Source organism: Passer domesticus, chromosome 1 (genome assembly GCF_036417665.1).
Source record: "Passer domesticus isolate bPasDom1 chromosome 1, bPasDom1.hap1, whole genome shotgun sequence".
Taxonomy (NCBI): Eukaryota; Metazoa; Chordata; class Aves; order Passeriformes; family Passeridae; genus Passer; species Passer domesticus.
Window position 1 is genome coordinate 35,706,980 of NC_087474.1, and position 72,089 is coordinate 35,779,068.

Genomic DNA, 72,089 nt, shown 5'->3' on the forward strand with positions numbered 1-72,089 from the left:
TTTAAGAGTGTTTTCATTATTTTCTGATTACTTATCCAGCATTGCCAAATTTTACTTTTCTTTTATTAAGTAATTTAATACTCAGAGCTCACAGAAAACTTAACATGTCATCCATCTCTTTCAGTTTAAATGATTAAAAGCAAACTCCATTTCTTAAAGTAGATTCTTTTTTTTTTACACATTGCACATCTGAACTTGCAGTGAGACTAATACCAAACAAATAAAAACTTTCTTTTTTGAAACTTTTGAACAAGTTAAAACACATCAAAAACTGCATTCGCAGTAATTGATACTAATTAAAATGCTGAAGCCGCATTAACAAGAAATGAAAAGGAGTATTTTGGGTCTTATCTTTTGCAACCTGAATGTTTTTCAGGCTCAGCTTTTCATAAATGCAGAAATATTATACCTTGTATTATTTCCGTGGAAAATGCTATTGCTGCTTGGTATTTTATGGGGTGTGGTTTATAATTTTATTAACACCATCTGTTGTTTAAAAGATAATATAGAATGTTTAAAAATTACCAAAAATGCTGGTGTACACAGAATTAGGAGCAACATTTGCAGTTTGCTCTTTGCCTGGCAATTCATCTGCACATAAAGCTGATTCATATTGAAGACAGTTGAATTTAACTCCTTATGGTTGATGGGATGCTTTAAATATCTCCACTGGCTTATGTATTAAAACACTGTTGGTATCAGGAACACATTCTGTATCTGAAACAGCCCTTGCTGCCAGATCTTAAAAATCCTAGAGGGTAAGAAGGGAAATGAAAGGCCATATTATGAAAGGACTAAGAACACTGAAGATCACCTTCCACCATAATGAAAGAATTAAATGGCTTTAAAAGGGAAAGGCAGGCCAGCAAGATGGATGAGGAATGGAATGTTTGCATGTCTTATGCTCTGCTAGAAGCGCTTAGGCACATCCAGAGACAAAAAAGAGTTTTTAATTACTGAATAAACCCTTTTTCCTGAAGCTGAATGGAAACACATCATCATGGGCAGGTGGTTTTGCACATTTCTCTCCGCCCACAGCCTGAGAGCAGAACCAGTTAAAATACAAAGGCAGGAGAGGTCATAAATACAGGAGGTAAGAAATGCCTGAGTGAACTTGGAGAAGGATCGGTGCTACAAGACCAGGAGAGATGCCTGTGGCTGGCTGGTGTCTCGGCCAGGTGGAGAGCTATTTCAGCTTTGCTTAACAGGCAAAGCATCAAGGCCTTCTCAAATCTTTGTCTATTACCTAATTATTTAAAATAAATAGCCAGTTGCATTTAGAGACACAAAACACTATTAGATAGGAGTTTGCCAGTCACACTATGATTCTTCTGGATTTATGGGCCAGAGACAATTGTTCTTTTTGCTAGAGATATACAAAAAAGAAGATAATTTCCAGCATGATTTCCATATTGCTCCAAATAAAATTTGTAACACTTTGGCTTCCAGCTACAGATTTCCTATCTAAAGAATATGCTGGGGAGGACAAGTCCTCCTGTTACCAAGGAATGGAAAATCCTTGTCAAGGAAAGGCACATCAGCCTGTTACAGGCTGCCAACACAAATATTTTGGACCGAGAAAAACTACATTTCAAACTAACAAGGATCCAGGTGACATATGCTTTATTTAACTCAATATCATAACCTCATCTATCAGGAAAAATGGACTGACATAGCTACTCTAGGGGAAAAACAAAGTGTTCTAACTAGTCATATACAGAATTAATATTCTGTGGTAAAAAATCCAAACCCCAAGCAAACAGACAAAATCTCCTGCATGGGTGGATATACTTTATCTTGGAATTAGGTTGGGTTTTATTTTAGAATCATTATTCCACTAGTCACAATGCATGGTAATTATTCCCAAATAAAGTCTTTTTTTTTATGGCAATGAAGTGTCCACAGGGAGCTATCACAGAGTAGTTATCCTGGAATTGCTATGCTTCTTAACTTTCCCCAAGTAGACAAGCCTTAAGAAATCATATCCAAAAGAAGTTTGAGGAGAAAAAAAAGTGCCTCTGCATGTGTTACAGCATCAAGTGAGTGAGTGCTAAAAGTGATACATTGTAATGTAGATACTGTAAACCACACATTTATCCCAGGAAGGTACACTGTAATAACAGCAGAAAAGGATTTTGTGGAAATGTGTAATAAGAATTTATGCCTTTTCTTTTTTCTTTAAAAATGACTTTCAAATATTTCAAATTGGGCTTTCATCTTTATTCAAAGCAGATGCACTGTTTACTAAACAATTTTATGGTATTCCCTCTCTGGATCTGCTGGGAAGCTGTGATTAACAGCGATGTTCAGTCTTTTGGAATACGGTAGCCATGGTATGGTGCTGGGTCATAACTCCTTAAATGAGCTGAAATGCTCAACCTGTGGTATGTTCCCCAACAACAAATTAAAATCAAGGATGAGAATGCGGAACATTTTATAAGCTAAGCTGGTACAACTTCTATTATATTTATACCTTACTGAGTTGCACAGCACCATTCAGCACAGTACTCTTGCTTCAGCTTGAGTGATGTTTAGTATAGTTGTAGCTGAATTCATTATATTTACGTCATATTTTCACACTCTTGGAACTTGTAAAAAAAGTCCATAAAAACTATGTATAAGGCACAAGACTCCTGGAGTTTGTGGTTCTGGGCAGAAGCTGGACTATCCTACCACTGTATGTCAATCTCAGGGTATCTTTAATTATTGGTGAACCAGAGAGGATCATCTCCTCTGACTCATGTCATTTCTTCATTGGAGAGGTACGCTTGCAGTGCCCTGGACTGTTTCAATGTCATCCCTGGGGCCCACACTGTGTGCCATGCATTGGACTCGTCCCCACTCCCATAGTCACTGTGGGATCATTGGTAAAGCCATCCTAACACTTGATCCCACATGAAGGTCCCACCAATATGCATGCTCGCTGAAGTATGTGGCCACTCACGGGGTTGTAGAAGGAAGGGAAGAAGAACACAATGTTCCAGCCTAGAGTAGAAAATGCTAGTTCTGTTGGGAGCATGAAAACCAGTTATCAGGCACCATATCTACCATCCAAGGCACCTTGACAAGCACCAGTGTTAACTCCATGCCTAGTGCACAGTATCTGGCTGGTGAGAGCTGCTACTTCTGAGCCCAGATCCAATATTCTCAGCTGCTCTGGGTGCCTGTCACAAGCCAAATAATGTTGCAGTGGTCTCCTGGGTAAGGAACAAATGACCCTCTGCCTGTAATTTTGGGATAGGTGGAGGAGCACCACTGTTTTTTGCTTTTCTTTTTCTTTATTTTTCCTGGAGCAGGCAAGTCACTCATGCCAGGACAAAGGCTGGTAGGCACTGTCTTCTGGAAGGTCACCAGGTAGCTCTCCCCAGCTTGGGGGAGAGCAGCTTGTCGTTTGCTAACCCACTGGCCTTCCAAATCCAAGCAACTGTGGGGGGAGAGGGAGGTCTGCAGGGTCTCTGCCAAGGCTTGCCGTGACCTTAGGTGCTGCCTCAGTAGACACAGCTCCGGCAAGAGGAGAGCCATGTGCAATGCCATCTGGACCCACGCTGGCGAGGTGACCCTCCCTCCGGCACTCTGGTCACGGACACCTGTGCCTGAGTCTGCCTCCAGAGCCCCAGTCCCTGCTCCTCTCGGATCTCACCCCGGGAACTGCTCAGGCATCTCCCTCTGTCCCTTCTCTCTGTAGACAATGGTGACAAGTTGCTTGTCCACCCCAGCTAGTCCAGGGCTCAGCAACATGCACATTTGAGATGTGGATCTCTGTGGCTCCTCTATGAGGAGATGTTTGTGCAACCTTCTGGGACCCTTGCTTGTCTCTGCAGTCACCCAGCAGATGTAGGCACTCAGGGACTGGCTTGTCCTCTCTTTCACAGCCCTCTAAAGCTGTCCCAGAAAATGGGGTGAAGCACGAGAATTCACCTTAATATCCCCTTAATTTCAGTTAGTTTGAAAGGGCACACTTGGCAAGTATGAATAAATAATATTCTAATAAGTAATCAGCATTGAAAAGAATACTTGAAATAATGTAGGGATATTGTCTTCAATATACAAACACTTCTCCTAACTTCTTGTTTGGAGAAATGGGAAAAAGAAAAAAAAAGATCCACCAAAAAAACTGTTGGGAGGGGTTGTTTGTTTTTGTGAGTCTTCTAGCTCTTCTTGTGTTTTCATCTTGCTCAGCAGGACTGCCAGACCTTTCTCTTCACGTTCTGATACTTCCTCTTTGTGATCTGGATGAAAACAGTAATTGCAGAAACATTTGAATTTTTTAAAAACATGTTACTGAACTTTTTTAAAAGAATTGTCAGTAATGTTTGGACTCAAATTTGAGAGCTGGCTCATGAATCCCATGCTGGAGTGATAATATTTATATTTTTTTGGCACCAGATACTTGTTCCTATTGCTTTCAACTATTTTCAGGCAGGAAAATAAAATATTTGTGCTGTTTCTGATAATCAGCCTGTTCCTGCACACTTTCTTAACTGGTATATTGCTGAGGATACACCATGAGAAATGTCCCAGGTAATGCCTTTGCAATAAATGGGGCAGTCTGTCCACAAACATGGAGGTATTCTCATATGCCCACTTAGTTTACAGTCTTCATAGTTTTTCTTCCTGCAATCCTGATCATTAGCACTAGGGAAATGAGCCACACTACAATTCAGGCTAATTACCATGTTTTAACACATTTCAAGTAAGAGCAGTGCTGTTTGAAACCATGTCAGCAGGTTGCACACTGATGGAAATATAACTCTCTTTTTTACTCTGCATCACTTGCATTACTGTCCCCTCAAACCCTTCTCCATCGTGTCCAATATCCCTCACCTTTTCATGAGCAGCCTGACCTCAGTCCATCAGCTGTTATAACTGTAATAAGTAAGAATGTTAATTATTTAGCTATTAATTCCTTCGTCTTGTTTGCCCTCAACTTTAGGGTTTGTCACATCTTTCCAAGTCTAAAGCATTGGGGGAAAAAAAAAGTTTTTCTTTGTTTTAAAGCTTGTTTTGTTTTGTTCTGCTGTATATCAGGAAGTATATAATTCCAACACTTAAAAGGTCAAGGTAGTATGCTGTGGTTTTACTTTGCATGCCTGAAAGAAAGGTCTTTTCCTTCTAGCACATTCCCTCCATTTCTGTAGGAGGCTCATTTTCCAATGTTGTGAGAATTATGGGATACATGTCCCCAGCATTCTTTTACAGAGACATGGAAAGTGACCAGCCTGACATCTCTGGGTCTCCAGTTGCATCAGGGGGGTTGTGGTTGGTGTAGATGGAATGATCTCATGAAGATCAATATAAGGATTGCAACTGAGACTATATTCCTTTTTTTTCCCCCGTAATTTTAGAGAACCTCATTGGTCTGACCTCTGTTTTGATCCTGAGATGAAACTGGCTAAGAAAACTCGGCCAGGCTTTTTGAGGTTGCGAATAACTGGACAGAAATGGTGGCCAGGAATCCCTTGGTGATGGACCTCACACAGTTCATATAATTCTTAGGTTCTCCTTGGCACTTAATTAAAAAAAAAAAAAAAACAAACACCCAAACAATTAATCTAAGTCTGATGTTTTTCCAAAACAGTGTGTTAGCATGTGAATCTACTGGCCCAATGAGAGTTACATGGGCTGCTTATGTAGAACAGCTGTATAGAGACACCACAGTCCCTATGGACTGTCCACCACAGAGCTAAAAATGGGATTAGCCTTGGCATGGCATCTCATGTACAAAAAAGAATATTTGTTTTGGTGGAATGTCTGTGACCCCCTTTATTCTTATTACTCTTGATGTTTCAGCTCCTGATACCGAGGTATGTCGGAGTATAAAAATAAGTTTCTTTTGTGCACTGGATATAAACAGAAGTAATTTAAATGTGCCATTTCACTCTCACAGACACAACAAAAAGTCCCTTATGGTTTAGCTTCATCAGGTGTGTTAACTTTACCCAAGGCTCATGGTGCTGACAACTCTATGATTCATAAGGAAGCATACCATCAAGAACCTCAAGGAGTAGAATTTAGATGTGGCTTGAAATATAAGACAGAAATTTAATGTAATAATGACAAGCACTTGATTTTGCCATAAAAGTGGAAGATACAAGGTCAGCAAGTGAAATATGAATATGGGTACTAATATCAGCACTTCAGCCAGGGTTCCAATACAAAGTTTTTGTTCAGAGGCTTGTGACTCATTTATAAATATTTACCAAGGTGGCAAAACCTTCACTGAGGAGCTTGGGAGGTTTCTCTAAACAAACATTTTATCAGAAGAATAGGTGTTCCATCTTGAAGCTTGTGAAATGATGTGGGAAATTTCTACTCTGAGTTGGAGTATCCTAATGCAAAACATTCGTAGGACTGCAAAACAACAAATGCAGAAATAGACTGTTTTGCATTTAGTTTGTCTTGGTTTTTCTTTAAACCAAGCTTGGATCAAAACAGATTTCAAAAAAAAATGCCAAAAAACCAAAAAAGAGTTTTCAAACACTTAAGAATAATTTAAGCACAGTTCTACTTAAAGCCATGTATCTTGAAAATGGTCCAGTCCAGAGCTAACAAGGTCTGTACACACCACTCTCAGCTTTCCAACTAGTTGAGCCCTGAATTTTCAGGGGAAAAAATATATGTGTTATAATAAATCTCAGAAACATTATTTCACTTGGAAACACATTTGAAAGAACTGCATGTCCTCAGAAGTGCAGTCACATTAGTAGTAGTTCATTAAATGGTTCTACTTTTTGAAGCATGTTAAGTCTGCAGGATCTATCCATGTGAAGTAAAATTGCAGACTGAAAAACTTGTAGATGTCTGATAGTACAGAAGTTACTCTTGTTATAAATCAGTCTTTTTTGTGGTTAAATGATAGGGTGGAGAAGGGTGAGGGTGAAGCAAGTAACTATCTCTCCTCTCCATCTAATTTGAAGGAACATTAAAAGATGAATGAGAAAAGGATTTTCTTAATTTTAATTTTACAGCAGCTTCACAGCTGTCTGAGTTTAGCTTTTTTTTTTTTTTTTTTTTAAATTTTCTGGTAAAATTGGCCTTCACTGAAAGAATGCTATATGTGTAAGATACTGCCTTTCCAGAGGCATCATGTTCCTAGATGGAAGAAGCAGGATTTCCAAGCAGTGTCAGATGCTGTTTGGGAGCAGAGTCCTGGCTCTCTCTGCTCCATCTCTCATATGTTGGCTGCTCATGTTGTAGGACACTAATGAACTCTAATAGACCTTAATGACGAGGAAGTTCTGCTGAAACCAAGGGTATACACAGGACAGCACCACTTCTCTCCACAGCAGGACAACAATCAGAAGTTATGTGCAAATGGTCACTGGCAGATGCTTGTTAGAGATTGATGACTTTTTTTTCTTATACTTTTATTTTTTTTTTTCCTAGCAGTCCTTGGTGGCTTCCTAATTTAGATGGCAAAATGTAAATAGAAAATGAGTCCTTAATTGTAAGGCTGTACATCCATGATCCTCACTTTTAAAGAACAGCGCATGGCCCATGTCTCTGAATATTAAAAAGATTTTATTTATGTGTCTCTTTTCAGGAAGCTGTAAGAGTGTTATCTGATTTACCATGATCTGTGAAATTGCACCCAGGAATTGCCTAAACTTTTTTTTTTCTTTTTTTCCTCCACGACTGTATATTTATTATTTAACTGCTGTGGAGCATTTGGTCAACTAGTAAGATCATATTTACATTCCAGCAGTGATATGTGGCCTCAATCAAAGATCAGAGCTAGATCATGGGCTTTTTTACAAGTTGCTTTGGTTTTGTTAAATTAATAGGAAAAGAGATTATTCTGACCCAGCAAGTTTACAAGTTTACATCAGGATACAACAAGGTACTGAGACAGATGAGTAAGTGGTAAATGTGTCAAGAGGAAAAGGAGGTGGAGGAGGAGAAAAGCATATTTTTTCCATAAGAAATAGCAATTTCCACTCTTTACCTGTTTGGTCACTGTTTCTTCTGGGATATAGATTCCAGGACAGATTATTTGCATGTGAATGAGTCCTCCATCCTGCAAAAACCTGCACAGGTGACTAAATCCATACATTTGCTTTAGAGGATTGAGGCTTCAGGGTTTTACACTTGTGCAACTTCAGCCTCATGTTTGATTCTGTCTTTTGATTACCTTCTTGCCTAATGTCATAATGACAAAATGGCAATCAGGCACTTCTGCTTTTATATTTACAGTAACTTTGAGTGATCATATGGGGACTCACACAGGAAAGCATAACTTACTTTGAACCTCCTACCCTTTCCTCATGCATGGCTTAAAATAAGTAGGCACAGTTATCAGACTCTTGTCAGGACTTGTAACTTGTCTGCAATAACAAGGTTAACCAGCAATAGCTGTCTGTGCTCTGTGGTTGCATGCCAGTAAAACACTGACAAATTGAAAACTGTAATGAGAATAAACACATTATGAATATACCAAGCACATTGACACTTTTACATTGAAACTGCGGTCATGGTAAGTTGCCTTGTCCTAACCAACCCCTGCTGTTTGAAATAGGGCCCCATTTTAAACTTATCATGTGCTCTAAAACAGTGGTAATAAATGTGTCCCTTACGCCATAACCCTAGGTTTTCAGGACGTGGTTTAAAATGATTTGCCTGCTTGGTGTATTCCTACTTCTCTCAGTAAACAAGATTGAAAGTTAATAACAAGAATGGTTTCATAAATGAAAACATAAATTGTCACAGAGCTGAATAGACTTATAATTTATAGGCAATCAGAATTTTCAAGCAATAATTGTTGTATTATTTTTGTTTGGGCTTCTTTTAGAATTTTGTTTTTTCCCCTGCAGATATGATTTGGCACGTGTAGATTAATAAAAGATTCACTGAAAATGATTTTCCGGCACTGAATTCTCTTAAAATGCGCTCAGTGATGTTCTGTAAATCACGCAGAGGATTCTACGGACAGAAAAGTGTGACTTCCTGGTTTGGTATACGGCACACACGCAGGTGGTAAGGATGCAAAGGATGTGTTACTACATGGGGACTGAGAGCTGTAGGCCTGCATTTGGCTCTTTGCACTTGAAAGCGGAGCGCAGGGGGTGGTTTGGCTCGGTGTGCCCTGCTCGGGAGCGCGGCAGTCGGTGCGGTGGGCAGCCCTGGCACGGGCAGCGCATCTCTCAGCAAGCAGGTGTGCCGCAGTCAGGAGCGAGCTGCATTGGCAGCGCTGCGCGGGGAAGTTTGTGCCGCGCCTGCCAGCGCTGGCTGGAGCAGTCAGTCTCTTTCTGCTTTATGCGAGCCTTCCCGATGACTGTTTAATGTCACCCCGCTTCCTGCCCCTCTAACAGGTGACGTTTGGCCAGCAGGGGACATGAGATGCAGGAGCGGAATGGCAGGGTAGGAAGGAAACTTTGGACCCTGGAGTAATTCAGGTAACCCAGCGGCTGGAAAAGGAAGGAAGTGCTTTTGAGTCTCCAGAGCTGTTTGTGCTGTGGAGGATTTGCTCCCAGCTGAGCCTTGGCATCCATGCAGGACCTGACAGGTTGCCTTGTGGGTGTCCTAGGCAGCCCAAGAACTACGGTAGCCTTTGTTGTCACTCAGATTTGGGGAGCAGCATGTCAAAAAGGCAAAGGAAGGAGGTGGGGCTGTAGACCTATTATCCCTCTTTATCAGCCTGTGGAGCTGGGCCAGTACCTGAGGGAACAACGTGGCGTGTGATTGCTCACCTCCCATGAAGAGAGGGTGCATGCCTTGAGACTGTAGCTGGGTGGTTTTACTATCCTGCCAAAAATTCAGAAATTTCCCTTTTTGTGTCAGGATGAAACAAGTGTTCTAAGGCAACTCTGAAGAAGCCAGTAATGTACAGGATATTAGGACACTCACATGGAAGATGCTAGTGTCCCATGCTTCAAGCCCTGATTTTGCTTCATTCTAATTTGAACATTTGAACCTGCCAAAGGCCATGTACAAAACATGCCCACTTTTCACCATCCTAGCATTTTTTCAAGGGTGGGATTTTCCCCACCTCTCTGCGCAAATATCACCTCCACCCTGTGTGAATTTAAATTAAGTGCAATTCACAGTCAGACAGAGGCCAAGCAGAAGAGGTGAGATACAGCAGCCTGGATTAAGACAGCCTGAAGCTGCAGGCTCAGCACCAGGCAGAGTTTTGCCACTGCCGCACTTCAATAAAGTCACCTCCTGGAGAAGGACAGGAGTCAGCAGAGGGAAAAGGACTCCAGCACTGCACGACAGTAGACTCAATCTCATCTTTGTCTTGGTGGCAGGAGTGAAAGGTCACTAACACTGAGGACAAGATTTGTATTTCCAAGGGTGAATGGACAAGGCCACCTGTCTGTGTAAATACTTTCTGAGGGCTGTAATCATGTTCTCTAACTTCAGCACCCTGAATTAACTGATGCAGGTGCCTACATCTTTCTGGGGTTTACAAAGAGAAATTAGGCTCTCAGATCAGCTTCCTGAAGGCAGGAGACACCCTCCTTTCACCTGTTTGGCCTGTAGCTGCTGCAGCAGAAGGGCATGGCTCTCCTATATAGTGTCTGTGTCTTACACCTGTCAGCCTTGGGCTGGTATCTTGGCTACCCTAACTTATTCCACGAATTTGATAGCAATTTGGAAGAAAGCAATTTAATCCTGGGCTCCTACTTTTAATTACCCTGAATTTCAACTGGTCTAGGTGTCTCAAGTAAAGCATGCCTATACGTGACAATCTCCTCCCTCACTGGGGTCTGTGCATATCAGCTGAGAGCCCTAATCTTGCAGTCCTGGCAACCTTGAGAAGAGCACAAACTTGGTTTGGAAAACTCACACAGGTGGGTTCTGCTGGCATAGATCAGATGGCAGGACTAATACCATGTTTCCATTCAACCTCTTCTTAATCTCCTGTTCATTTTCTCATCTCTCCCTGATGACTGATTACTAGACTCATCTGTGATTCCTGGCAAAAGCTTATATTAATGCAATTTCTCAGATCACCTTCATATTTGGCTTCTTCAGTAGAAATATTCTATTTTCTTTTATCCCAAATCAACAGACTTAAATGCTTTTCATTTCTGTAATTTACAGATTCAGATGGCATTGAACTGGCTCTTGGAAAATATTAAATGAAGTAGATAAAAGTGTTGAAGCAACAGTATTCATTTACTAATTTTTTCAGTCCTAAGGTGTTAACTACAGAAATGATGCTCTAGAATAATTTTGTTTTGAGTGAGCTGAGGTTTGAGCTTTTACCCCAGGAACAATATTCCTAAGAAGACTAAATTGTTTTAACTACTGGTTCTCTCAGGTCATCTGCCATATTGATGTGTTTGGCACACATGTAATCTTTGTTGCTGCTAAAGAAAGCCTTTCCAGTGATTCTCTGCTTTTCTACAGCGCTGCCTTTGGCTACTCTTAGTAGCCAAGCTAAGGGTAAACCTGTGCTGCAGACACCAGCATCGCATGGAGCTGTGCAATAATGCAGAGCTGCATGGAGGTTAATCTACTCTGCCAAACAGACTTTGGCTGAACTAGCCAATAGCCACCATCTCCTATTCAATTTTATATGATTTAGTCCAAAACCAACTGTCAGTCACAGTAGGGGCTGTGTTACTAAACTGTCAGTGCACTGTCAAGGAAAAAATGCTTCAGGTGCATGGCAAAGTGGTACCCACACAGTGCTTTGCTATAATTACATGGATGTAACTAACGAGGGAAAAGGTGTTGTAAATCTCTTTCATCCAGTCTTTCGCTGTTCTCTTGTCTTTCTCCAAACAATGGTCACAAAAGGCCTGGAACCTAGGTAAAAATAACAAGCGATAAAATTCAACATTTAGAAGAAATAAACACCAGTAAACTGAAATGAAAATGGACCCTTTGAAATTGCCCCTTTAACTGATGTTTTCTTCCCAACATTTAAGGATTATATTAGCATTTTGAAAAGATTTTTGATAAATATGGATGTGGGAAAGAAATACTGCAAAGGTATCTACCACATATAGCTTAGAAAAACCATGTGCGTATTCATGTCAGAAGGAGAAATATATTACCTGGCACCAAGGCAAAGAGCTTGCAGAAGATATGAGTGCTCTAATCTGAGTTCAAATTTTTTTTAATTTAAATATTGTTTTGTTCATGTTAGATTAGGTCTTAGAAGTTATGGCTGAGAACAAGACCCTAATGAATATGCAAAGAATAAAATGACACTCTAAAGAAAAAATATTATTAGAGATAAGCAACAAATGATTTTGAAATGACACTAATATTCAAAAGTTATATTTCTGTTCCAAAAAAGGCTAAACTGTCATAATCTGAAACATCTGAAGTATCTCATTACTATATTGCATTGTAGATAAGCCCTTTTCTGCTACTCCTTTACTCAAAGCTGTGGCAAGCTTATAAAATTTCATGCAATATAGAAGGGTTCAGTAAATCTGGGTTTATTATTTTCTATTTTGTTAAATACAGAGAATCTTTCAATCTTCCCTTAAAATTTCTCCAGAAAATAATAGAGGTTTTCCCACCACTATTTTTTTTGTAGCCAAACAAGTCCCAGCTACCTACCATGTGGGAGGAGAGAATCTAAAATGTAAACAGGTTAATACTACACCATGACATCTGGTAGTGATGAAGCTGAAAGAAAGAGATGGTTGGAACGATGCTGATGAAAGGTTGCTTCAACTCAAGCAGAGGAGAGAAAGTCGTTCAAGTAAGTGAGTGAAACAGAGAAGCAGATGAGAAAATTATGCTGCAGGCTAAGCTGCAGGAATCAAAATGAAATTTCCTTGAATAAGTGTTTTGTAACTGTGCTCACTAGTCCAGGAAACTAAGCAGACTGAAAACAGAAAGTTGCATCATTCAGGTAAAGGGCCAAAACACCCTTTTAAGACTACTCTTTCAATCAGGGCACTTTTAATAATTTTTTTCTGATCACCTTGTCTTTCACAGACAATTATTTAAGTGTTAAAGCATAAACAGCATAATTTTCACATGTATTTTGTGAAAGTAACAGAATTACAATACAGTGAAAGTTACACAAATAATTTAGGAACCAAAATGCCACTGCCATATTATTGAAGGTCCTGTGCCATTACATACCATCTCTTCTCTTTTGCATGGCTTTGAGCACTGGTTTTAAAAGTTACCCCTGCCAACAATTTAGACAGACATTGATTATTAGTCAGTCAGCTTATTCTCTTGTTTGCTGCTTCACTTGTATGAAATGCACACTTTTCCATTTCTATTTTTTAGCATTTTTTCATCAATCTTTTTTAACTAGGCAGAGACAGCTTTAGCAAGGAGCAGTAATATGTAAGTGGGATAAATTTATCTTTCAAAAGCTTACACTTGGTCTTGCATGTTTTCTTGTCATTAAGGTTAGATCTCTCTCATTTTAAAATACTCAGTGTTGCATTTTTAGATATCCTGCCAATCCAGTTTTAACTTTAGGGTGTCAATTTTTACTTTTCACTCAAAATTCAATTCATTTGTTCTCCATGAACTTGAAATCATCTTCCTAACACTTAGTCCCTTCTGGCTGTAAAAAAAAATAAAAATCTATGAATTGATAAAAGCATGATGCACTGCTTTATAATGCTTAACAATAGTGTTTTTCTGATAACACAATTAATAATTTCTGTCATATTTATTTTAAATACAATAAGCATTAAAATTGGTCTCCAAGAGCTCTGCTAGAGTTATACTTCATTTGTAGATTTCTGAAGGATTATTTTTACTTGGATCATTTCAGGGATCTGGTTTATTTCACAGCCCAACATCTAGTTGTGTCAGCATGACCAGGGGGAGGCAAACTGTGAAGTGGGGAGTGGGAAGGAGGAAATAGAAAGTTTCTTCCCTGCCAACTCCTCTGTATCATTTAATGACAACTTGCATCACTCCCTAATTTTTTCTGCACCTGAACCCTTTAACTCCAAAACAAGGGTTACTTTTCATAAAATGACCAGCTGAATTAACTAGTCAGGGCAGGTTAGAGCCTGGCCTCTACTTGCATTAACCTTTCTGCATTGAGGATGCAGTCTCTAGCAAAAGCATTACATGCTTCTTCCTAAACCTCCCCACACATCCACAAGGTCAGATAAAGTTTTCCTGTGGTTACTGGGAACAAATCACATGATAGACAGCTTATCACACTTTAACTAATATTTTCTATATAACTTTTACCCATAAGAACAAGGAGGGAAGAAAAGCCTTGGGTTTTGTGTTGTTTTGCAATGTGGTTCTCAGAAAAGTGAGTTTAATCTGAGTCGTCAGGTATTGGTCATCAAGACTAATTTTGATATGGCCTCAGAGTTTCCATCTCTGAAAGACACTGATTTAATCACTATTTTCCCTTCAGAAACATTTGGTGGAGAAATTTTACAGTAAAACCCCTAAGAGTGGCCTAACCAATGACATATACAGCAACACTGATGAACATCACAGAAGCCACCTCTGACACAGATGACAATATCTGTTGTGGCTCATACCTTTTGCACACAGTGGACACAAAGAGATGGCTGTTATATTGCCTTTTTTCCCAGTATTTTTTTAAATTGTATGCATGATTTTGTATATGTAAGGTACTGTTACTGCAACTGTTTATGGGAAGCACAGGAGAAAAATAACTTCTCAGAAAGAAACAGCAACAAACTTATATTCTGTGGAAGAAACCAAAAACTTGTTTGCATTCAAAGAACCTGTAGGATAGCTTTAAATGAAGCTGCAAAACTTGGAGAAACTTTAATTTCATCAAGAGCTGATGACACTTGAAACTTCTTGCAGCAACTAGGGAATTACACAAAAATTATGTTGCCTTTGTGTTTCTCAGTGAAAAGAAAATGTAAATATGGACATAGTTCATTACTTCTAAAAGGAAGACTATCAATTACTTTTAACAACTAAGTAGTTCCTTACAAATACAGAAAGTTCAAGTTGGTTTTGTTGTTTTTTGGTTTTTTTTGCTGCAAGTATTTTGGAGCCTACAGTTTTTCAGCCTCTTTACATTAATGGAGAAGCTAACAAACATTTGGTTTTTTTTAAGATTTCCTCATGTTGTACAACTACCACACTTTTTATTTAAAATCAAATAGTTGTGAATATTTCTTTACAATTGCCTCCTTTTTGTTTGACTCCTTCCTTATGTAAATGTTGGTAATTAAATGTTGCAATGGTATTACTGTCCGCTGCAATGCTGACAAATGCTGATGTACATTACCTAATCATTTTCTAAACCTAGTCGTTGTGATTCACCTCAAAAACTATTCAAAGAGTTTTCCCATAATACCTTTCACAAGCTAGCAGCATTATCCTGATAGCAGCAAAACCAGCTAGATCTGTCCTGGTTCCTATTGTTATGGCAAACACGTATGATATATATAGATACACTGTCTGATATTTCCAGCATAGTGTGAAATAAGTGGGTCAACTGGATCCACGTTCTCCTGGCAGATGAAGCACATTGTGCTAAATGATCTGCATTGACTAACAACTGACAACACAGGGATGTGGGCATGGGGCATAGCATGGAGAATATTATTTGCTTCCTACATGCCCAAAAGACAGCAGAAAAGACTCTCTAGTTTCCCAGAGCAGGCTTTTGGGAATGTGAGTTTAACACCATCAAACACACGTCCAGCCTAAGTCACACAGGAGACAGGTAGGCATGAGGATACAGATGCAGTCTGGTTATGCTAAGGCCAGGCTGTGACAGACCTGTTACCAACAGTGCATCACTTCTCTTCCTCATAAAACTGACAAGCTCTTCTCTGATGCATGCTGTTGCAAGCCTCTTTTCTATTCCTTGCAGACTAAAATTATGCTGTGTGTCTTTTCCAGTGAATAGAGCTTTTCAGCAACTATAAGTGAAATTTGATCCTGAAGATATATATGTAAAAATGTGGTTTATAATGATTTTACACAATGCTTCTAAAAAATATGCTATATTAAGGTTGCAGTATGACATCACTGTTTTTCATTGCCCTTTTTAATTTTTGGATGTCTGAAACTACAGCTTGATCCCTCAACTTCTGAAGTCTGTGAGGGTCTTTGCTTGGCATCAGAAAACTTTGGACCAGTTGTGTCAGTTCATCAAGAGAAAGACCCCATCCTCTGAATTTATCAGTGCGCAGTAAACAAGGTAAGTTTGCTGGGTCAGGGACAGATGGGTCATGTGAGTTCATAACTGTTCTGAACTACACAGTGGAGACCTTGCCCAAATGGTGGTTCTATGAATACAAAAAAATAGTAAGTGAAATTAAACTCTGAAACTATGCAATTAATTTCTGTTCTGGAGAACTAAGAGACTCCAAAAAGAATGAGTTCTCAAGTACTGAGGTGACCAACATTTCTAAAATACACCAGCACGTAAGCTTTTGCTGAGTAAACTATAAACTCCCACGCTATTGCAGAATGACTGTCAGTTCCTGCCTCATAACATCTGAACACCATTTTTTTTTCAAAGAGTTAATCAAAGTACACCACCAAGAATAAGTAATTCCAAGAAGTGCCATCAACGAACTCACTTGAACCCAGCTGAGGTGCTGCCCTACAACTTCAAACAAATGCACCACTTATGCCAAGCACTCTTCTGTTCCTCCCTGTCCATCACACCTCTGCGACAGGCATACTGCCACAAAGGTATAGAAAAGTCTAGAGAAAGACTGACACCAAAATGTAGTATTCCTTTCTCAATGTGCTAATGTTGTTTTTGCTTTTACTAACAGTGGCTGGTATACAATTTTGCAGTTTTCTGTTCCTGGCTTGATTTTAGATCACCTATGGCTAAGGGCCATAATAGTAGTTTTGGTTTGTTTATTTATAACATCTTTTTTTCTGGACTTTTTAAATTAAATAAAAAATCTCTCTGCCCACAGACAAGCTGTAGTAACTTTCAGTGGGAAAGTAACTTTCTGTCAGCAGTTTTTTGCATTTCTTCTCTTAAAAAAACCCCATATTATGAAAAAAGCTGCAAACCCCACAACTGTTTGCAAGAAAAAGAAATTGTAATTGATTCCTACAACAGAGAAAAATTATCTGATATTTGCACAAGGAGTTCATCAGTGAAACAACAGCCCATCCCATGAAGCACACTCCAACATTGTCAAAGCTTTTTATAGTAAAACAGACTAAGGGTGAAGGATTCATGTAAGTGGACAAGAATGTAACTCATACATTAATCAGTGATTGTGAATCAAAATTATTCTGGGTAATTAAGTAACTCTGAAGGTGTTTAAGTACACTAAAATAAAATAAAAAAACCACAAAAAAAACTAAGAGAGTATAAAATACCTTTGGCCTAAAGAAATCATAGATCACATTAATTTACCCTTGAATTCAGCCCAGCCACTGCTTAAGGTAGAGTACTGTGTAAATCTACAAAGCCAGCTACTACAGGCTCTCAGCTTGTTGAATGTTTTAATTAAGGGGATTCTGTCAAAGTATTTCTCACTATTAGGAGAATATTGTATACAAAACAACTAGAGAAGGGTGAACTCATTTTACCTCATTACAAGCCCATTCAAAGACCACTTCTAATCATGAAATATTATTAGCTTCTTGTTCTTTTCAGAAGATGATGACATAGAATAATACCTAATGATAAAATAAGGGAAGTAAAGAGAAGAAAGCAGCATGGGAAAAGAAATATCAACACCATGTGAAGAATGATTTTGATAATATGGACAGAAGAAAGGAAATATTAGTAATAGTAAATACTAGCAAAATAATACTAGTAATACCTTTTATTCATGGTCCAAAGAAATATCTGGCAGATCAGGAAGCTTTGTGAGTTTTTTTTACCATAACCTACCTGATAAGTTATAGTACAGTTCGAATTCCTATATGGGGAAAAAATAAAAAAGGCTTTAAGTTACATCAAAGAAATATCTGCAAAGTCAAGCTAGGCTCTTCAAAACCAGAAGAAGGTTATGTGGTCCATAAGAATAATGTAAGATGTTCACAGACACTGAGTTTGCTCAAGACTAATGATAATCCCTTGTGAAATGCAAACTGAAATTTGTTTGCCTACCAAAACAAGGCCTTTATCCTATCCCCCTTTCCATTCACAGATGCTGGCATGTGTTGGCTTGTTATTGTACTTTATGAATGTTGGCCTTTATTTCTGTGAAATAAATGTTATCAACTTCATTTGACAAAATGTAAAATTATATGTAAAGCTGACAGACTTGGAAAAAGTAATAGAAATTAAAAGGAGATAAACCTAACTGTAGGAATATGTGTTCTCTTGAACATTTCTTTTACTCTGAAGGGCTACATAATTATACCAAGCCATATGTGTGTCTTTTTTTTTCTTTAATAAATATTCCTGAAACTGGACAAGTGCTAATAGCACCGCTCAGAAGAATGACATCTATCATCCAGAAAGTTCTCATTATAGCTTACTTTATCAGTTCAATGATGAAAAAAAAATTAGCTATAAATCAGAATCTCTAATGTTTTAGCTGAACTTAAAATAATATTCTAAAGTCTTACCATAAAAATGTGGGATTAGGCTATCCAGCCACACAAGATGTCACTTCTCCTTTACCTGGAGATCTACATGATGAATTATACAGTTCCCACAAAGCACAGGACAGGTGGAATCTGAATGATACATCCCATAGCATATAAATAATGCAATATAAAGTAAACACTCCATAGGTTATGGGTTTTAGTATTCTGGAATCAAGATTTCTTATGCCAATTGGTAGCTCTTTATGTTCTTCACTGGTTTTTTAATAACAAGCTATTTGATCTTTCTGTCTAATTGCTCTCATGTTAATAATTATGCAGGATTAGGAAAGCTCCAACTGTGCATATGTGAGGATGTATAGTTATGACATCCCTGTAAAATCTTTGTGAGAAAGACATGACCCAGGGCAGTGAGGAAACTCTCCCGGCAGAGCTGACAAGTTGGGCACAGTGCCACGCTGATGTAGCTGCCCTGTGCCAGCTTGCTGGGCTGCCATGGGTGGTGGCCACCCCTCAGAGACAAAAATCTGCCCCAGAACTCCATGTCTGAGGGTGGCAGGGGACTTCCAGTGCTTTTATGGGTTCCATTTTAACTATATCAGAGTATGCCACAGTCTTTTGCTTACTTGTTGTCTCAGGCAGGGAAGCTGATTTTGCAGTTGTCAGCTCCGTGGGCTTTGCAGGACCCCCTGAGAGTCACCAAGCAGGGACTTGAAGTCCATGTCTTTGTATCACACGCACAAATGATGGGAACATTTTTCCTGTGACTCTGATGGTTCAGCAATGGTGGAAATGAGCAAACATGTCATCTTGGAAAAGCTGGCTGAAGAATGCTGCCTTTCTGCTTACTCAGCTTACTCCAACAGCTTCATGAGGCAATCTTTTGAGGACAATCACCCTATTTTCATTTTCAAAGTACTTCTTCAGGCTTGGCTATTTCAGCTACTGCTTTACTTACTAAGCAGCTCCATAAAAATTTGCACAAGCATGACAGAGGGGCAGAGGCTGATACAGAGGTAGGGACATGTCAGACCCACTTTGTTTCTAGTCGTATATTGGAATAACAAGATTCTTGCTGTTCTTGTTTAGCCACACTGGCTTTTGCACAGAGCAAGGTGGAATTGGAGGGGGAAGGAGAAACTTAATTTCTTTGCCTTCTCCCTGACTGCATAGGAAGCTGAAGTTTCTGGTAGGAAGATTCTGCTCCTCCCCGAGTCTCATGGCCCGTGTCATGGCTTTTTAGACATAAAATTTTGCCCCTTGTGTGGAAGACCATGTCTGTTTTAGCTGATTATGGAAGGATGGATCTAAGCACAAAGAAAAGACCAAAATAGTTTAGGCAATCAGCTTCTTCAGCCTTGTTCCTGTTTGAAGATAAGGGGTCTAGGGGACTCCTGTGCTCGCCCAGTGTGTGTAGGAAGCCATTTCTACACCCCTGTGCTTGAAAAACAGGTCTGACAGGGTACTGGCCTGCAACACTCTGGAAGAGCATGAGGCATGATTTCCCCATTTCCCATTTCTTTATGTTTTTGATTCACTAAGTAAGAAACAGGGCTGCAAGCACCCTGGTGTACTTGGGAGTGAGCTGGTTTCTGTTTCCTTCCCGCAGGCTCCTCAGGTGTTCATGTGCTGGCCGCACTGTGAGGACAGACACAGCAAGAGTGGAGGGAGCTCCAGGTGCTGCTCTTCCTGCCTCATTCCTTGCAGCCCCTCCACATGCTCACTGGTTAGAAAAAAGAAAAAATTAACCACACACTCATAAAAAAACCCCACCCAGCCGAGTCAAGTTCTTTCAGCAGGTTAAACTCTTTCTGACTGAGCCATTCTTGAGGTGTTGTTTGTACTGCACTCAGTTTTGGGCCCCTCACTTTAGAAAGGACATTGAGGTGCTGGAGTGTGTCCAGAGAAGAGCAATAAGACTCGTGAAAGGTCTAGAAAATGTCTTATGAGGAAGAGCTGAGGGTACTGGGGCTGTTTACCCTGGAGGAGCAACCTCATCCCTCTCTACAACTCTCTGACAGGAGAGTGCATTGAGGTGGGAGCTGTCACTTCTACTGTGACTGCAGTGAGAGGACCAGAGGAAATGGCCTTCAGCTGAGACAGGGCGGGACTCAGATTTGGTCAAATTTTTCACTCTTAAGGTGGTCAGGCACTGTAATAGGTTGCCCTGGGGAAGTTGGTGCAGTCACCATTCCTACAGGGGTTTAAGAGGCATTTGGATTTGGTGCTGGGTGTGGTTTAGGGGTTAGGCCTGGTTTAGTGGTTACAGTGTTAGTGCTAGGTGGACTGTATGACTTTAGAGGTCTCTTCCGAGCCTGATGATTCTATGATTCTGTGATTTGTCAGTGTAGTGACTACTAACTGTCCATACAAAAGACACTATTTTTTCATACTTTTGTACTATTCATCATAAGAAGTATTTCACACAACAATTTTCTTTTCCCCAGAATGGTCTTTCCCTAAGCCGGTCTTTTCTTCCCTGCCTCCACAGCGGCAGAAAGGGATGATGCAAGGATGGGACTTGTGCGAGCTCTCTCCTGCCTCTCCTCTCAAGCAGGCTGTGACTGTTCCCTAATACAAGCCAAGTACTTCACCTGAGCACAGTCATCAACTTTTTCCACACCAGCAGAAGCTATTTCTGCCACTGTGCTCTGCCTGCCCCTCCGTGCTCCAGCTACAGCAGCCAATGTGGGCTTGCACCGGCACCGCTCTTGCCAGAGCCACGGTGAACCAGAACCACAGAACGGGCAAGGCTCTGAGGCACACGGTGTGTGATTCTTGGGGATGTGCAGGGCAGAGCTAAGCTGGTGCGTGTGGGCCCCTTCCAGCCCAGGCTGTTCTGTGATTCTGTGCTCACTTTCAGGGCGTGCGCGGCCGTGGCGGGCCCCGAGCGGTGCACGGAGCGGGCACGGCCCCGGCCCAGCACGGCTCCCGGACCAGCACGGCTCCCGGCTCAGCACGGCTCCCGGACCAGCACGGCTCCCCGGGAAGGAGGAGCGCGGGCCGGGAGGGCGGCTGGCTGCCGTTCCCGGCGCGGGCCACGAGGTGGCTCCGCGCGGGTGACCCGGAGCCCTCAGAGCCCCCGGGGCCGCGCCGGCTGGGAGCACAAAATCCGCCTTTCTCGTTCTGTCACATTTCACAGGCGCTTGCTCATCGCCGGGTCTGCCGGAGGACAGGCACACCCCTCCGGCAGAGCTGAGAGCTGCGCTTGGGAAAGAAGGAGGCGGCCTGAGCTGCCGGGAGGGCTGGGGCTGGGGTGAGGCCGGCGAGCGCCCGGCCCCGGGAGGGCCCCGGCGGCTGAGCCTCCCCTCGCCTGACCCCTGAGAGCGCCGAGCTGGCTTCCACGATATGGGTGCCTGCAGCTTATTTAGAAAATAAATATCTACCGGTAGGAGACGAGTGGGGTGACTCAGTGGGTAAAGGTGAAAGAGACATTGCAAAGACTTTCAGGACTTTAAAAGTTGTAATATAAGTTTGGTGTTGGTTTTTTTTTTTTTTTTTCCTTTCCACACTCCTTTGAGGTGGGCTATTTCTATGAAGAAAATTCTGCTCACATTACAAAAGGGGGATGTCAGGGGGTTTGACTGTCATTGAAGTTGAAATGAACTTTGTCACCCTGTTTAAATATTTAAGTCTCCTGACACAGGCAAATACATCACGAAGTGCTAAAAAATATATTTAAAAATACAGCTGCCTTTGAGATGAAGCATTTCTATTCCCACTGTATCAGTTCACTTTGCTAAAGCAGCCCTGAGGTACAGAGTATGGCAAGAAACTGTGGACTGGATAGGAAGCTCCACTATCAGAACCTGTGCATTTGCAGGGGTAGCATTTTGTTTTATGCTCTTTTAGCCACTCTGTTGATTTCCAAGAGCTTAAACATCTTATCAATATGCACATGTACCAGTTTTCTTTCTACTTCCAGTAATATTATGTCCTTTTCCCTTAAGTAGCTGTAGTTTTATTATAGTTTCATATTGTTTTGCATACTGGTAATGTTTAGGGGATTTTTTTTTTTTTTTACTTTCTCTTAGCAGTCTCACCTTCCCTGCACACATACAATGTTTCCACTTTTATGTCTGTTTTTGGTTGTATTAAAAGTGCTAATTTAACTCAGAAGTCAGAAAACGATCTTCAAACCTTGTTCTGTAACACGTCTTCACTTTGGATGCAACACTGAGAAACATAATGGATGTACTTTAAAATAAAAGTGGATTTTTTAAAAGATTTATTTTGATAAAATAATTGTCATATGAAAACTTTAATGTGATTCAGGGCAGAAACCAGTTTTATTTATATTGGTGCACTTTGTCTGAGATTATCTCAAAGGGTAATAGCTTCCTGGGCAGCTGCGAGTGTGCAAGGCTAAAGCTGGAGGCACTTGTGTGAGTGGGACCCCTCAGCCACAATTTAAAGTGTTGTCTCAAAAGCAAACCATATGCACCATGCTGACAGCAGACAGTCTCTTTAGTTTCATCCCTTCATGAGGAGGTGGAGGGACTCATGATGAGCACTCTGCTTGAATCTCCTGTGGGCCACAAAAGTGAGAGGCTGGAACTGGAGATTGCCATGAAAAAGACTTGAGTGAACTGAAGGAGACCAGCTCATAGTGGAAATGATACGATAAAGGTAGAACCATAAACTTCCATTTTGCTGATGGTTTCTCCAACTCTGGCCCCACACCAGTTTGGTTTTGGTGGGCTTGGCTGATAACACACACATCTTAATCTCCAAGGGTGTGAAAGATTCTACCAAATCCTACAGCTGATGAGAAGTGAGGCATTTATACATCCTTATAGGTTGCTTTGTACATTTCTTGGAGACAGAAAAATATTCAAGATAGATTGTTCGCAAACATTTTGAGTAAATCCTTCCATATCTGAAGGAGAAGACCATTCAGGTTGTGCCCTATCCTTACAACTTTTTAGTTGTTTTCAGAACAACTGAAAAGTGCATATGCAGCACCTGCTGGGATAAATAGGGGCTGAAAGTTCTCCTAGGTATTGAAAAAATAATCATTCCAGTTTCCTTACTACAGCTCTTTTTTGAGTCTGAAACTATATAAACTATATATCACATATTGACATTTATGTCCTTCAGCAGTGTGACATCACTTGTCACTTAATGTAAATTTGTCCGAGTCATACAAAAGTCAAGTATCTGAAATGTGAGCTCCTAGTTACAAAGAAATATACTCTTACTGACTGACTCATAATTTTTTTGCTCTTATGTTCAAGCTCGTGGAAAATGAATATGCAACCAGGAATTAAGACGGTAGTTAAAACCTACATAAAGAATTTTAAACAAACTGTGCAAACTCTACAAGTCTATGTCCAGATCCCATCTGCTCTCAGTCACAAAAGTATGTAAAATAAGCCCTTCCAATGAGCACAGTGGGATGGGGATTCCTTCAGCGTGACACTGATGTGTTTGACCTGCCCTTGGCCTACAGATGTGTGCCCATGTGTGAGCAGCGAGGATGCTATCTGCCTGAAAAGGTATATGCAGGATAAACACATTGGGCTGGTGTTTCAAGCAATTTGAAGATAAGTTTTGAGTATACTTTTTAAAGCTGTGACTTTGGTGAAGAAAGCAACTAACATTTTTAATCTGTCACACCCCCAAAGACATCTCTTTGTCCGTCCATCTGTCTTGCTTTGTTTTCAGGCTGTTTTGTTGTGAAAGTGTTTTTAGGGATACCCTGTGGGATATATGTTGTGGAATATGTGGTGGGATATATATTGTGTTTGAGGTGATGACTCTGTGGTCCTCCTGTGCATACCAGAAGTGAATTCCTTTCTAATTATGCACACCAGCTGCTGTCCAAGTTCTGTCTCCTGCACTAACATGTTTCTGCACTGGGAGAAACACTTTGTTCACATCTGGGGAGTAGCTGATGTAATGAGTCATGATTGCAGAGGACAAATCCTAAGCATAATTCAGACTAGTTGTATGTGTGAATTTGAAAGTGCAGGCTAAAATCTTAAATATTACCTTGTCTTTAATAGGATGCCAGCGGAGGAAATGGAGTAATGGTGTGATGTCTTCTCAGCAAAGAGGCTGTTCTCATGTAAATCAACTTTCTTGAGATTAGCTGTTGTAAACTTGGATACTTGGATTATGCTTGTGACTTTTGGTCACCAAATATGCATAGATTACTCTAAATCTAACCACAGAGGGAAGAGAGCATTTTTGAAAACAAAGATGAGTTGTGCAAGGAGAGAAGTGTTCAAAGGAAGCCTGAATCTAGGCCCATCTGTAGTGATCTCAGAGGAGATGTGGGAAAGGGAGACATTGTTGTGTGGGTGATGGGGATGTCTAGAAACTCCTCTGATAAGGAATGTGATCACTTCTATGTCTCTGCACAAATGATCAGAATTAAAGCAGAGGGAACATTTGGAAGAGGGCAGATGTGAGTAGCTCTGTTAAGAGGATAGCAGAAAAAGAAATAGGAAAATAGGAAAAGTGGTCTTCAAATAGGAAGAGAGTAAAGATAAAGTGTTAGGTCAAATTATTTTGAGTCATGAATAGTTAGTTTGTTGTCTTGTGTTTATTGGAACAAAAATAAGGTAGAAAAGTAGAAATTCTATGCTGAGCTCATGAATCCTCATATATAAAACAGGTGCAAGCTGGGAAGGTGTTCTCAAGCCCTAGATTTGCAACTGTGATAGAGGTGCAGACAACATGAAAATCGGTTTTTATTTTCAGCTTTGGTCACTGATGTAGATAAGAGAGTGTATGTGAACATCTGTGTGTTTGGTAAGTATGTAAGTAAAATAACATACAGTGAATTTACCTCAAGTTTTCATTAAAGTGTCACCTAGCTTTGCGCAGCAGATGTATGTGTGAACAGAATAAAAAGGGAACAAAAACCCTTAAGTTGTTTTACTTCATTGTTATCTAAATGTTTTGCACTCAAACAGCACAGAACATTATTTATTGAACTTTGGATATATAGGAGGGGGTGGAGGTTATGGCATGTCTTCTTGTAGGTCAGCTGCAGAAATCACAGCCATGGATCTTCCAATTTCTGCCCGATTTTGATTCCAACAATTCACACTATCATAGCATTTTATCTTTTTTTATTTTAAAAAGGAAAAGGAGAAAAGATTTGACAATGCAATTTAAAGAATGTATTTGGACTAAGTTACAGAACTAGAGTATTTGAACCATTGTTTGCAAGCCACTGAGAACACAGTGCCTCCTTTTAGATAATAGTGATTTTATCCTCATCAACAAATTATGATGGTGGGACCTGGGTACTGTCCAGTACAATGATATGGAAAAGAATATCACATAAGTTATTTCCCCATTGGTTGGAATCTGAAAAATCAAAAATTCAGGGGAAATCCAGTCAGTTTGTTCATTCAGCGACCATGTGGATGTGGTGAATTTTTGGGGATGAACAGGGTCAGAAGATGAGCAAGTCTATATCTGTTTCAGAGTGCCTGAGCAAGTACAGAAAGTCCAAGGTACCATTCTTACAGGGGAAAAAAAAAAAAGTAAAAAGCCCATTCTTAAGAAAACCCAGCAGCAATGGAATCCGTTTGGATTTAGGAAAACTAAGTAAAGAGCATAGGAGGCAGGACCGGCTTCATTCATAATCTGAGTCAAGATTTTGTCAGTGGGATTGTCTGATGGATGAGAATGCATTTCACATCATAGGCATGGGAGACCCTGTGTGGCTCCACGACAATGGAGACTTGGTGGCTTTACTTGGCTCTGAGATCTCTGTCTTGGTAAGAATTTTGCCTTCCACCAGTACGAGACCACTTTCTATAACTGTGCCCCTTTCCTAAGGAAAACTGATTGTGTTCTCTATGTATCTTGGGAATACATACTGATAGCCAGAATCATACCACTTTCTACAGGAAAAGTGCATGAAAGTGAGGAAAATGACCCTATTGAGTCTGGCTACATGATCTTTTGTCACAAACAAGAAGTTTCAGTAGCAAAATCACAAAGCAAAAATACGTTGACCTTTCACAAAATGAAGCCTGTATTTGGGTAAGAAAAGGCAGAAAAATTTCAAAAGTAGTTTGGCTTGATGAAGTCATGGTTACCACAAGCATAGATGAGGTGTGTGGTTCAGCATTGGCTACAGTCAGTGCAAGCAAATCTCACACCACAGAGGCTAAGATGAGAAGTAGGCCCAAAGAAGCTTGTGTGCTGGTTCAGCAAGTTCCAGTTTTGTCAGCTTCAGGGGCAGCATCCCACCTCAGGATTCCTACCTTGAAAGTTAGTATTTCTGCTGAATTTCTGGGTGCTGGGTAAGCAGATGGCCTGTTTTCTTCTTTCCCATCTTCCTTCCTTCCTGTCCCACATAAAGCAGGTTGTGGTGAGGTTACTCTCCCTTTCTTCTTTGCTGAAACTTGGAAGCAGCTCTGCCACCTCCTTCCACCCATTCTGCCTCTGAGCTGTTAGAGGTGTTGCTGCCTGACTTCCTCCCTCTCTCCAGGCTGTAGGGGTTGTGTGTGGGCAGGGTTGTGTGTGTGTATCCTTCCTTCCTCCTCATCCACCCCCATTTCCTTGCAATAATGCAGTCCCCTGATGGTCTGAGTCAGCCATGCCTTTCTACCTCCCAAAATACTCCCATTCTCTCTATGGAAAAGTCAGGCTGACAAATGAGGATTGGACTCCTGTAGACCAACACTTGGGTCAGTCTAACCATGTGACCATGATACTTATTAAACATATAAGGGACAGGAATTCTCTAGGAGCCCAAAATGAGGTACTGGGACATGCTCAGCTCTCAGAATGAGAGTTTTTCCTAGACTTTACCAGATATTCCCTTTCTTGAAGATAAGCATATGCTTCTGAGCAGGGTCCTGTCATTAAATGGTCAAATGTGAGAGGCCTGTCATCTCTAGCAATAAGAGGGGAGGATGGCTTTGGTGAACATATCATTACTCTCTAATATTGACTTATACTTATGGAATACAAGTTTGGAGTAATCAGTTTGACATTCTGTGCTGTCTGCTTCTTTTGGCCAGACTTCTTGCTTTGTTCACAAAGCTTAAAGGAAGAGAAATATTAATGAAATTTTAAATTCTCTTTCCAAGGAAGTAAGGTGCAGTCTTGTTTTACTTTTTAGGAAGTTTTACCTAAATAAAAGGACATCAAAGGGAATATGCCTTTTGTTTGGTTGGTTTTGTTATATGTTTTATAGCTTTGTCTGCTATTCAAAGACCTAAACAACTTTACTGGGATCAATAGGAAGCACTGATCCATCTCTCAGCCTTGCCCAGATTTCTCCCATGTGGCAGCTCCAGAGCTTTAACTCTCCAGGTGGACTGTGTCTGGCTCCAGGTAAAGTTTGTCAATACTTTTCATCTGACACAGTATTCATATTTTTCATATACATTAAAAATACAGGTTCAGCAGTCTGAGAATTTGATTTCATGTTATCAAGTTACTTGTCCAAACCAACCAAACAAAAAGTAACTTCCCTTAAACTCCTTAACATAAATTGGAAGACATATTTTGTTTTTTCATTGCAATACTTTAAAATAAATGGTATCTTTTTCTGGTTTGAATATACTATACATGTTAAATTTTCATTGAAATGTGTTTCTAAAAAGTAAATAAAATCAAAATGAAATGTCCACTTCAGATTAAGTTAAATATTTCACATAGTTTAAAATGTTGTTTAAAAAAAGCTTCTATTTGCCCAGTGTTTTTCACTTTTTCTGGTTTTCCTGTGAATGGAAGCATCGACAACCACAAAACTTTAGATTCTGACTCTTTGACTTAACTTCATTCCTGGAAAAAAGTCTGGTTTTCTGGCACTTATAAGTAAGGTCCTACAGCTAGTATTAGTGCTTATTTTCCAGGATTTTAAGATGCCAGATTACATAACAGATAAAACATGCAAGTCAAAATATAACAGATTAAACATACAAATCAAGCAGATTAAACAGATTAAACATACAAGTCAAAAGACAGAGTAATTCAAAATAGAAAAATATCTACTGCTATTTCCTCACTTGATTGGTTCTACACTTTTGAGTGTTCTTTAAGACTCAGTGAGCCTCTTTTTTTGTGAACATTTCTCTTTATTCTGACCCTCCTACAATTTCCCACACCAAGTAACTTTTGATCTACTGATCAACTCTATATCAAGACATCAGGGAGTTCATTGCTCTGTAGTCTAGGCTAAAAAAGAAGCCTTTTTTTTGGCTTCAGATGTCCATACTGATCTTACAAGTAAGGCACAGATGCTTAAGATCATTCTTTTTCAAATTAGCCAAAAAACCAGACACATGCTGCACCACAAAGCCACCTGTACGTCATAGTGTCTGAAAGAAATCAATGTAGAACTTGAAAAGGTGTGGTGGGTTAATCCTGGCTAGCAGCCAAATGCCCAACCAACTGTACTCCACCTCCTCAGTTGGACAAGGGGAGAAAATTAAAAAAAAAAAAAAAAAAAAAATGAGAAAGCTTGTGGGTTGAGGTAAGGACAGGGAGATCAATTGTCAATTACTGTAATTGGCAGAACAGGCTCAACATTGTAAAATGAATTTAATTTATTGCCAGTTCAAATAGGTTTGGGTAGAGGGAAACGAGAACACAAATACTAAAACAAATCCTTTGCTTCCCCCATTCCCAGGCTTAATTTCCTCCTTTTAGTCCTGACTCCTCTCACGGCCCCACTGACCATTGTAGGGAATGCAGGTAACATTTAATGCATAACACTTTCTCTCTGCTGCTCCTTCCTCCTCACACTTTTCCCCTGCTCCAATATGAGTCCTCTCCATGGGCTGCAATCCTTCAGGAAGAAACCTTCTCCAGTGTGATCTCTTCCTGGGTTGCTGTTCCTGCAAGAATGTCTAACCGCTCTGGTATGGTTCTCTCCTCAGGCTGCTGAAGAACCTCCACCTCTGACACTGGTGTTTCCTCTATTGTTTCTCACTCCTTTTTTCCCCCTCATCCTCCTCCTCTGGCTGTCCAATGTTTTCTACCTATTCCTAAATATGTTTTCACAGACAGCCCAGATTCCCTGATGGGCTCAGCTGTGTCCTATGGTGTGTCTGCTGGGGAGCTAACTGGAGCTGTGTCCAGCATGGGGCAGCCCTCAGCCTTTTCTCACAGAGGTCACTCCTACAACCATCCTGCTGCCAAACCCTTGCCAAACACAACCAATACAGTGGTTCATGTGTGGATTTGCCAAATAATCCTTTCCTGTTCCTCTCTTTTTCCCGGGAAACTGTAGGAACACTGCAATGGAGGTTGGCAGTGCTTGTCACGACTCCAGCAACGTATAGAGGGAGGACATGCAATGAGAGAGGCATTTTGTGTACCTGTCTGAGACTTAAAAGCTCCCCAGATCTGGGAAAGTTATAAGTTACTGAAATTAGCTCATGCTGAAAAATGCTTGATCACTAATGGCAATAACAGCTATGTCACGTGTTCACCCCAGAGATGCCCAAGGACACTCACCTGTAGTGTACGAAAAAGGAAGAGACCGGAAATGTATTAGTGCTGTATAGATAAAATATTTAAATGGTTATAGCTAGATGGACTATAGAGATAGTAATCTGATATATATGCATGCACTGTACATTTTTATACTAGAGTTGCAGCATAAATGACCCCATTAAATCCTGTTACTTTCCTAATCCAATAAGCACTTAATCTCATTGCAAGTGTTGGAAATAATTATTCATTTATACACTTGTTTTTGCCACACATTTTATGTCAACAAGGAGTGTGCCTTTGACTAATCAGTTAAAACAGCTGGCGGATAAAGGAGTCAATGAGAACTGAGAATGTGCTATTTCTGGGAAGAAGACTATTGGTAGTTTTTCTTTGGTCTGAGATGTTATTGATTCTGCAAGAAATGTTGTATTATACACAGAGAAAAGGCTCTACTCAGTGTTAACAATCACCAGGACAAAGGTGAAAAGCAAAAAGCTTTGTACTTCTCAAGCTGCCTCACCCTGCTGCCTTACTTGACCCTAACTCTTTGAATTTTATGGCTGTGAAGAGGTAGAAGGACTCCACCCTTTTTCAACATTCTACACTTCTCTTACCTCTCAAGTGTTTGCCATACTGAGTTGGGTGAAGAACGTAGTATAAAAGACAGATGTGTGGGTTTTCTGGTTGACAATTCTTTTCCAAAAGAGGAAATGCTCTTGAAGACCATTGCAAAGATAATCTCATTCTTTTGTACTCCTGTGGGAGCTGTAGTAGATAGAGTGATTCTATCCTGCTTACCAAGAACCAGTTTCATGGTCAGGTGTTTTTAAGTTTGCTCAGTTCAATGCTCTCCCACTCTTCTTCACTCATCTTGGACACACTTCACTCCCCTCTTTAAAAGCAATTCACATGCAAGCCAGGATTTAGGCTGGGCTTACTGTTCTATCCCAGCAGTGTTGTAGGACATGGGTGAAAATGGATTCTTTATCTCTTGCTGGATGAGGACCTTTCTCCAGACCAATATGGTGCCACTTGTGGCAGCTGCAACTTAGGGGCAAGGAAGCAAAAACTAAATGAATAATGTTGCACTGTGGATTTTTTTCATTCCAACTTGCCACACTTCTGTCTGTGTTTGTTACAGCTGTAGATGCATTTTTTTTTTGTCACTGAAGAGAAGTACTGGCCTTTGTCAGAAGAATGGGAGAAAAAAAGTTGATGCTTTTGCTGTCACAGTTGTGGTCTGGAACATAATGCAAGTATTAAAACATCAGGTAAGAAAGGAAATATTTTAAAGCTTAAGGAATACTTTGGAGTAGAAAAGTTTGAAGGTATTTTTAACACAGGTGTTTCTGTAATGGTGCTATACCGTATGAGGAAACTTCTCAGTTCTTCAAGGCACTCACAATAGGTGTAACACCTTTGCAGAATGATTGCTTAGAAACTCTTGCTGTAATGTAATAAAATGAGGAAGACTTGTAAAATCTACTCCTGCTAAAGATATTTCCCTTTTCACAGTCTGTGTTTTTCACATAAGTGTTTATTTCAGTATTTGTACTAACAACCTTCTTATAAAAAGATTAAATCAGATTTGAAATTTTAGGTTACCTTCTGCTTCTCAAGTAACTCCACTGCAAATATTAAGAATAGGAAATAAAGGAGATGTCCACATTGAAAAGGTGTCCCAAGGTGTGTTCATTAAGACAAAACTACTGCAAAGAATCATACAACTTGTCCATCTGTTCCATCATTTATAACCAAGAAATGAAGAAAAGATCCAAACCTCTCCTATCTCAAAGTACTGTAGACATGGCCATGATAGATGTGCTATTTTAGCTATTTTAGCTTTCAAGATCAATTATGATAATAGAAGAGGGACAATACTGAGAAACGTTGATGAAAATTTCAGGACATCTTAGCACAGTTCTTATACCTTTGAGTAGAAAAATTGTTCTCTTTGAATCTTTATATTGTCCCATCACCTTCAGATAATGTTTTTAGAGTGAATGCTGGGTAAAATTGCAGGTTGTCTTCCTTACCTTTCTGCCTTCTGTCTATTGTAGCAAGGCATTTGAAAAAGGAAAAAACATGTTTTCCTTCCTGGAATCATGTTACAGACATGATTCCTGAGGATAAGTGGTGTGACAGTATCTCAGATTAAAATCTGATTGCATTGAAATGTAGGGACATGCTCTGCCATGTGCAAGTATCCCCTGTCAGAGCACAGTGGTGTGACACTTGGAATGACACCGAAAACTATTGAAAGACCCTGATCAGGCCTTCATATTGTGAAATGTTATTTCTTTTGGAAAAGAAAAATTTGGAAAATCTTATTTGTGTTCTTTGTAGATGTAACTGACTGGTTTTCAGCCAGAATAAGCAGAGAGAGGACCAGATTTGGGTCTTGGGTCAATGACATAATTCCTCCAACCTCCTGGCAAATTTAGCTGAATTATGTTATTCATAATGTAGTCTGTGAATGTTTGTTCCTGTTTTAAGATACTTAAATGGCAATTTAAAATAATACAGCATTTTGGAGACTTATGGGCAACTATCCTATATCATCTGGAATCCTTGTAGGTAGGGTAGTACCTGAAGGGTAGTTCCATGTACACATATTCTGACCTGGAAAGGTGGAATGCTTTGGTTTGCATCTTATATCCTTTTTTTGGGCATAAATCTACAGATTGCTTCAATCAAGACATGTCAGTGCAAGCTAAACAATCAAAAAAGTCAATTATTAAATATGTTTATCTTTGTGCAAGTATAAGAGTCAGGAAGAAAATTATGAAAACCTAAATTGCATGTGAGGAAGAAAGACCCTTGATATTAGTCTGTAAGAAGTGATTCCTCTCAGTGGCTTAAGCAACACTATTAGGGAGACTGGGTGTCAGAGCCCATATTAAAATGGAAAATGGAAAGAGTATGTGATTGATTGGTTAATCTGCTGAACAACACTGACTCATATTAATAAGGTTAGAATCCTATGTGTGGCCTTATAAAACCAGGTTTGTGTTTGCAGCTCTGACCTTCCCCTACTGGGTGACCTTGAGCACATAGCATTGCCCAATGCTTGAGTTTTCCCCTTAAAATGGCAGTGTTATTTCCTCACCTTTGTAAACTTCTATGAAAGCAGTTAATAAAAAGCTTTTCACATGCTTTGGGTATTATTCTTACTACTGATGTATTACTGGAGCAATTCTTGTTGGTTATAAGGGAAGAAAATTTCTCTGCCAACATGCAGCCAGCAGAGAACTTGTAGGTGCTGAGTGGTTTGAGGTCAGATCAGCAGTAACTATAGGTTTTCAGAAGTCTTAAAAGCTGCTTCTTGTAGCAGGAAGGGCAATGAGTATCCCAAGGGAAAAAAAAAAGGTGACAAACTTTCTTTGTATTTGGCTTGCACCAGTCAGAATATCTGTGAAACACAAAGGTCAAGCAACTTATTTAAAAAGAAACCCTATGTGAATCTGAGATTAGTCTTGACATTTTTAAAACCTCAGAAAATTAGGGGAAGGGCTGCAACCCTGAGGATTGTGGTCTCTTTAGGCTGACTGGAGGAAAGATTATACTAAACATTTTGAGACCTGACTGATCCATTCTGTATTAGAGAAGATTTACAAGATCCTTAGAGAGTGCTTGAAACATCTGACTGAGAGAGAGTCTGTGGACTTTGTGCTTTCTTGGTAGGGACTCTCAAGGGCACCATTAAGGAATCAACTATTGTGATTGATGGAAAAATAAAGAAATCGAAGAAGAAATGAAGACAAACTACAATGTGGACTTTTTCCTGCAGTCCCATGATATCTTCAGCATTAAGTGATTTTGGCAGATAATTTCTACTATGAAGCATGTGGATAGCCAGAAGGCTATTAAGAGAGAATGATACTATAATATAAGCATGGAGGATTCTTATAGAGTGTATCTTTCGCTCATTCAAAGTACATGATGAAAAATGATGTGTCCAGAGTGCTAACAAATTATAACAAAGTGCAAATTTTCCACATGTATATATTTTTATGTATGTATATATATATATATATATATATATATATATATAATGTTAAACCACCTTTACTATCATAAGCTGGCATTTTCTCCCCCACCCTGTGCTATTTATTTCCTATTTATAAAAATAATTCCAACTGCATCTTTTAGCTAATCCTAGCTAGCTCCATATGCAGGCTGACAATATGCCTGAGGTGATAATATGTCTGGTCAGTTAGACCAGTGTGTGGTAGATGTAAAATCCTTAAATGGGAATGCAGGATTCTGATGGAATAAGACCCCATGTTCACTTTGCACAGATGAAAATGATCTCATCATGTGCAAGACGATAGTGGATAAGGCTCCTCCTTTCTTCCTGGTACAAATTAAATTTGAGTGATGTAATGAATATATAAACATGCAGCTAGATGGATTCACTCTCTCTCCCACCCATCTTTATCATTTACAGACTCATCTTACTAGTTTGGCTTTCCATGTTCTATGAATTATTTGTGAACAGATAAATTAATTTAATTACTTTTTAAAAATTATAATTGTGTTTGTGAAACCTTCCTGAAGAATTGTTGTAAGCCTTTGGATTACTACAGGGCTGTGCTCACTGTAGTGTTACTGGTCACCTCTGCGGCACAGGAGAGCTACCAGTCTCTTGAACAATTCCAAACACAGTGTAAATATAAAGCTTCTATTTCTATCTTTAGAGAGGTTTATGTGCCCAAAACATCTGGATTTTTTTCCATGCTACCATAGGCTTGTTAGAAGGCTTTCCTTCTCCCTGTTAGCTATGTCGAGTTTCTGTGCTTTGACTGTGATCATTATGAGAACATATCACACCCGAAAGCATGTTCATTTTCCACGTTTTCATTTTGCCCAGGGAAAGAATACAAGAGCAATTTGAAGAGCTAGATGATACAGACTGGCATTCAAAATGCCATTTTGCTGGTGCTTATTTTAAACCTTGTTCTTCCTGGGCCAAATCGGACTGACTTCAGTCTGTAACAAGCTCCTTTCAAGGTGTATCTACTTGCATCTGTGCCAGTTCTCTGGGCAGGAGTGGTACTAGCTGCAGTAACGTCAATAGTGGTGCCAATAATTTTATCTGTGTTAAAGCCAATGCTGTGGCCTTAGATTTAAAAAGCAAAAACCAAACACAATTCTTCCTCATGGCAGAGATTATGTCAGGCACAGTACAGAAGTATTTAGAGTGCCATTTTATGAGTTATTGGTACACATTTTTTCCTATCACTATTACAGAACACGTACTGAAGAAGTACATGGATCAACATTGATGAAAAAATGCTTAACACTTATTTGTATGTCCTAAGTAGGAATAGTTCTGGATACTAAATAAAGGCATTTCTAAGACCCTGTATTTGCAGGTGAAGAGGGAATTTGGCTGAAGCCAAGCAAATGTTTTTGTGCTGCCTTTGTTTAGATCAATTTTGTCTACTCTGCACTCCGTATCTAGGTTTCCAGTCAACTTCACACACAGAGAACAGACATACAAATCTTGGGGAGAAATAGAAAAGATTTATTCTATTTGCTTTCACAGAACGAAGATGTTAGTGTATGCAGAGTTGGGATAGGTTCCTATCGTGACAGAACAAAACTGACTTTTCAGCTAGTGCCTTACCATGGCAATCTGCTTCAAAGGAGCAACTGTCATTTTTGATAAGGATAGTGAGAATTACTGTCATCTGGAGAGATCACTATGCCTCTGGGTTGTATAGTATGTTACAACAGAAAAATTTATTCTTTAAGAGATAAATAACTATTCCACTACAAAATTTTATTTCTGGTTTTGAAAAGACGCAGTTTGTACCCTGCATGATTATTATGTAGCTCCTTAGCTAGCTCTCTTTAAATATAAACTTGTGATATGCTTTTTTTAAAGTATATATATATGGCAGAGAGTCAGGCAGAAAAAGCAGCTAGTTAGTGGAAACCTTCACAGGGCAAGTGGATTTGGGGAGGGTGCATGCAGACCACATGCCTCCCCACAGCCAAGAGCCAAAGAAGCAGCTTGCAGTCTCACAGAAGCCGCGCAGCTGAGCGAGTTATTATGGAGAGCTTCTCTGTGGCTGAGCCAGTAAGAGCTGGGTGCTAAACTTGTTTCCGCTTGAAGTTGCTCTTTGCATACTTGTTAAGGCAGAATGTTCTACCTTTTCACCTCTGCAATACTGGGTGTGAAACATGAGCCTCTAGGTGTTTCCTGGCTGGCAAGAATTCAATGGTAATAAAATTACTAGTAGAATAAATGTTTCAGAGGCAGTTATCCTCTCTCACCTGTTTGTAATTTTTTATTAATTATTACAAATGTGTTTAAGTACTCTACCTGATTTTAATCTGCTGTATTCCCAGGATTTACATATAAAGGTCTTTTTCCCACAGAATAATGAATAATCACATATGTCAGGGTGTGGTGTTAAAATACTGAAGGTTGGTGATACACCTACTAGCAATCGCTCATTTTGTAAAAGGCTGGGTTCTAGAAGTAGTTTGCTTTTTATGGCTTTGATCCAAAATTCTGTTGAAATCAGACTCTTATTGAGTTAAAAAGCTACGGATCTAGTCCCAAATGTTCTTTTATGGGAAGTGTTTGTAGTGCCATTGTTAACAATATATGCAGCACTGGGCATGTGAACTGTATAAGTAGAAATTTTACTTTTCCCAAAGCTCCTGCTTGCTTTTATGCATTCTTTGCTCAAGCAAACAGCAGGTGGCTTACATGAATAGTGGGGTTAATGAGACTACTTAAGTGAGCAAGAGTGGAAAAAAAATTGCAAACTGGTCCTCTATTTCAGAGAATTGAGGACTTGCTAGATAGAGCTGAGAACTGTAAAGGATTAATATTATTATATATTGAAAGAAAAGCTGACCAGGATGGAGGTGGCAGAGGGGAGGAGGGTTTGTTTTTCCAGGAACAGCAGAGCTAATGAGATCTAATGCTTTTGTTTCTTAATCCCTGAACTGAATTAATCTCCCTCCCTTCCCATGTGATGTCATCCCCTAGGTGCAGGGAAGCCGCAGGGCAAGATGCAATGCTGCCTGGTCAGCCAAACAGAGGGTGAGGCAGCCTAACTTAGCAGTGCCTCCCCTTAGTAGAGGTACTAACCTTGTCCCTGCTCTCCTACCCCTTTCAATTCTCATGAGTTATAAAGAAACCTAGTTATCTTTTTCATTTCAGATTGGATTGAAATAGGACAATGAACTCACAAGTTATTTGGGAGGCGAGAAGAAAAGATAATACAATTGTGTAGTCCATTTTCTTACCAACAACAAAAATTATCCTGAACTCCACTTGGTTGAACATATAATTCTCCATTCAGATCCCATAACAACATGGCCTTTATGAATTTCTGAATACTTTACTTTCAGAATAATATACCTCAAAAAGAGTAAGCCCTAATGAGTGATAAAGTAGGAACTGGATCATGTGGATAATAGTTGTGATTTCTCACTATGCCATATTTATGCCAAGCAGCATGTTACCTTTGCTGCCAAACAGGGAGGATGAGGAGGAAATATTTTATACAGTTTTAGGTTTTGTTCTCTTTTTCGATTTTCTCTTCCATCTCAATATTACTGATTTGACAAGATGCAAAGAACAAAAATACCAACCTACTGCAAGAAGTGAATTTTACACTGGGCCTATAATATCTGTAAAGGAAACAGTTTGTAAGTAACTGAAGCCTTGATGGGATTTGAGAAGATTGGATTTTGAATGTCAATGGATCTCAAACTGTAGCTACACAGCTGGATGCCAGTGTTATCTGGGCAAGTATCAAGTAGGATTTCACAGCATAGTGGCTACTTAAAAAATTCCCAACACTCTTGCCTAGCAGACAAGATTTATAAATATGAACAGTTAGTGTTTGAAAGTTAAGGAAGTCACAAAGACCCAGCAACAAAGCAATCCAACAGAGGAATCTTCTTCCCACTTTTAAACTCAGAAAGTGATTGCTCTCAAGCAAAAGTGACATCAAATGCTTTTTTAGATAAAAGGCAGTACAAATAAGAAAGATCCTCCAGGAGAGGCTTTAAAGTGTCTTTCAAAATTAGCAAGCACAAAAAGCCCATAGGTCAAGAATCAAGTCCTCTCCTGTAATCCGTGTTCACTCAGATAGCATTTCAAGCTCAAGCTCCTGGAACTGACCTTCAAAAAGTCATTTCTTCATGAAATGCATGTTATTCTATTGTCGCTATTCATCCACCTCTAAACACCTGGCATCAGGCAAAGTTCAAGGGAATCAAACATTGAACTGACCCCTTGAGGGGGAAAAAAGTAAGAGCAGCACCAGGACTGGACAAAAGGCTGGAAAATGGACATTGATATGTGGAGCAGTGAGTATTGTGTGGTCACTGATCTTGACAATTACTAAGTTTGGAATAAATTGTGCTATAAAAATTAATATACTCATTGTACATATATTATGTGTAAACACAAGCATTTTCTTGCTGATGAGCCTTGCATGTTGCTTGGAATTAGCTAATATAAGAATTAGTAGAAATTGTATCCCTACCAGTGCCTCCTTCAATTTTGTGCTTGAAAACAATTTCAACAATTTATGAAGTGGAAATACACAATAAAGGTAACTTGTAAAAATTACTGACTCATAAAAGTGAGCAGAGACAAAGAATGATTTCTGAATTTTATATTTTATATCCTTGCCATATGAATTGCAATTTCCTCTTACTGGAGTCTTTTCTGATGTGCAGCAATGCAAGCCTCAAGTGACTTGAGTCTGGGGAAGTCCTGACACAGTTTTCTGAAAATCTCTTTCTATTTTCCATTAACAATGATGGCAGCTCTGATCTTCCCCACAAGATCACATTTAAGTATTCAGTGGCTATTAATAAAGACTTGATTGGATTCTAGTCACAATAGTTGTCATAAATTCAAGGTTTGAAAGCTTTGGGTTAATATGGATTAAGATGTCAAAGGTCAGGAGACAAACTGAAAATAAAGAAAATTCATCACAGATGTAATATTTTTTTTCTTCAACTAAAAACTATAGTACAGTTATTGAGAAATCAGATTAATGAATATGTAAAGAATCCCAAATGACCTGAAGGGCAGAAATCAAGCTTTATTTGCTAAGAATCTAAGGATGGGATAATTTTGAGCTCCTGGCTGGGAAAGCTCTGGAGCATTTATCCTTAGGAAGACTGATCAGTCAAAACCAGAGGAATGTATGTGCAGTTCTCAAAATGGGCACAAAGATTGCCATTTGTCTCATTGACTTTTAACCTATGTTAACTTGGGAGGGCTCAGAAATTTCTCTTTACTACCATTGCAGCCATAAATTATGCTGGATTTAGAAGATGTTTGTGACATTTATGGCCTTGTAGACCTGTGGACTTGCAGACCTTAGAAAAGGTCCTGTCTTGAGTAAGTGCCCTTTTATGTGCTACCACCATATGAAAACTGACTTCTGTGCTGAAGATTTATTTGCTAGCATAAAGTTGGTGGATATCTCCTGCACTTGCTGCCTTCCATTTTCCAACAGAAAGATTTCACTGTGGATAAGAGAGTTGTGTTAGGATGGCAGGACATGATCTGCTTACTGAGATACTGTGGCAGAGCAGAGCTTTGCTGGCAGAGGCCTTGATAAGCATAAATTAAAAAAAAAAAATTGGTTGCTGGTTGCCACATCTGTCTTCCTCTAATGATACAGAAACATCTAGGAAATCCTGGAGACATCCTTTAAAAGCATTAGGCATTAACATTTTCTTTTTTTTCTGTCTCTGAAAAGTTGTTCATACCTTGGAGAAATTTGATGGGATTTGTGGGCATGACCCTGGTTTGTTAATAAGATGGGCACTTTTAGGTTTTCATGAAAAGCTGATGCTTAGTTACGTTCCTCAAGGGAGATTTAAAGGAGAATATTTTTCAGTGATACAAAAAGTATTTTGGTGCTTATGTTCCCTACTGAGTAATATGTCTGGATTCCCTATCATTTAATGAGAAATTAATGGCTCCAAAGAATCAGAGTAGTAAATGTCAAAATAGATAAAGCTAAATAGAGACTATATTTTTTATGGACATCAGGTATCTTCAGATACAGTATGTGCATTAATGCAATCCCCTGAGATGTGAATTAGGTGATTAAGACAAACTGTGTAAAATAAAATAGGAATGCATGTGGAAAGATAGCCAGAACTGGATGTTTCTATAAAGGTTTAAATGCAGAGTAAAACTGCTGTGTCCAACAAAGTTGCTGAAGACTCATTTGGGTGTAAGTTGAATTGGAGTCTGTCTCTTAGAGTGACTTAACAGTGACTCAACATGCTGAATTGTTGCTCCAAATAGTAGTTATCAAAGGCATCTTGCCTTTGCGTAAATGACTAATATAATTAGCTTATAACATCACCATAGGCATTGGCAAAAGTAATCATCATTACTATCCATTGTGTTCACAACATCTGAACCATTCATTTCAAAGCCTGTGGAACTGAAACTTCTATCTATCTCAGGAGAACTTTGTTTTCATCCTCCACACATTTTCTGCAGGGGCCTGTTTTCCATGCCTCTCCATCCTCCTGCCCATTCTTACTGCATACAAAATGTAATTAGCATTGTTCCTGCTTGCTTCATCTTTTTTTTTTTTTTAAGGAGTGAGATGGAGATGGGGAAAAGAATTTTTTTTACAATAAAATAAAATACAAAAGTCCTTTGTGCGCAAAACCCCGTCCCGCTTAGTTAGCTCAATTAAACATATGTAGAAAGGCTCACAAAGTTGGCTCTATTTTGTTGTTAGTTTCATCCATACAATTCTGAAGTTATATGGGTGTAACCAAGGTCAGAATTTAGTCCATTGTATGCTTAAAAAGAAAAAGAAAGCACTGTGAGATTTTGATGTTTCACTTTTCTAGCAAAATGATGTGCTTCTGTAGCCATGAAATAAGGACGTGATTTGAATGAGTTACCATCTCTCTGATACTGAGATAACTAATCTGAGATTGAATGCTGCTCTTTTTCAGGAAAAATGAACAAAATGATTAATAGTATTATGGCAGCATTATTATTTGGTATGTAATACTCTCTTTATATTATTAAATGTTTGTGAAATTGCAATTAAAAGCTTGCCTTCTTTGCTAATATGCTCTCTTCTTTAATTAAAGAACTCTTGCTGTGAACTTTGCCTTTTGTGAACATGCTTAGCAGTGGTGTTAAGGAAGGGTTTAATCCTTTTAGACAAAGAGTAACCTGTTCACAGGCCCCTAAAATGCTGAAGTCACATTTCATTTAAGACTTTGCTCAGCACCTAGTTGGATTAAGTACAGGCTTAACCTACCTGTTTCTCATTTTAGTAACATGTAGCAGAGTAGCTCTAGTAATAGCTGAAACAGTGCTTCCTCAAATACCCAGGTAGCAATTCAGGTCTATCCACTCTACCAGTGTTGGCTAGTGCTCTAGTCCCCTTATCAACTTCATGGCCCTCTTCTGCACTTGTTCCAACCGTTCCATGTCTTCTTCCGTTGGGGCACCAGACCTGTACACAGCATTCCAGATGGAGTCTCTGCGTGAGCAGAGGGACAGAATCCCCTCCCTCGACCTGCTGGCCATGCTCCTTTTGATGCAGCCCAGGATACCACTGGCTTTCTGGACTGCAAGAACACACTCCCTGCTCATGTTGAGTTTTTCACCAACCATCACCCCCAAGAACTTCTCTTCAGAGCTTTTCTCTATCACTTCTCTGCTCAGCCTGTAAGTGTGCCTGGGCTTGCCCTGACCCAAGTGTAGGACCATGCACTTGGCTGTGTTGAACTGCTTTAGACTTCAGGTAAGCTGCATGTGTGAAGTAGGTCAAGGTTGTCTTCTCTCAGATCTGCTTTTACAGCTGTGCAAGCTCTTACCTACTTTGTACTCTTCTTTCCAATGTCTGTTTTAACTCCCTTCCCTTCTTTTTCATGTCTCTTTGAGCCTTTTGGGAAAGGAAGGTGTGATGGATTTCTATGGCACAAGAAGCCCACTTGGGATTAGTCTCTTTCCTGCCTTCTTTCCATTATTTATAGTACATGTGTTGTGATTAGAGAAACTGCCACTGAGGTGAGGCTTCTTTTATTAGTAATGCAAACCCTCTACTATTGCTTTGCTTATAAACTGCTAAGATTTTTTAAAGGTCAAATAAGAAAGGCAAAAAAAGTTTTGAAAAGTTTTTGAAAGTTCAGAGAAATTACCAACAGATAGGGGCCCAATGAAAAATTCATTTCTACAGGGCTCTCAAGAATCCTCCAATCCTTTGTCCAACCTGCCTATTCTTAAACACCTACACTTTAAAGACTGGATATATTAAGCTGTGTGCCTGTGTTACAGACACCACAGCTAAAGACCTTACATCCAGACTTGCAAAATATTCAAAATCCACAATCTGAATAATTCTGAAAAGAACGCAATTGTCCTTGAATCATCCCACAAAACCACGAGGATTTTTAAAACTGCATTTTTCTCTATAAACAGAATTGCAGCTTCAGGATGCATAACTCCCTGTTTTCTTGGGTTTGGCTTTGCATCCTTGTTTCCTTTAAATAATAAAATAATAATCAAAATATTTGTCATGCAGCCCAATCCATGGCTGTGGTCTGATAGCAGTAAGCCAGCAAAGCCAAGACTGAGGCATCCCACAGTTTGAGTCCTGCTTGGGTGCTGGGAACTGCTGCATCTCTGCTCAGGGCCAGCAGCACATCCTTCCATCCCAAGACACCCAGCTGTCTATGTGGGCTGATGACAAGCAACTGAGCTTAGAGCAACCTGAGTTAACGTCACTGAGAGATTGGTTTAGCTCTCAGTTTAAGAGTTGGGAAGTGGCAGTTGAGATCAATATGCATAGAACAGGCATATTTTTTGATCTCTTTTTTTTCTTGAGCTGAATATTTGAATACAAAATCTGATCTTACATATGAGCTCAACTGTGGAAGTGTAATGTAATAGCATTTAAAAATAGTGACTGCCAAGAAGCAAATTAACACAGAGGAAAACCATTTGGAGGTGTTTGGTGATGGTTTTCACCAGGCAGGCTATGCACAGTTTTTATATAGAGTAGGTTAACATTTCCAAAGGGCAAAGAGAGATGAAGAATAAAGGATAATCTTTTGTTGCTTCCAGGCGTGTGATCTTTGTGGATGCACATTTGCAGTTGAAGAGCCCAAGCAGTGCTATCTTTCAGTCAGGTCTTGCTATACTCTAAGATTTTCTTAAAGTGTCATGACAGAAAATTGACATTAAGAACATACCTCTTTATGTGCTTTTTAAAAAATAAATAAATTAAAACCCTGTTCCATATCAAGCTTTTGATTTCCATATCAAGCTGTTTATGGCTCTGACAAACAATGCAGATATTTGAAACCTGCCCAGAACGTGTTTAAGAGCTGTACTGCAATAGATTAATAGATTTGTCACATATTTTACTCAGATTTAGCTCTGCTCATATGCAATGATGTATTTTTCCCCAAGAACAATACAGATAAAAGCTGAAGATTACAGTTTGTGTTAGAGTGGGTATGCACAGATAAGGATGTTTCTCTTTGTGGAAGATGAAAAAAGTAGAAGAGCCTAAGAACAACAAAGACGATCTTTCACAGCAGGGAATATATTTGATGACCTACAGTAAATATTTTAAATGCCTGAAAGTGCTTTTATATACAAGTATTGCTTTGTAGTAGGCACTTTGTAGTATGTATTTGCTATTCTCTTCCAATACAAATAAATATCAAGCTAGAAGAGAGTTATAGAACCATAAGATTAGGAAGATGATGAAAGTGTAGCACTGTCATTAGTCACAGTCAAAGACCACAGTGGTCTAGCAGAGGGACACAGAATCCTCATTGATCTGCTTGCTACAGTGATGTTTAGGACTAATGTAAGCAAGTAATAGGTAGGTTAATTTGGACAGCAAGTGGTAATTACTGAGTGTATGTTACAGTGGAACAGGACGTCATGGGGCAAATCAGTATAGCGGTTGAAAAAACAATGGGAACTCCAATGTAAAGCGAAGGTCTGAACTGCAGAATGAGTTTCTGCCTCTGAGGTCATATAGGAAGTTCAGACTACAAGATCGTACCATAATTCAGAAATCTGTTACTGGTCTAGAATCTCTTTCTAGGGACCAGTTTGAAAACATTTCACCTTTGTCTTGATCAAAGGGCAGTAAAAGATAGCCTTATCATTCGGGAGCTCTTGGAGCGCAAATTCCCAAAGCAAATTCCTCAGTGGTGTAGGGTGGGCATCTAGATGCTTTTCTTTGCATTGTGGGATATTGTGAATCAATGAACAATCAATGAACAGGAGACAGAAAGGAGCCTCTTATTGCCTCCAGCTGTAGGACATCACTTCTCAGCTCTGTGACAAAGCAATCTTACTTCTGAATTCACTGAATAGATCCTGTTCACTGGCAAGATGCTTCCAGGAATCTAGAAAGAGAGGGAAACATTGGAAGACTCATGAGGAGGTGAAGGACTAGATGAATCAGTCTTAATTTTAAAAAAATCATCAGGAGTGCTTAAGAATTTGAAGCACAGTATTTTCAGGATTCCCAGTTCTGATAACCAGAGAGTCATTGTCTGGGCTCGGACCTGGTAGCTCTGGATACATATTGAAATCCCCACAAATGAGCCTACTGGGGAATTTCATCCTTTCTGTTTGTGTATATATTTTGAAATGGAATCACCTATGACCTTTTTTCCTGCATTTCAGAGTTCACTGCTGTTCTCATCATATCCAGACATGCTGCGGTGATAAGGGACCTTGTGTTCAGAGTTTCAATACCCTCTCCACTTGGCTCCTGGGAAGAAGTTGAGGCTTGGCTTTCTTTGAGGCTGGTAGGAGATGACATGGTAACAAATGGGTTACAAACAGTGATTGAATGACAGGGTGAAACTGAGAGGAGTTAGCCATAAATACCCCTCTCTTTGGGACATTGATTCCTTTCAATAGCCCATTCTGCACCTCTGCCTTCTGAAGCAGCAATATTATAGGCTGACCCTAGCTGGATGCCAGGCACACACCAAAGCCTCTCCTCAGCTGGACAGGGAAGAGAAAATATAGCAAAAGGTTCATGGGTTGAGATGAGGACTGGGAGAGATAATTCACCAAATACCATTATGGGCAAAGCAGACTCAACTTAGGGATTATTAACAAAACCAAATCAGGAGAATAAGAAGTAAAATAAATCTTAGAAACACCTTGCCCTTACTCTTCCCTCCTTCCCAGCTCTACCTTCTGTCCCAGTAATGCAGGGACAGGGGGAATGGGGCTTGTGGTCAGTTCATCACATGTTGTTTCTGAGGCTGCTCAAGAAGAGGAGTCTTTCCCCTGCTTCAGCCTGAGGTCCCTCCCTCAGGAAGAAGTTCACCTTCTGCAAACTTATCCCACATGAGTTCATCCCACAGGCAACAGTTCTCTGTGAGCTGCTGCAATGTGGGTCATTTTGCCTTGGGGTGCAGTCCTTCAGGCACAGGCTGCTCCAGCGTGGGTCCCCATGGGGTCACAAGTCCTATCAAGTAACCTGCTCCACTGTGGGCTCCTCTCTCCATGGGTCCACAGGTCCCTGCCAGGAGCCTGCTGCAGCATGGACCTCCCAAGGATTCACAGTTTCTTTTCAGGTATTCACCTCCTCTGGCATGGATCTGCTCCATGGGCTGCAGGTGATCTCTGCATCCTTGAGGCCCTCCGTTCGCCATGGGCTGTAGGAGAAGCTCAGCTCCAGTGCCCTGGAGCACTTCCTCTCCCTCCTTCACTGACCTTGGTGTCTACAATTCTCTCTCTTGCAGCTTTTCTCTGGCTGCAATTACTATTGCAATTAATATATCTGCATAATAACTATTTTTTTCTTTCTTAAATATGTTCCCACCATTTCTGATTGGCCCATCCTTCGCCAATGGCAGGTCCATCATGGAGCTGGCTGGCATTGGCTCTGTTGGACATAGAGGAAGCTTCTGACAGCTTCTCACAGAAGCCAGCCCTATAAAACTCCACTACCAAAACTGGGCCATACAAAATTTTTGCTTTGCCCTTTCCCCAAAACAGGAGGTGAAACAGCTCCTGGGCAGCCTTTATTGATTATAGTCCTAAAAGTCACCAGCCTAGTGGGATGAACACATCTGTAGAGAAATGGGTAAGTGTCTGGGAGACTTTCCCAGTGACAGGAATAGAACTGAGGTCTCAGCAGAATTTCAGATGTCTCTGTGTGTCACTCTGGTAAGCCAGACCTCTGGGAGAGGCACCTCCACAGAAGCCTGGAAGTAATGCACTGTGAGATTTTATCATGTAGGTGTGATCGTATCTTGGCCGCGAACATAACAAAGATGTCACTAATTAATCCGTTCTTAGGTTTTTTTCTGCTGAACTTAGCATTGTACAAGAGAACAGAATACAATATTAGACCTGTAAGAAACATTAAATTCTAGTTTCTCTGTTCATTTTTTTAAGCAAATGGCTTAATTCACAGTATAAGAATAACCATGGCTTTTGCTGAAAAAAGCTTGTAATTTATTTTTTTTTTTATTTTAATGAAAGCTAAATGGTCACCAGCCAAAAAAAAAAAAATCTTCATATTAATAATATTTAGTTTGTGGTTTAAAAGATGTATTTCTTTTTGAACCAGATCTGATCAATGCACACAGTGTTTTTGCCAAAGATTTTTAAAAATGCTTCACTTAAAATTGTCCAGATTTTTGATCAAATAATTTGGAAAAATGTATCTGGTTTGTTCTCACATTGAGGAAGGCTTTTCTCCGTTTTCTCACTTCTGTGTTTTTCCTGTCTTTTGACGAATCCTGACTCGAGTGCTCCATTTAAAGGCTTTGAGCATCCCAGAGCGTGGGAAGCCTTCTGGGGCTGCCGATACGCAGCAGAGTGCACGACCCTGCGACTGCTCCCTTCTCTTCTCGCCCACTGTGCAGCACAGGCTCCCAGACTTCTCCTGAGAAGTGTTGAGGCCCTGCCAGTTCTAGTCTGGGAGCTGGGTCTGTTTAGTACCTCTGAATACTAACTAGGTTGTTTTTACCCAACAGTAATATGTGACAAATTAAACAATATAAATTTTATCTTGATCTTAATTAAGGCAACAGCAATATTCCCATTAACTTCAGTGGGACCAGAACTATATCAAATATTATTTAAACATTTATAATAGCATTAGATAATGGGGTTAGAATAATTAAGAGTCTATTGAAGAAATTTAGCTTGATGGTGGAAAGGCAAATTATGTCAAATGAACGGGAACTGTCATTTATGGAGGCCTATTGAGGTAGTTTTGTTTATTGAGGGAAGAGAACGAAGCTCATAGAAATCTTTCAGGGGCAGAATCTGAATGTCTTTTTGGGACTGAGAAAGAAGTGTGGGAATATTAAACAGATGTGTGAGGTGGGAACAGTGTTTCTCACCATCACACAGACTCAGCAGTCAAGAGTACCTGAAAATTAATTTTCGATCGGCAAAATGAGATCCTAGAATCAGTGTAGGCTGTTTCAATTAGGTCTGTGCAGATAGACAAAATTAATGGGTCAAATAAGTAATTAATGGTGTTAATATATCAATCACTTTTCTAATAAAAGTGTCTGAAGTGAGTCAGGGGAAAAAAAATCTAATAATTAATTTGAAAACTGCTATGATGCTCCAATTGATTTGGGCCTGGAATAAAAAAGGAGAATAATTAGTAAGGATCAAAAAAACAATATTGCATTTAGTCTCCCAAATGGGGAGGAAAATTAAACAGAGGTGGGATTGAAATATCATTTTTTACCCTCTTAAGAAGATTGGGATTGTCAACTCCAGTAGAATCCTATTCCTTATTTTAAAAGACCTATATATGCCTGTTCTTCCTCACTTCTACTCATGTGCAAGGTCATGTCGACTCAATTAGGAAACAAGTGACTCTGTGTGTGTGTGTTTTAGACTTTTTCCTTAACCCAGAACTTCAAATGTTAAGAAGCTCTTTTCTCTGTTTGCTGCTATGATAAAATGATGAACTAGCATAAAAGCCATAAATGCTTTGGGGTTTTTTTTCCCCAAAATGCATGTTCCTTTCAACACAAAATGAAGGTATTAGTCTAAGTGATCTCTGCTAGACTGCTCACTGGGCAGGAAATGAAAGAGAGGGGGCATTGCTTGAATGTGTCTATTAGTTGTAAAAATTGGTTGTGTGTGAATTTTTTAATTTTTGGAGGAAGTTGTTGAAACTTGTGAGTGCTCATTTGTTGAACTAAATACACTAGTGGAGGTGCAGAGAGCATTAGTTCATAAGGGTTAAAAAAATATAAATCTGGGATTGGGAAATATTTTTGACTGGCCACACAGTGCTGCTGAGCTTGGCTTGGTCAACCTCTGTGTTATTGAACAAAAATGTACTGCAATTGTTATGAAAAATAGTTCTCAGTTTGCCCTTTTCCACTCATTTCCAATATGAAAACCAACTAGTAAATGAGCAAGAAACAACCACAGTTCCTTTCAACAAAAAAATCTAGATTGAACCACCTCTTCCTTGCAAGAAGCTGTCTACCAAAACAATTAACGGAACTGGACCTGCTTTAGCTGGTACCCTAATGTGAATGAAAGGCAGTAGTTAAAAGTACTTGAAATAAAAGGAAAATCAAAACAAGTGCAAGCTAACTCAATGCTTTTGAAAATGGGACTCTTAAATAGAACGTGGACTGGTCTGTTATCTGCCATTATTTAAAAACTGTTGCATGGAAGCTGCCTTGTGGGAACCAGAGATGTCAGTATTGGTGTACAAATGCTAAATATCTAGGAAGCATTAGAGGAGTGGAACTGATCAGACTGAGAATTCATAATGTAGTTGTTCAGTGTGTTTCAGGAGATCCAAGTAACACTAAAAAGCTTTTCAGCTAAGAATGCTCTTTCCTTGCAGTAGAAGTAGTTATTCTTTCTTTATTTTACCATGAGTTAAACTTACCATACACCTTTCCTCTTCTTGGTAATGTCTGTTTGAATGACACATCCACCAGTGCTGGTGGTTGTGTTCTTTGCTATATTAGTTTTCCTTATATTTATTCCAGGCCACTGCTGCTGGGCAGGATGTGACAAGTGTGCTGGTTTGCAAGGCGGTGGTGTACAGAAGAGTGATTTCATTCAAACAAGAAGTTGTTGCTAGGTAGGCATTTTATTAGCACTCATGCAGAGTAGCAACTTGCTGTAGTCTGCACTTTTTTCATCTTTAAAGTACACTTAAAACTAGATCCTTGAACAATGGGCCAATAAGTTGGAAAACACATTTGGACTTCAGAAGAAATGCACTAAGCAAGAAAAAAACTAACTGAAAAATACAAAGGACAGTATTTCAAATAGCACATGGTAGTATGGTGTTTAATAATTCGTCCTTTTTTACCATATAGTTCTCATATATAGATTCCTTATTCAATTTGTTCTTTGTAAATTTACTGGTACACCCTCTCTATCACTTTAGTTGCTCTTCTTTGTGTTGTTGTTTAGGTATTTTTTCCCCTAATTCTAGCCTGTCTCCTGGTCTGTTCTGTCTTATGATGCACAGACCAGAATTGCAAACACATTAAAAATATGGGTGGAGTAAGATGTCCCCAGTGGCAAAATTATTTTCTTGGTTTTGTTGTGACTGTCCTTCCTAATGACATTTTATGACTGGTGTTGCAAACTTAACTCAGAATTGCAAAGAGCTGTTATTGATGACCCCATTAGCATTTCCACTAATGGAAACTGTTCTGAATACAGCATCAGGTAAGCAAAGTCAAGGTTGTTTATCCCTTGATGCAGAACTTCACAATGCTCCACATGGAAGCTCACCAGCCCCTGAGTGTTGTGCACACTCCCTGGGTGGGTTTTTGGAATTCCTTATGGTCAGTGTGGCACTTGATTATCTGAAAAAGGCACTGCTATTATCCATACACTGCTTTCTCTAAATCATTGATACAGACGTTGACTAACTCTGGTTCTGACAGTGATCTCTAGGGGCTCCTGAGTTTTATACTGATGTTCCTTGCATATGCTTATCTATGCATTTTATCAGAAAATGCTTTTAAAATATATCTACTATTTATTATGTTTATTCAATTTTAAGTGTATTTGAGGTGCAAATCCATGGCTCTTTCAGACTTCAAATGCTTTTTCTGTATTTATTTCCAAGATATTTACAAATAGTTTGGTTTAGTGGTTAACCTTACAAAAACATTGTCTCCTGTAAAAGGCTGTCCACTTTTCTAGGTCCCAATGCTAGCAAACAGACTATGGACAGACATAAAACCTGCAAACAAAATTTGACTTTTGTGAAAATTGAAAATACCAAGCATCTATGTCTCTGTCTCAGCCTTGGCATTGTGTGACATGCCCCTATCCTGGCAACAGAAGAGAAAAAATATCAGAGAAAGACTCATTTGACAGTGTCCCTTTTGCCTGGAGTTAGGAAAGCATTTTTCCAATTTGTTACTTTTTGACTGTCATTTATTCTGCAATTATATAAAATGTGCTCTTGGACCTGTTTCTTCTTTGGAAAGTGCCAGTCTGTGAATGACATTTCCAGAGCATTCCTCAATCCAGTGATTTATTGAGGCAATATATCAACCAAGTAAGGTCCTTTAACCATGTTTTTCTCACCAGATACTATCCAGAGAGAAGAAAATCTGAGTCACTGTTTTGTTGTGTAATAAAGGTATGTCAGGAAGCAAGATGCTCCTGAAACACTAAGCATGTTTGCCTCCAGGTATACTGGCATCCTTGCACCCTCTTTCACAATCGTGTTAGTGAGCTGAATAGGACTCCATACCTGGTCGCTAAGGTCTTGGTCTCCTTGACAACTAAACTTTTCAAAGATTATATGAAAAATGTTTTCTTTACCCCTCAAGCTGTTTTAAAATATCAGGGAAAAGATCCTTTTGTCCCAAGAGTAAGTGGTGGTAATGGAGAAGGAACAGAATATTAAAAAAAAAAATGTTTACAGAGCAATAGAGTAATATAGCACCACAGGACTGCCCAGACAGAATGCCCTCAATAGGGATGGTCTGAATTTAAACTTATTAATGAAAATACATTGGTTCAGAATAGATTGGGTTTTTGGTTGAAAAATGAAACCTTTCACCTTTAATTTGCCCCACTAAATTCACCAAAAGTTAGCAACAGCAGTGACATACTCTATGACTGATAGTGCATGATAAAATTCAAGGGAATGAGGTTCAGTGTTGTTCTCTTGGTGATTTTTGTTGGAAACATGGAGTTGCATTAGCTGTCAGTCAGAACCACTGCATGGGTCAGGATTTAGGGTATATTTGCCTCCATGGTGTTCTAATTTAGGTATTGCTGAAACAATGGGTTGGTTGAAGTAATTACTGTTCTGTGTTTTCCATAACAAGCTAAATATCCCTGTGCTCACTGTTTGGCATGAGCATTCACATGCACAGTCCATAAAAGGACATTGCCAAAGGTGTGGGAGAGAAAAATGTTAGGGGAAGAAAAGACATAAAAGTGTTTAGAAGTGGGCCTGGACAGCAGTAGAGCCAGTACTTCTAATGGGTGGTGGAGCCTGCAGCACTCCACAGCAAGTGAGACCTTCCCAAGGAGTAACTTGGGGAGCTGACAGGGACAGAAGGGACATTGATTGTTTTTGTGGCTGGGAAATGGAGGAATTGAAAATGTAGGTAGCCAAAAAAAAGGATGCTGCACTGAGGGGCCAACAGGCACCACAACTTTGGGCTTCTTTTCCGGCAGGACTTGCATACAGCCCAGGGAAGCTAATGGTAGCTTCATTTTGTAAGGGTTTGCCAGTGCCTCAAGTGGCCTTCATTTGAACCTGTATTTATGGAGGTGATTAAGAAGGTGGTGGTCAGGAAAACAGCTGAAGGGAAATTTTTGCTTGGAGTTCAATATTTGCAAACTTGGGGGAAGCCTCTGTTGTCTATAACCCACAGGTTATAGACAGGTCCATCTGTGGAAACAGTATCCACATCTCACTGTTTATTTTCCATACTGATTTGCCTTGTAGTTTATCTCACATTAGCACTACAACTTTGTGACTTCATTTTTTTCTAGTCTTAAAATGCTAAGGGTTCCAAAATAAATTGAAGTTATTTCTAGGTTTTTCGTGTTCAGGACTACAGTCTAAGACACAGGAAGGCAGGTGAAGGGCATAAACTGCATGAATGGTAGTGAATTTTCTCATCTGCATCATGCTGTCTTTGTTGTTGTTTGTTTTTTTTTCAGTTAAAGTAGGTCTTGTTCTGTGTATGTGATGAAAGCTGGTGTAATTTCATTGGCAGTTGCAGTCCATTGTCTGAAAGATGACTGCTGTAATTTTTTGACTGATACATTGACTCCCTAACTTGCCAAATACCAAAATTCAGGTTAGTGGAGTGCCACCCACTGGGTAAACAGTGAACCCTTGTAGATCGTATTACACAAGATGTGTGACAGACTGATGACAACTAATTCTGCTATAAGTTGATTTTCAATCACAGTAAAATTTGTTGATGATTCTTTCTTTTGCAAACCTTACTCTGATCAGGCACCTAGACTTGGTTGATGGCTTAATTCGACATAGAATCGTAGAATCATTAAAGTTGGAAAAAACCTTTAGCCATTAACCCAGTGCTGCCAAGTCCACCACAAAGCCATGTCCCTAACTTGGAGAGGGTGCACTCATTCCCCTTATCCAGATCATTCATAAAGATACTAACAGGCCTGTCCCCAACACAGCCTAAGGAACACCTCTTGTGGTTGCCTGCCAGCTGGATGTATTTCTATTCACCATCACTCTCTGGGCCTGGCCATCCAGGGAGTTTTTTACCCAGCAAAGTGTTTGTCAGTCCAAGGTGTGAGAAGCCAGTTCTCCAGGAGAATGATAGGGGAAGTGATATAAAAGGCTTTACCTAGCCCAAGTAAACAACATTCACAGCCTTTCCCTCATCCACTCTGGGTCACCTTGTAATAGAAGGAGATCAGGTTAGTCAAGCAGGACCTGCCTTTCACAAACCCAAGCTGTCTGGGCCTGATCATCATTGTCCTATATGTGATGTGTGATGGCATTCTAGATCTACTGCATAACCTCCCTGGCACTGATGTCATGCTGGCAGGGGTGTTGCTCCCTGGATTCTCCTTCCTGCAATTTCTGTAGATGGGTGTTGATTTGTTAGCCTCTAGATAACTGGGACTTCACTAGTGAGCCAGGACTACTGATCAATGATTGAAAGTGCTTGGTGAGCATTTTAGCCAGCTGCCTCAGTACCCTTATGAGATCCATCCATCCCCAAAAATGAGTTAGTGACTAAATTGTGTAGCAGGTCACCACTGAAGATTCTGGGGCTGCTTTCTATTCCTGTTCCTGACCCTGTCTTCCACCTCAGGAAGGTGACAGCTGCATACCCAGTGGACAACAGGTCTTACTGTTAAAAACTGAGGCAAAGAAGGCATTAAGTACTTCAGCCTTTTCCTCATCCTTTGTTTCCCATTGCATCCAATGAAGGCTATCCAGAAACTCTATAAATATAGATTGAATTCTGGATTTCTAAACAGTCTATACTATGCTCTTTTTCAGTTCCAGTGTGATTCTAGAGTCAAGTGACAGTTCTCGGTTCTGCTCATGCCTGTTAATGTTGAGACCTGTATTTCATGATTCACTATTCAAAACCAAAGTAAATCACTTCTGTTTGAATTGATACAATCTGCATATTGCCCCATCATGCTCAGCAATTCTGGGTTCATCCACTGATCTTTCCACAAATTCTGGTTCAGTTCAGAGTATTGCTTTTGGATTTCTTTTGATTGACATAGTTGAGAGAGACTTGGATTCTTATGAGGATAAGTGGATGTAACAAAGTTGAAGTTTTTTGTAATTGCTGGTGCCCCACACTGGGCCCACAAGCTGATGAGACTAACTGCCTGTGAGGTACTAAAGTCTTTGTGGTATGAATATTATCAGAGGGCAGATACATGCTTCACCTGTTAACTTCTAGTCTGAAGCTGTGCTTTTTGGCTCTAGGAGATATTTGCCATCTGAGTCAGAAGCTGGGGATACATGGGGCTACCTCATTTAAAGGATTGCCAAGGAATTCCCATTTTGATAACTTAAGTGGATAACCATGACTTTGTCAAATAAGTTTCTGGCCTCTTGGAGTTCTTTTGTAAGTGACTGAGCCCTGCTCTAATCACAGTTGAGAGTTAATAGCCTCTGCATCTTATTAATTAACTATTTAAAGCTCTTGAACAAACATGCCTTTTCAGGGAACGTAAACTCATCTGACAGGCTGCTGAGAGCAGATCTCTTTCTGCAGTGGGTACAGGTAAATCCTGTCCTATTCCTTGCCATTCTAATGCTCTAGCAACATTCCAGCATTTTATTTACAACTTTGAGAGGAAGATGTTAGACTAGGATGTAGCAGCATGTCTGGATGACACCCACATTTATTTTGGGAGCCCAGAAACAACACAGTTGGCATGTTCAACTTGTCCTCAAATGCCTCCACCATAATAACCTGTTTGCCAAGCTGGAAAAATGTAAATGTGATCAGACGGTTGTGGAATTTGTGGGCTATGAAATTGCCCTTGGGGATGATCTGGGGAAGGTTCTTCATGAGATTGCTGCTGTGGTTGGCTGGGCTTCCCTGGGGGATAAGTGAAGGATATTGTGTCTGCAGCTCAAAGTCCTTTGACAAATTTCACACACATTTACCCAAAACGCAGAGATCTCAGTGGGATGAATCAGAGCCTGGATAGCAGTCTCTGTTTAGGACAGTGCACACTTTTTGTTTAGATAAACTCAACCAAACCCATAAAGAAACAAACAATGTGTTCCGTTGTTCATGGAATCTCTTGATTTTTCATTGTTTTCCATGTTTTCCTCTGTGCTGTAGAAGATCATGACAAAATATGGGGTGGAGTTTACAGAGGGAAAATACAAATTAATGTGTAGTAGCAGAGAGGCTGTTATCTAATATGCTCTCCTTTATAAGGAGTCTCAACTTTGGTGTTCTGGAACATTGCTTAAAAACATCTATAATAATTGACTGTTAGTGAGACTCTGGGACAAGCAAGGGCAAAGTGAAAATTACCTTTCCTTATGTTTTCTGCATTTCCACTCCTACTGCACTATTCACTCTGTGGATAGTGAATTTCTCCACTTCATATTTCGCTTGAAGCCTGTGTGTTTTCAGGACAGATAAACACACACATGTTGCCAGTATCATGTTTCCTCAGCAGGACTTTATTGAAAAACATTGCCATTCACTATTTTCTAGGACATCGCATTTCTCATAAACCCCCAGCTTCTTCTCACTCCTCTGCCAGGATTTTTCACCTGTCCAGGAACCATCAGATTGTGCAGCTGGGAGTATGGGAGGATGAGACTTCTTTTTTTCCTGGTTTTGGTAGCTTTGATATTCTGAGTGGAAGAAGTTTGAGAACCCCTGAAGGAAGGGAAGTGTCACTCTGAATATGGCTGTATTGGGAGTTGCTCATGCTCCACATCAATTTACATCTGGTTTAAAGTCCTGTGAAAGGGTTATGGGGTTTATCTGATAGAGACAGAGGGTAAAAATCTTCTACGTCTGAATTGCTGATTGATTGCATACAGTAGTACAACAAATAATTCTTATTATGACTCATAATTCACCTATGGGGTTTCCCGTGAGGCTTGAAAATAGATTTATGTGGGTTGCTTGGCTTTCCTTTTCACCTCGGCTTAGGAAGGGGAAAAAATTCCCATCTATATCATTGTTTTCAGAGAGATTTTTCTTGTATAGAACTACTATTAAAGCCATGTTTCCAGTTTATAAAAACTGTCTGGTTTATATTGCTGTAACATGGAAAGCTATTACCTCTGTTCTCTGTATCCATCTTTCTCAATATATGCTGCGCAGCAAGGGACCCTGCCCCAGCTACAGAAAACCTGTAAAACAAGGCATATTACTGCTTATCTACAAGCACTTCATGTCACAAGGAAATTCTCTGTGTGATTAACACCCAAGTATTAACTCCTTCACTGCTACCAACACTGGAAACTGAGCTGGCTGTAGCAATTAAGTACTTTTGTGACTCTGCCATTCTGCTCCTCAGTAAAGACATTGTTCTCGGAATTCTCTTTCGTATTAATTTGCTTGAGACACCTCAAGCTTTTCATTAATTTAAGCATCTTTGTTGCCTTTTGGTGAGGTGATAATAAAATTACAGATGAAGTGGTAACAAAATAATTCAGCTAAAAAGTGATTATTGTTTCTTCTATGCCAATAATCAATAACATTTGTCTCTGAAATATAATCGTATAATGGACTTTATTAGTAACTAGTGGATGGGCATAGCTCCTTTTATGGTTAATGGGTGATCTGAGAGGTGTCAAAGGGAGAATAATACCAGCCAAAGTCAGCATCAAAAGCCTAGGAATATAGTTGTGTTCATCTCCTTTTCTCTAATTACCTCACTGATCATTCACTGTAGATTAGATTGTATCTTGTTTCCTTGTTGGAAGTACATTGGAGCTGCAACACTAAAAAAACCTCCAGGAGACATTTTCTCTGAGTCCCCACTTTCACTGTGGAAATGGACAGCATAGTGTATTCCTCTTCTGCTGCTGGACAGTATAGCTTAATAGCCCATAGGAGTAGCCAGCCTACTTTATGCCTTATGTTTTAACTTGTTTGTAAGGACCAAAGCTGAAGGAAAGCATAACTTCTTTTTTCACAATTGGTGCACTAGGAAGAAAAAAATTGAGAGGTTGCTTTCTAATCTCCTCTTATAAATCCTAATAATCTCTTCCTTGTAAACAAAATTTATTGGTAAAGCTTCAGGGGCAGCAAAAGGTTTACTCTAAACAAGGGCTGGCTTACAATTTCAGTCTGTGTTTGTTTCTGAATGGGAAGGATGAATCAACAGCACAGGTATAAGAAAGGGTCTACTTTTTCAGCCTACATCGCTGTAGACCCTTCTCTATCTCCCCTTCTGTCTTCTGAACAGGAAAGCCAGGGAATTGATACTCAGTGTGATTGTGCTACACAGCTTATTCCTCCACTATCTTTGTGGCTGACATTCTGAGTTTTGTCCTGTTTGCCTGAGAGTAAAGGTTTGAATAAAATGCAAGGATTCCTTGACGGATGTCCCAGGATCACAAGCACTTAGGTGCCTGTAGATCTTTTACTATTTTAGTTTACTGTTTTACTATTTTGGTTTTGGGCTAAAGCGATTTTAAGGGATTCAGCCATTGGGAGGTTTGCCTCTTTTGTTCAGCTGTCTCTACAGCCTCTGAGAAGGCATTAACTGCTGGAAAAGATTTGTATCTTATGTCAGAATTCTCCAGTAAAATACAGCCTACAAAATTTCCTAAGGCTTTTTTATGTTAATAAAACCTGCAAATTTTCAAATGGAAGGTGAAGTGGAAAAGGCAATTACTGCTGAAATTCAACAACTACAGAGATCTGTAGTCCTACTCTTGTTAGGTACATACTCTGTCCTCATGAAATTACCAGCTTCTACCTTCAGAGGTTTGCTGAGTCAAAAGACTGTTTCTGAACATAATTGCAAAGAAGGCTCAAACCTGCCTCTAGAGTCATTGCACCTACATATAATAAACAGAAAGGCAATTAACTTTTCATAATTTAGGCATATTTCCCTGCTTGATCTGAGAGCACCCCACCAAATGCTTCCTGTTCCCATTAAACAGCAAGAGGCACAGAGGCACTACAAGGTAATGCTGGGGAAGTGAGGAGAGTTTACCATCTCTCTGGTTTTCTTGTTACAGGTCACATAATGAGCCAGTAGCTCAAACTTGGAGTTGAACTCTAGTTCCTTGACCTTACCTTCTTGCTCTAAAGAGTAGACAGTGGAAAAATGTCTCCAACTGAATGTAAAGGCAAACAAAATGAGGCGGTTTATTGTCTCTGCTCACAAATGCCACAAACTTCATAACTGGCCAGTGGCCAGTGAAGATTTTTTACCATAAAGTTACTATTAAGATAACAAAGGCATTACTGTTTTCTCCTGAAGTATACCCAGAAATCATGGCTTCCTTTTGTTTGGTGACTCAGCTACACTGTGAGTTTGTGTGGATAACATGAAAAGTTTATGCTAGCATCCCTCCTCCTGCTGCAGGTCCCCTGCTTCTGATCCTGTCCCCAACTTGCTTCCTGACTGCTGTTCACCCCTGGCCTGTGCTTTATAGTAACTGTTATCTCTGTGACCCCCATCACACCTCTGACTCCCTAGTGCTTCTGCCTCTGTTTTTTTCAAGATGTCAAATAAAACTTGCTTTCAGCCCTAATCATACCATAAAACAAGTCCTCAGGTAACTGACTTTTTCTCTAGGATATAGATAATTACCGTGCTTGGTTAGTTCATGAAAATATTGTGTATAATTTCATAGCATATGTGTCTATCAGAGAGAGATTTATTGCATTTCTTGCATGGGGGAAATGAGCATTTTCTCTGTCTTAAAAATGTTCCTGTGCATTGCCTAATCTCCATTAACTTCAATGGACAGAATACAAACCAATGGCAACAGATAAAAAGGTAATTCTTTAGCATTGGCCTTGCAAAGATAACTGTGATTATCTGCCTTGCTTGTACAGCAGTGAAGAAGTATCCCAAAGAGTTGTGCTGAAGGTAGAGAGGAAAGATGAACCCCGTGATGCCTCCTGACTGCTGACGCATCCTTTTCCACAAAGTCACACCTCTGTAGGTCAGGGAGAGCAGCCCCATGGGAAGAGGTGCAGGTTCTGTCCACAGGGTAATGAAGAGGTTAAAGTGGTTCTTCAAGTGCAGGGTGTGACCCATGAGGTGTCATATTAACACATCTGTGCATTAGTATGAGTAGAACAAGTAAAAACCTGCTTAAGAGAAATTAAATTAAGCAGTTGAAGGAAACAGTAATTTTTATAAGGAGCTGCTATATACAAAAAAAAAAAAAAAGAATTCTGATACTTCATTATCTATTTATTCTTTCAGTCACTCAATTTTATTTTATCCTTCATAATTGAAAAGGAGACAAAATCAAGTCTTTAAAAATAATCTGATGCCATGGTTTTGTGTAAACAATACTGGTGGAATGTAGGACTGGATGTCTAAATTCCCAGTCTCTAATAATATTTTAGCTTTCTCTTTATTCAACTCAAAAATATTTTAACAGTCATGGAAAGATATTGCAGTGGCTTTGCTAAGGTAAGCTTTTGTGCAGATTTGTGGATGCTTCAGAATTTAACTTACTGAAATTATGCAAAAGGCCACTATTTCATCAAAACTCTTCCTGTGATCATGTGTTACTGGACATGGAGTCCCATTGATGTGAGTTGTGCAAGATAAAAGACCCTGAAGCTAAATAGAGCCCTCAGGAGAGAGGATCTTTGCTGTCTGTGGGCATCCCCACTACTGCATGGGCAGCATGCACAGCTCAGGGTGCATGTTACCTGTACGTAATCATTTTCCAGAGGAGTAATGCTTAGCAGACTTGAAAAACAGGGCAAAGTTAGGCCATAAACACTCTTGAGGGTCTCACATCTTTTTCTCCAAATCTTCCCTGTGCTTGTTTCAGAGGCTTGAGGATGAGCTGGGTTCTAAAGAGGCACAGAGGGAGAGGCAGCATCAGGAGAGGATGACTGAGGAGAGATTTTGTGGAGTTTCACCTTCTCTGAACTGGTATAATTACGAAGTTATATCAGCTTGCCATGGCTGAAAGTCTGACCCAGATGAGCAGAAATGCAAATTGGACACAAAAACCCAAACTTAGCATACTTGTCTTCATGCATGAAGGAGCACCTGGCAATGAGCTGGAGGGAAAAGTCCTTGAAGCTGGTGAGAATCCTCCTGTCGCTCTGCTGCCTCCTCAGTGGTGCTGCAGCAGAGGCACAGGGCATTTGGCCTTATATTGCTGCAGAAGATTTGTTCAGGAAAAAGATTGTTCTATTTTGCAAAGTTAATATTCATCAAATGTTAATGAAAATGTATAACAAATAATTATGACAAACATACCATCTGATTAAGATGAAAGAGGATGACAATTCTTGTGAATTTTTAATCTAAAAAATAAAGAACATTACATTAATAAGACTTAATTATATCATTAAATATTTAAATTTACTTTCCATAGTAGATTTTATTTTTATTTAACATATTTTGTTTTTAAATATTGCTAACATTTTTATGAGATTTGTTCATAAAAGACATAAACAGATATGGTTTTGTGTGGCGAGAGGAATTTTAATGTCATGCATTCATTATATTGATCACAATTTCAATTTTATTTATTTTTTTAAAAAGCTAATAGAATCCTTTCACAATTTATTATAATTCACAATATCTCCAGCTATAGATAAATATTTAATAGCGTTACTAATGCATCGTGCACACAGTATTTATTAATTAGAAAATATGAATTACTAGTTGTACATTTCAATAATTTGCATTTAAAATTAATGCTACGTTTTTCCAGGAAACTGTGATTAACTTTGGGAATCTGACTTTGGCTGTCTGAAGACAGGCAACCAAAAGTGCATACTGCCAACGTAGCTTTCACTCCACGTGGCTGTGACCAAGGAATGAAGAGGTCTCTGACTACGAGGAAGACTCCACCAGATGCTAACAGGTACCCTGCAACACAGGTTTCAGAGAGAAGGAGAAAACAAGACAAAGTTTCAGCACTCCCTGATTTTCCTTGACAAAGCCAAAGAGCAGATTTGACAATGTGTTTCTGCCACGTAGTTCTAGGTGTAAAACTCACTCAGGTCTCTGTGTCTATCCAGCAGCTTTAGGGAGAAGACTGCTCATCTTTCCTAGCCAAGAGAGGGGGCTGAGGAAGGCAGGGCTGGGGGCAGAGGTGGGGCAGGAGAAGGGGCAGAGCTGGCTGATGAAAAGGAGCTTTGCTGGTGCTCCAGGAAGCCAGTGATAAAGATTCAAGTTGGGTTTCTCATGCTGTGTCAAAATTATGCTAGGTATCCTGAGACTTGTTCCTCCAAGGTACTTGTTTAATATGTAAGCAAGGTATTTGGGTCAGGAGTTAGACTGTAACTTTACCTTCACTTCAAAAGGTCAGTATCTGCCAAATCTCCGTTTTCTGTGAAATCAGACTAATTTTTTTTTTCAACTAAACTACTGTTTTTCTTTTGGTGAATTTATTATTTTCAGCTGAAGTTTCCAGAAAGTCAGCAACTTCCTGATTTGTTAATTTAAGAAAAAAAATACTTTTTCTAAAAGAAGAAAATTATGGCACCAAGAACAACTTCTCAGTAAGAAATCTTAAATACAAATAGCCTTCCTGGAACTGTTTGTCAGGCAGACATAGACATGACAGACCAACCAGAATCCTTCCTTAGAGGTATTAATCAGTTAGATTAATCTGCAGTAAGTATACATTTTACTATATTAAGTAGTAACAGATATGAGCTTGTCAGCTAAGGCATGGATTGAGTATTTTTGAGCCCCAGAGGTGGTTCAGTTGAGAGTTGAGAAGGGGTACCAATGCTTCACATCTTCTATCAGAAGATTTTAAAAGGCTTTATAAAGTTTGCATTTTTACAGTATTACAGCCTTTACTTATCAAACACTGGACTGCATTTGCTGATAAAGCCACTAACAGACCCATGTATGTAAAGATTTCTATTTTGCTTTGCTTTTTCTATATGTTTATGGAATATTGTTGAATACAGCCTGCAGCAAATAGCTGTACAACTGCATTGAGCTGTTTGCAGCTAACACAGCTGTACAACAGTGTATTTATAAGCGTGTGCATATTGCTCTGTATATGTGTGTGCATACACAGACATACAAATACACCACAGCACTAAAATCTGCATGTGCATGTGAACACTGAGCATTTACAGTCACATGAACTCATGTAAGTGAAAAACCACTATTAAAATTTTGCAGTAAAAATCCTGCATGTGATGGTCAACATACCACTCCCTCCCATAATTTTATAATTACAGTAATAAAAGAAAAAAAAAAAAGGTTTGCACAGCCAGGAAACAAAAGAGAAAAACCTCAGGTTGGTTAACACTTCACTTCTGTAGTGACTCTTTGTTCACACATACAAGCACACACATGCAGTTTCTGATAAAACGAATTGTTTCTCAAAAGACAGTGAAAAAAAGAGAGGGCTGATGAAACCCTCAAGTTGTTCTTGAAATTACACCTATACCTGTTGTCATTTTCAGGAAATCTACTTTGTTTAGTTGGTAAACTTGTTTTGACTTTTCAGTGGAAACGCTTTGCTGGCACGACTTCCTTATCTGTAGGCCAAATTCTGACCTCGGTTTCATGTGACTCCTACTGCAGTTGACATAGGTTGACTGTGTGAGGCATGATAGAGCCTTTATGTCTACAATTGTAAGAGCACTGAAAGGTGTTTTGTTGTTATTATGTCTAGATTAAAATTCTCAGAAATATTGAAGTACATACACAGAAAAACTGAAGAGGAGGAATCAACACAAGGGATTTCATTTTAGCTGAATACACGGTATGGCATCTTGTTTTTTATACTGGTGTATGGAAGCATTGACTTGCAATGATTTTGGTGTAAATCACAGGCTTTGATGTGCAGAAAGGTTATGGAGCATTTTATATGAAGTAATAATATTTAGCAATTCTATTGAACTAATTACCAGTTACTTTGACATTTAATGAAATAAGTAACACTAAACATGATGTGAGGGCAGCTTTTATGGACTTAAACTTTAATCAATTGAATGTGAGTCAAAGGTGCCATTTTTGCTGATGGTGGTGAACAATGGATGATGACATTTGCTAAAGAGCTTCTTGTCTTCATTTTTCTAGATTGAATAATTGCTCCTAGGCAAATGAGGTAGAGCTGTTCATGTTCTTAGTGACAAGTGGAAGCTGCAAAATTGTAAAAAAACCCAAATCCTTGTTATTTTTTGTTGCAGCTACACGTTACTCAGAAGTATTTTCCTGTTTTACTGTGTTCTGATTTGGAGCCCTTCTACAGGTAGCACTGCAGTTTGGTGTTACATTAACCTGAAGGTGAAAATCATATTTGAATTCTTCTTCCCAGCATCTACTTTTGCCTCCCAGTCTGATTTGAGTCAGGAGAAAGGCAGAATCTTGCCAGGCAATTCAGGTACAGATTTAGGGCGGGTTTGCCTCAAACTGACTCAAGATGCTTGGCTCTTCAAATCCAAAGACAGCATTGATCTATGACTCATATAAGGTCTCCTTGTGTTTGCTTCTGAAGTAAGCAGTTGCCTCAAGGGTTGGCTGATCCCTGTAGGATTTTCCTTCTCTCCTTTCCACTTGAAAGTAGCTGGTACTTTTGTGCAGTGTTATTTATACAATGTTCTTCCAATGTCCCATGCTGCACAAAAGTACCATTGATCTTTTTTTTTTTTTTGCAAATTTAAGTAATGCGATTCTGATTTTACACTCAGGATACATAAACATAGACTAGGGAATTTCTGACAAGAGCCAAAGGTGGAGCATGACCTAAATTTGTTTTTAAAAGATGCTCATAGTGTAGTATGAAAACAAAAATACACCACACGGAAGGGTAAGTAGTTATGCCAGAGTCAGTCATGCTATTCTCTTATCATGTTCCTTATTCACAAGTTGGCGGAATTCAACCTGGTTACTCACATTTTATCCAAAATTGCTGTATAATTGATGATGAAGTGGGAGAAAGAAATTGGAAAAAAAGATTTCAACATGAAAAAATGAAGAGATATTTTTTCATTGCGGAAAGAGATTAATTTTCACGTACTTGGTTTTATGTTACAGATCACTGGCACAGCAGTATGGAGAAGCTTGTATGAAAGCTGTCTGCACAAGCCCAGCTCAACTCACTGCTAAAAGTTATTAATTCTTTTACAAATTTTTAGAAAGAAAATGAAATACTTGCTCAGACATATCCTTTCTGATGTTTTTGGAACATTCTGTGCCACAGATGTGGCCAGGAAAAAGCTATGAGTTCCATCATTTAGGACTATTCCCAAATCAGGTTGGATTGAGCTTTAAATTACATGAATTCCAGCAAAAATTCTAAGGCCTGGCCAGACCAGAAGGACATACATTAATAATAGTGATAAGCTCCTTTCTGCAGCCAGTTTGTAAATCTGGGTCCAACTTTACCAGGCCAATAGCAATGTTGTGAATGAAGTGATTGTGTTGAATCTGTTCATGGAGCATGCTGTTCTTGTGCCATGCCATTCCTCCAGTAGACTCCATCAGCTGCCAGGCAAGAGGGGTTCATGTCTGTAGAAAGTGAGATGCCAACCCTGCCTGACACTGGTTTAGATATTGTGATAAAAGAGAAGGGAAAAAACACCAAATGAGCACATGGGTTAATGGCTGCTATTTTAGTCTCTTGGGGACACTGCCAGCTGCCATTAAGTCAAAGTAGCCCTCAGGCTCTACTTGGTTTCATGATGAATAATTTAGGCTTTCCTGGTGCAGAGCCAGGTTGCATTGGCTTTGTATGATAGATTCTACAGATCTCCACTGTGAGCACAGGAGTGTAAATATATGGTGGCACATATGGGTGTGATGGATCAACCTCCTGTCTTCTGTTCAACAGCAACAGCAATAATCTTTATGAACTAGAGATTTTGTGTAACCTTACAGATGTCATCCTTCAGATCTGGATACTTTGGTTTTGTGGAACTTATTGCCAGTCAAAATCTTCTTTGGTGTCAATTTATTTTAAGGTCAACAATGGGACTATCCACTGAATTTTTCTACCCACTGAAAAAAAGTATTGCATATATGAATAAATAACTGAAAATGGCTTCTTACTGTTCAGGAAGTACAATCAATTTGAAATTAGGATTATAGAAACATCTGTGGAAATTCAAGTGTCATTTTAATTTGGGCTCATTCAGATCCTGTATTTTTTCTACTTCCCAAGCAGTGCATTTAAAATCTAATCCTAATTAACACACATAGTTTAATTATAGCCAACAAAATATTCTCCTAAAATTGTGTGTGGTAGCTAGGGTTTGGTATGGAGGGAGGAGGCAAGGAGGAAACAAATGTTCACTGATTTAAAAATCCTTATTTTGTTAGTAATATGTATCTTTAAAGACTTTAAACATACAATGAAATTTTCCTCTCAAATCAAAGTGGCATAAAAAGTGTGGAGCAAGCACTTGCACTCTCTTTTTCTCCTTACTCATTTCTTGGTAATTTGAAACAAAGGAACTGCACTGGAATTTAAAACTTTCCTTTATGAATAGATTTTCTCATAACTTATCACATAAAATACACAATGCTGCTGCAGGTGGAAACAAGTAAATCATGGATGTCATGGACAGATCTTGGGAAGATTTTGAAATTTGTGACGAGAACTGGAAAAGCTGGGGTGGTTTGCTACTACTTTGTACAACAAACTTTGTTGTACATCAGCAGAACTCTCTGGCAGTACTGGATGGTTTGGAGATCCTATGAGATTTTCAATACTTCAGAATTGTTTTAGCACAACAGGTCTGAAAAGGAAAACATCATATTAGGCTGTTTCAGAATGCTGACATTCCTGGACCAGATCTCAGAGTACAAAGTATCCCAGTTTAGGGATACTGCAGCCCTTTATGGGCAGCACTCAGGACCTTTTTTCTTGAAAGGTCTGTTTATCCTGCAGTCAAACTTCTTGCCTGTACCCTTGAGTGTACTTTGAGTCCATTCCAAGTCCAGCTCCCCTGGTTCCCCAGCACAGTGTTTCATGTTCACCAGATCCACCATGATATTTACAGTCAGAGTTCTGCTCTCGCCACTGTTAAGATATTTTTTCCCAGAGATATTGGGAAAAAGTTTTTGGGATGGTATAACGGGAATCAAGAAATGTCAGCCTAATACTTCATTGAAAACAAAACTGTACCCTATTACTAACTTCCTCTAAGTCACACCATTTCTGCTTTGCCCTGCTTTTGTTCGAGGCTCTGTTAATATATTTCATGTCACAGAGAGTTCTTCATGTCAGTTGAATCCTACAATGCCAAATGTCCTCAAACTTTGATCAGACTACTTCGTGTGCATTCCAGGCTCTTGCTGTTTTGTCATTTACATACATCTTTGCACTGCATATTCTGTGTGAAAAAGTTTTCTTTCACAAGGTTGTCCTAGTGGTCATGTAGCAATAAAAGTTGATGGATCTAGATTTCTTATTGATGTCTTTCCAAGAGGTGTCAAGATCAGCATTTTTCCTGCCCTAGCAGTAAACTAAAAGAGAATGCAGCAGCCTTGGCTTGACAAGGTCAGATATTTTTTCACTTCATAAAAAGAAAAAGGAGATTAAAATAAAAAATGGACTTGGTAACATTTTTTAATATGTCCCTTTCTGTCAAAGATGACAATGGAAACAACGAATGACAAGGTTTTTCTCCTTTTTTGGATCAGATTTATTTCTGCTTTCAGCAGGAAAAGGTTAATTTTGGGGTCAGCAATAGTTGATCTGAATTTTCTATTTTTTTTTTTTTAAGAGTGACTTAGGAGATTAAGAGACATAATTTCTCTAAGAATGAGGAGTTAAACTCAGCTCTACAGTAAGGTTAAGAACTTTATGTAGACAAAATTTGGACCAGCAAATTAAATTAAAATAGAAGAGTGTTATTACAGAAATGGACCTTTTCCTCAGCTGGTTCCCATAGTCTCCTTTGCACTGTATCCACTTGGCTGAATGTAAATTTTCCTATTGTACTATGAACTCTGTGACAGTCGTAGAAGACTGATATCTGGATATCTTTTACCTCATGTTCCACGTCTCATTGTTGGAGCACTTCTAATAGCAGTTGCTTTACTAGCAGTTCTGATGGAAGAGACAACAAGAATATTCAGATTTTCAGATCCCAAATGAATTTTAAAATATAGACAGTGACTAAAATAATCTTTGATTTCAGATGAGAAAGTTTATTCCTAAACAAATACGGGGATTTACTTTTCCGACATAGGCTTTGATTTTAAAGACTTCATTGACTATGTTTGTATGGATAGCATTTTCTTAATTTGGAGGTCCAACAACATAAGATTTTGTCCTTAGTGCATATTTCATCTTGAATCCGAAGAGTAGGTATTATAGTAGCAGTGATAGTTTGCTTTCCTTATCCTTCTGTCCCTACAGTGAATTGTAGCAGATTCATCTGGCAGTTTGTTAACAATAAGACAACTTGGGACAGAGCTTACAACACTGCTTTCTGAATTCTCCTCTGTTACTTGAAAAAACATTTCCCCTCATCATTTTTGCAGGTGCTGTGTTGAAAGGGAAGTAGGAAGAATGCCTGAAAGGGATCAACCATTGCTTTTGTGAACTAATACCAGCAATTAAGCTAGACATTATTGCATGGAGAGGGAATAAAACTTGCAAATTGTAGTACTTCTGCTTTGTTCCTCTGCCTCAAGATTCTGGGGATGGACTGGTATTGAAGGTGACTTAAGCTGCACTTAAATAAGTGCAAAGAGAGATCAATCATCTGCTGCTTTGTCTGAATTATGAATACTCCTAGGTGGAAATTATTCCCATGCCTTCTAGAATATCAGTGCTATGTGGCTACTTCATATCTGTCCAGAATAAGGTATGGGGACAAATGTCACTTGCAATTCTGAAATATCTAATCTTAGAAGCTTCTGTCAGCTCAGAGGAGAGCAGCTGGTTTATTTTGTAGGACAGGTGAAAGTACACGAGTCCTACCTTCTTGTCTCTGTGCAGAAATGTCAGAAACATCAGGAGTTTGTTCTTAGTATTTTAAATCTTTTCATATGGGATTTAACCAATTTAATGAAGGGAAATCTTCCATCTTCCCTAATCAGAGTAGGTCAGCAGAAGAAAGGCAGAGATCCAGCAAGACCTGAGAATCAAGTAAAGGCAGTGACTTTCAGACATCATGGGGATAGACTCAGGGAAGGAGCATGGGTACAAGATGATATTTAATTGCCCATAGCAAGGGAACCTGACTAGAGGACCTGGGACTGAGCACAGCCTTAGCCTTGCTACTCTAAGATCAGAATCATTAAGGGGACAGTGCACCAGCTGTGTCTTTCTCAAAGCTATCTTAAGAACAGTCTTTCTTCCCTACACACATAGTGTGGTGATTCCCTATGGTTCTTCATCAGCTTGTTGGCTCTTAAACCGACCCTTAACTTTTTGCACTAGATATTTCTCAGCTTTTCTCAGTTAGCAACTATTCAGAGAAAGAATAAAGCTGTAATTATTCTTAACTGTAAATCATAGATGTGGTATTATATGCCCTGAGAATGACATGAGAGAAAAATTGAGTTGGAAATATGCGTTGCAGCAAAATTGTGGAAAGCTAACAAAAAATAATGAAATAAATTGCACAGCTACACACATGAGCAGTTAAAATCATGTGAGACTTATGTATTCAGAACTGCAAATGCTTTTTCAACATACTAAAACACAAGTGGGTTAAATTTATCATCTTCCATTTTAATTTAAAAGATGTAGGAGAACATGTAGCTGAGGATTTTCTAAAAGAAGTAGCGATTTGAGCATGCTGGGGGTGGTGGTGGAATTGCTTGTAGTTTTATTCATTTAGGCATATCTTATCACTCCTCCTTTTCTTCCTTCTTGGAGGGCAATGAGAGAACCCAGATGCCAAGCTGTGGAACATGTTCTTCTGACACTAGCATCTGGCTCCTTGGCAGAATCCTCCAACTGTCATGCTGACAGCTTTCCTGTTGTGTCCTCGTATATTTTTATGTAAGAAAATTGCAGATGGGTTCTCTTCTCAAACTAATACGCTATTCTGTTGACCCTTATCATGCAGAAATGTGTTGGTTTTATCTGTTTGTGAATGAGACCTTGGCCAAATATACTTCAAAAAGGATACTTCTCTGTTCATCTCTGAATTTGTCTGCAAGCTGTCTGGGAAGATGCCAAAATCCTATTACACACCCTTTTTGTGCCTTTAAGCAGTAAGTCCTTCATTCTCTCTGCTGTACAAATAGATTGCACTTTTTGCAGCAAGCACACTGGTAAAATACAAGCATATTTATTTAATAGTTTTAGTGGGAAAAAAAAAGAAAATAAAAATCCTGCTTAAAATGGGAAGAAATGTGGTTTTGTTGGCTATGGTTTTTGTTGTTGTTTTTGTTTTGGTTTGTTTGGGGTTTTTTTGCTACTGGAGGTTTTTGTTTGTTTATTTTTAATTTGACATTACCTAGTATGATGTTGCTGCCTTGCAGGATTTTTTTCCCCCCAGATTTTTGTCAGAGACCACCAATCCAGAAGGCTTTATAATGTTACAGCAGTAGCACAGTGACTTTATTAAAAAAAAATTAAAAAACCACAAGGATTTCACTTACTAATATACTCCAGGACATCCTGGTATTTTTTTCTAAATGGAATTTTCATAATCCCACATCACGTTTAGATGCATGCCTAATTTATGTGGATCATCAATGAGCAGTCCCAGTAACTTTACAGTGAGGCACAATTGTGCTTCAGTTTAAGGCTCTGCACAGAAGGAGTCTGATGGATTCTTGACTTTAGGCTTGTCAAGATGACAACAGGAAATTCTAAAAGTTCCCACGTAGCTTCCTCTTGCTATCCATCCCCTTACAGAACTTTTCCTGTGTATGTCACATATACATGTATGTTTGTTTTTTAAAAAATTCAAAGACATGCCCTCTTCCCCCAGATCTCAGGTTTCCTTTAAATAAATAACTTTGCTTCTGTGAATAAGATAAAATACAGAAAAAAAAAAAATATTGTAAATGCATAAACCAAAATTAATCTGGGACTCTGCTCAGTAGAGGTTGCAGCTCCATGGGTGTTGTCTACAAAGGCTCTTCAGGGCCCTTAAACTGGGACCCACTGAGACTATTTAGCCAGGATTCCTAAGCCCACTCAGACTCTGACCTTCCACCTCATGTCAGCTCAAGTAGCAGAAACCTGAATACAAATGACTCCCTGATGGTCTGGTGGTAGTATGGAAGATTGCCAGCTCTGATGAAGCCAGGTGGATTCCACTGAGCGTGTTCTCTCTGTCCACACTAGGGGAACATCCTTGGAGTCTGACTGCTATAATCTTCTCCTAATTTATTCTCCTAGCAACAGATAGTAAGACTTGATTGACACTGGTTTTTTGTTTGGTGCTTTTATAATAAATAAAGCCACAATGAGTAGTTTTATTGTTCTCCCACTTCAGTTGTTCAGTTTGCATAGCTGTTCCAAGAAAAAAAAACCCAAACACTCAAGTCAGCATTAGAGGAAGAAGAGGTAAGTTTCTACAGGTTTCTTATTCCTATTATCACAAAGAAGAATCTTTATAAATTTCCAACAAATGCAAGTACACAGAAGCAAACAGGTTTGTGCATGACTCCTATGCTGATACATTGTCCCATATCATTTTCTCATCTCAAAATTTGTCATAAATGACATTAGAACTATTGAAGAAAGATCATAAATATCAAGAATGAATTTCTGCATTAAGCATTAACTTGAATAGGGCTGGGATTTCAATCCTGTTACCCAGTGCAAGTTATTTCCTGCTGTTTTCTTGTTTCTGTTTCAAACATTCTGATTCACTATTGGGTTAATCATCTACTAAATACTGTCTCCAGGTGGTTTGGGTTTGCTGTTGTTATCTCCATGGCCCCAAGGGACTATACCTTCCAAAGAAGTGAGGGGAGCCCAAGCACTGATATTATGCAAGAAATAGAAACAGAGATACATCAGCAACTGTATCAGCATGCTTTCATTTGTACACATTCTGATCTGAACATACGTGCTTTTTGAAGCACTTGGCATGCACCCTGAAGTCTCAAGTTGCTTGAGATTACGTAAGCAGGTAAAAATTATATTTGTTAAAGAGGCACCAAGTATCAGGGGGAAAAAAGTGTCTTGTACTAATGGGTGGAGTACAGTTAAGAGAAATTGAGCAGGTTAGGGTTTATATTTCATGTTCAGGTGACTACTGGGCACTGTTGTGCCCAGTGCATAATTTTGTCCCATATTCAGATTAAAATAATTAAAGAATTATCACATGTATGATGCTTTCAGGAATGGGGTTTGGGTCTTACTTCAGCCATGGATTCTGTAGGCAAAGAACTAATTTTACCTTATTGTATTTCTGTAAAACAGGGAAACTATTATCTTTTTACAGAGAGGAAACAGAAATTTAAAGATAGCTTTACCTGTGGTTGTGAGACGCTTAACTTCTACAATGATGAAGGCTGCAATCAAAGCTTGGGACTTTAGAAAGGCAAATTTGGGATGTATGGGGAAGTTAGTTTATAGATTGAGAAGTAGGATTCAGACCTTGAGAGCCTGAATCACTTACAGAAACAGAATTATTTAAATTCAAGGGGGTGATGATGCTGTTAAAACTGTAAGGAAGAGTATAGAATTATTTGGATTAACCAAGCGTTTGCCATTTGTGAACTCTACTCTCTAAAATATTTGAGAGTCTCTATAGAGAGTCTCTATAGAAAGTCTCTATAGAAATCAAATTAAATTATTCTCAAGTCTTTCTGAATTACCACAGAAAATAAATGTCCAAAGCTTGTTAATTATATAATCATATTAACATAATCATATAACACACCTGACTGGAGCTAGTTCTTCTGTATGCTGATGGTGGAGTGTCAGGGAAGGAGGTGAGGCTTACCAAGGACTGGATCAAGTATCAAATAAATATTTTCCATCAGTTTTCAATGTAGGTGATGACAAAAGAGGATAATAATAGATTACTATTCTTCTCTGTGCCTATCCTCCACAACCATTCTTTCTTTGCAATTTCAGTAAGAGGCTTTAAAATAGTTGCCCTTTCTAGATTCTTGTCATTTGCTGATTCCTCTGAGGCCATGCAGATCAGGAGGTATTCTGTCACTGTTTTTTCTATCATAAGTCTCTGTATTTGGTAGACCTGGTTCTAGAAGTTAAATTTTTTTGACTCCGTGAACAAGGGCTCTGAAATTTTAAAATTTCCCAATCTTTCTGCATGAGCAGCATGAAGTTTTTTCATTACTCTCTATATATAAAGAACTCAATGATATGTTTCATTTCAAAAGCCTTCTGAAGTTGAAAATTTTCCAGAGCTACATAATTGTTTTGAACAATTTCAATCTAGAAATACAAACAATATCCAAAGGAAATGAGAGTAGAGCAATAAAAATTATATCTTAGCAGAAGCAAAAATTAGTGTTCTGTACTTCAGAATTGCAGAATTTGGACAACATCCAGTCTTTACACTGACAGTCTATAAGCTTTGGACCAAGAATTTTTTAATATGCATATTTACAAGTCCCATGCAAAGATTAGATTAGATTTCATAGACAATGACAATGGGCTGAACTTGATTGTTGATGGTAGTAATTATTTTTTACAGGAAAA

At 39.2% G+C, this 72,089-nt stretch overlaps 5 long non-coding RNA genes across 6 annotated transcripts; 3 read left to right on the forward strand and 2 right to left on the reverse strand.

The window, feature by feature from the left end:
- Positions 1-4,020: 4,020 nt before the first annotated feature.
- Positions 4,021-9,025, reverse strand: LOC135297016 (uncharacterized). Of its 2 annotated transcripts, none has more exons than XR_010359028.1 (2): positions 5,365-9,025; positions 4,021-4,229 (listed from the first exon to the last, which is right to left on the reverse strand). It is a non-coding gene; the product is annotated as an uncharacterized LOC135297016 (long non-coding RNA). The 2 variants fall into 2 exon arrangements; XR_010359027.1 differs by having other exon boundaries at positions 4,825-9,025.
- Positions 9,026-9,199: 174 nt separating this feature from the next.
- On the reverse strand, positions 9,200-20,939 carry LOC135297023 (uncharacterized). The gene is made up of 3 exons (XR_010359032.1): positions 19,053-20,939; positions 17,765-17,792; positions 9,200-11,757 (listed from the first exon to the last, which is right to left on the reverse strand). It is a non-coding gene; the product is annotated as an uncharacterized LOC135297023 (long non-coding RNA).
- Positions 12,514-16,487, forward strand: LOC135297026 (uncharacterized). Its single transcript, XR_010359034.1, has 3 exons — positions 12,514-12,667; positions 15,968-16,093; positions 16,418-16,487. It is a non-coding gene; the product is annotated as an uncharacterized LOC135297026 (long non-coding RNA).
- Positions 20,940-21,733: 794 nt separating the features above from the next.
- On the forward strand, positions 21,734-38,446 carry LOC135297027 (uncharacterized). The gene is made up of 3 exons (XR_010359035.1): positions 21,734-25,185; positions 30,986-31,115; positions 33,529-38,446. It is a non-coding gene; the product is annotated as an uncharacterized LOC135297027 (long non-coding RNA).
- Positions 38,447-41,522: 3,076 nt separating this feature from the next.
- LOC135287622 (uncharacterized) lies at positions 41,523-48,956 on the forward strand. Its single transcript, XR_010351195.1, has 3 exons — positions 41,523-41,630; positions 44,540-44,664; positions 48,862-48,956. It is a non-coding gene; the product is annotated as an uncharacterized LOC135287622 (long non-coding RNA).
- The last annotated feature ends 23,133 nt before the right edge of the window (positions 48,957-72,089 follow it).